Raw genomic sequence first — 72,089 nt, forward strand, 5'->3', positions numbered from 1 at the left:
GCCAAGTCGCAGCCTCTATGCTGCTGTGGTTGTTGCTGTTGGAATACGCGTCCACTGTCGGACACCATGACCTTCCTTGCCGGAGAAACGAGCCGTGTAGGAGCCACTGCCCTCGGTTGAAGTCCGCTGCCACCCCTTCTTCTTCTTCTCTTCTTTCTGCTAGCCTTACTTGCCGTTACGCCATCGCTGCCGCTATCTCCGGCCAATATCATCGCTATGCGTTTCCATGAAAATAAAGGGTTGCCGGTTCTTGTGGATAGTTCAGTTGAAGGTTTTGTGGTGTCCGTGGGTTGTTGTCCCATCGTGAGCCGATGCCACATGTCAAGATCGTCGGTGACGTCGCTGCTGTTGCCGCCGTTTTGTGCTTTTGCCGTCGCCAATCGCCACCAGGAGGGTGGCTGGATCCGCTTGCAACCAAGAAAGCGTATGGGTGTTCGTTTTGTTGTAGTGTGCGTTATGTGTGTAACTTGTTTGGCTTGAAAACCTAGAACAACCACCACCACCATTGTGAGGTGGTGGCTGCCGCCACTAGCCAATACCGGCCACCATAAGGTGGTTGTGTGTGTATGTGTTTAGCTTAGTTGTGTGAGTTATTTTGGAGATTAGCATTGTAAATTGTAATTAGAAATGTGAATAATGAAAAGAAACCCTAACCACCACCGTGAGGTAGTGGTTGTCGCCACCGGCCACCGTGTCGGGTGGCGGTGTGCTTTGCCTTGCTGTGTTTGATTTGGTTGGGGTGCTTGAAACCCTAATGGGACCAATGAAGCCTAATAGGCCTAGGAAACCCTAATGGGCTTAAGGACTTGGTTTTGGGCCTATTGGGCTATGATTGGGTTGGAAACCCTAATTAGGGTTTAGAAAACCCTAATTTTGGATATATGGGCTTTGGATCAATCGGGACCCACACTAAAATCGTTATTAAATTAAAATATTGATTAATAACCATATGCAATTAACCTAAGACCATGTGGGACTTAATGGATTAAGTCCTTAATGGGGTAAGTGAGAAAAACTTAACCCTAATCGTCATTTTATGTGAAACCCTAATTTCACTTGGATTTATTGTTGGGCCTTTCTTTTGGGCCTTGATGAGTGGGTTATTAACGGGCCATCCCAGATCAAGCAAATAGACTAGAATAATTAATGGGCTTTTTAGGTAAGGCCCATATGAGGAGTTGGGCCTAATTTGGAAAATTATGTCATTGATGGGCCATACTTTGGGCCTTTATGATTATGTGGAACCTAATTATTAATTAGGTGACGTTTTGATATTGACAGTTCGGGAAGCTGTCATCCAGCAGCTGGGATTGTGTCTACGGGACTTCAGCAGTGTGAGGTGAGTTACCTTCCAGTAGAAGTGGGTCTAAGGCACCAAGGCCGGCCCACTAGTAGTTGATTACAGTTGATATGATTGTCTTTGTGATAATTGTCTGGTTTGCTATTACTTGATGTGTTCTATGTGCCTGTATATTATGTTCTATGTGATAGTGGTGGTAGGAGGGGAATAGTCCCCCGATCGGTTGTTAGGACCGAAGGGTAGGTCGGACACCCCAGATATGTCTGACAACATGTTTATGATATGTTATTATGTGATAGTAGTAGGGGTGAAATAGTCCCCGTGACCGAGTGAGATAGACCGGAGTGTAGGCAGGCACCCTAGAATGGCCTGACACGGGTAGTCAGCACCCCATAATGGCTTGACATGGGTAGTCAATGAAGGGTTTTGATCATTCTAACACTCCTATGGTGTACATGCAACCCTATATACCTTGGATCTATGTTTTCTGTATTATACAAGCAAACTTGAACTTTACAAGGTATTACCCTAACTAGCATACAATGATCATAAGTACTAGTATAACAAAACTAGATAGAATACATACCTTTTGATGTAGCTTGACTCCATGGAGCTTAAGAGCCTAATGCCCCAAGTGTGACACCTCAAATGGTTCACACAACATCACCAACATTTGGAATAACCATGAGAAGAGATACATGGACTCCAGAAATTGACTTGCCCTCTTGTGTATACACTAGTGCCAATTTCACCAACCAATGGGGCCTTTATATAGTGTGGCTATTAGGGTTACACCATGTAACTCATGACTTTACCCATTCCTTATGCTCCATGGGTTTTAACCTCCATGGAGTATCCATGGGTCACCACATGGTTTAAACCCAACATAAGGAATCATGGATCCTAAGCCCATATATATAAGAATGAATGATTTACACAATCAATCCCCATATATTTAATTAGTCTCTTCTGATCACTAAATTAATTCCAAATTAATTCTTGATCAATACTAATTAAATAATATGATTTCATATTAATATATTAGAACTTATAATATATTAATATGTCACAAATATCCTCTTCTCACAAAAGGTCTACCCAAATGTTCCGATGTCATGAAACCCAAATGGACCATGCCGGGTTGGGTCAAGTATATATCAATTATAGTTATGGACTTAGACACTAATCCAACAGTCTCCCACTTGGATAAGTCTAATAACTATTATTGCAAGTACAACTCCAACCTGACCGGTAATCGTAGCTCTTAAAAGCTGCTGCCGAACTCTGAACAAATCAATGACACATCCATTAGATAAGTGATCATATATTCCTCCATTCTAGATACCATATGGACTGAGACATGGATTATAATCATTCTCTCTGTCCATTTTTTGTTTCCCGATTTCTGATTTATGACGACCAACTAATTGAACAAATCAAATTAATCCAGGCTTGTCCAAGCACTTTGGGGTGTCATCACTAAATCATCGAGGGGCCCACAAATATTGCTTTTATCCCTCTAAGGGTAAAAGGAATGGTTAAACTTTGACACATATGCTTGTTTTACTACTTGTTGAATCATACACAAAGGCACGTTTTATAACATCGAGTTACCAATGCGTTTTCGTACAATCAATGTATAACCAACTCATAGGCAACAACTCATATCTCTAGGTTTGAAGAATATAAGATATTATCGTCTCATGATCACTCGTGATAAAATCCATGAAGTGATTCAAATGAGCATGGATGGTTTGTAGCAACTCTTGTTATGTCCACTACCATGGACATCTACAAACCAGCTTCATGATAGTCTTTCCTTAATACCTACTTCCAACGTATTTTCGAATGTGGATGGTTTGAATAACTTAGTCATTCGGAAAGAACGACCTAGTTATTCTGGAAGTCAAAACATGCAAAGTGAAACACAAGAATAATCGAATCAAATATGGTCTCAGAACTTATGAATATAAATGGAACACCTTTTATTTATCACCATATTGATCACACATTATTCATTGCATACCGTTTCAAATTATCAACTTTATACTTGAATGAAAACAATAGTTGTCCCATTCTCCAAGCATGTACACTATGTTTTTTTTTTCGTGAACACTAGTCATGCCATACACCAAGTATGCATACTATGTTTTTCTATGATCTTTACTTTGTGTAATAGATCGATTGAACATAATTCCAATGATTCTCATTTCACAATTCCAAATCCTTACCGTAAATGTAAGAATTCCAAATTCCTACCATTTACCGAAACATGTTAGATTTTAAACTTATATGCATTGATCCTCTTGTAATGATTATGCACAAAGTCACAGAGACTTGTCAATAGTCATTACAGAGTATTCCAACGGAGAACATTCCATGGAAATGAAGTCTCGTATTCAAAGTACATTGCTTCGAACATCCTTCTTGCATTAAGTTTCCTAATCTTACACAGATTGAATAACTTCCACCTATGGAGACATTTCCACATTCCCATTTTGACTATCACTTCTGAACAAGATTTGCCTCCTTTCAGAATATGTCAATATGGTCCTTCTAAAATTAACACTATACTTCCAACTGTCCCTGTGCAACCAATCTTTGGTAAACCTTAGATTGTCCTCGACAATTGCTTAATCATTTTAGTCATATCCAATTCTAGACTTTTCCCCTCTTAATGCCTCGAGCATTTGGAAAATTTAGAAATGATGAATATTATAGCACATGCAAGCGATCCTATATCTGAAGCATATGGGACACGATTCATGATGTCTCACATAAAAACATGATACTAGACCAGTCTTTTGCTATAATATTTCTATTTCTATTTGCCAAGTTCTCAAAATTCGATTATGATTACGGCTGGAATTTTAGAACGCAAATAATGAACCCATGTATAGAATTTCCTTATGTTGAACCATTCCAATCATAAAATTCATATATATATATATATATATATATATATATATATATATATATATATATATATATATATATATATCCTTCACTAAAGATGATTAACACCTCAATCTAAGCTTTTAGAATTGAAATGAAGTATAATTTCATCTCCCTTAATTATAGCAAAACAACTTTTCCCAATTGAAACGTTTGTTTTCTATAATTAACATTGCTAAGTTGCAACACTTATCATAATTATCATGCTCCCACTAACATGATGATTATTAGCATAACACTTATGCTCCCACTAACTTTGACATGTACTCAGAAATCAGTTGACTTCTAGAAATCAATACTTTATTGACTTTCTTACCAAATTTCAGACTTCCGATACAAGATGCTATGATAAAACTATATCAAAATCATACACCTTTCCTTAGATAGCACACATGTGTGTTTAAACAATTTCAGAACTATGAAAAGGGATTCCGTAATCATAGTCTCAATTGTTTAGGCCTTTGCCATTCCTCACAAGTACATGTTAGTGTGCCAGTTAACCACACACGCTCCACTAACGACTTTGAGAATGCACATATCACAATTGCTATTTACATAAAATCTACTTAGTGAAAGCGTTTCCTCACCATAATTTTCATGAATCGGAGAGAAACCTTATGACACTTAGATTTTATGGTGTATGTGTTCCTATCCATGTGAATGTGTCAAAACCATAATCACAAGACAAGGTTAGTGACAAATCCAAACTCATATGGATTGAACTTGTGCAGTCTTAAATTCTTGCCACCTGGCAGCACAAGGCCTATCGTTGCTTCTAGGTTGTTATGCAAACAATTGAGAACTTTTAGAACTCAGATGAATAGTCAAATTCAATCGGAATTGGCACAAAAATAAGAATATGTCAACATGATAGGCTATAACCCTCATGTCGCGTGCTAGTGATAAACTACAAGTTTTTATTGCTGATTAGATCTTGAAACTCTTTCAAGATCTTTAAGACTCGCACTGTACTCTTGACATATAAGACTCACTTTCCAAATATTCAAGAGATAGTGCAGATTCTTTATCAAGACAAACACTTCACACAATTGGCCTTAGTTGGTCTTTGTTCTATCCAAAACATCACAACTTACCAATTTCAAATGTACAAGAGTATGACACATTCTACTCTTATATTTAACAAGTGTTAGTAAACCTTCTTTAAGATATATAACTCAAATTACAATCATGGAGTATGACTTTAAGACTTGTTTTGGAATGAAGTATGACTCATCTTTTTGATTTAACCATTTCAACAATTCATGACTCCTATTCTTAGCCATAAGAATGCACTAAGATGTCCTTAGAGGATGAATTGTGGTATAGTTTCATAATCATTAAGATGATCATAAAACATGATACTAGAGTACTCTCCCATCTTTTCAGATTTGAGAACTTTTTATCTTTAAGCCTAATTTGATTCTTCTCATTCGTTCTGCCATTCATTAAAACTTTTTCAATGTTTCAGAATTATACTTAAGTCGGTAAGTATAACCATATTTACTAAACCTTAGTAAATCATGACGAATAGTCTTATCGATCTTTTGTGGTGGACTTTGACCAGTGCACATATACATGTGGACTTTGACCAGTGCACATATACATGTGATCATGACGAATAGTCCTTCACTTGACTCACATATACATGTGATCAAGAAATTAGTCGTAATTTTCCAAAGATGAAAATTCTCATTCATCATACTATAAGTTGCATGATTCCAAGTTTCGGTCCAATTGAAACTTGGGTGATGAGAATCTTTCCTTATTTGGTAAATTTAGACACTACCACAAATGAAAGAATCAAATCCATATTTCCAATATTACTTTCAATGGAATCATATAAACAACAATTTTTTCACAAATGTCACTGTAAGGATATTTGAAATAAATAAAATTAAAACTCTTTCTTTTATTTTAAAATTTGCGAAAAAAAACTTATCTTTACAATTCAAATGCATATGAAAACAACGTTTTTATTTATTCCTAGGCAATCTATCACAACTCTTAAGCAATAGCTCAACATTCTGATCACCGAACCATGCGATCGAAATCCATCTTCGCGTTTAGAAGCAACATATTCTTCCTTTAACCTTCCTCTTTTCTTTGACTCTTAAAACATCAACATGTGTTTTACTCACATCATCAATACTAGAAAACAGCCCTTTAATGACGCGCAAACAATGACACGTGCTGATAGAGGACACACATTTGTACGTGTCCTAAAAAATAATGTTAGTTTTCTAAAATTTGAAGGATAGAAGGCACACATTTTTGCGTGCCCTAAAATTAGTGTCTAACAAAAAAAAAACACAGAGGGCACCAATCATAAAAAGTGTGTCATGTAAATGTGTCGTTTTATATTTTTTTTAGAGAGGCGCGTTCTATTTTTTTAATAGCCATGGGGAAGGGGGGGGGGGGAATGAAATCCCAAAAAATTAAACACCCCGCCTGATGCATCTCCTTCTTCTCCTTCTAAAATCCTCTACAAAAAACCCTAATAATTCTTTAAGCAATTCGTTTTCCTCTACCTCTGCTCTCTCTCTCTCTCTCTCTCTCTCTCTCTCTCTATCTCCATTTGCAAGCCCTAACCCGCCACCACTAGCATCGAACCTCATAAGCTTTAAGAGTTCGAATTACCTAAGCAAACACTTCCGCCATCTCAAGATGTCGGTTCAAGATTGCCATGCCACATCGCAGTACACGATGTCATCATCGTCTCCACAAACTGCCGTCAACGGAGGAGAAAACGAATGTGACTGGGTCTAGAACGAAATCAAAGTCGAAGCTCGTCGTGACGCCAAATCTGTATCAGCCCTCGCCAGTTACCTCTACTCCACCATCATCTCCCACTCATCTCTCTCCTTCTCTCTCATACACACACACACACTCTCTCTCTCTCTCTCTCTCCATTTAGGAAACAAACTCTGCTCCTCCACTCTCTTCTCCACCCTCCTTTATGATCTTTTCCTCAACACCTTCTCATCCAACGCATCTCTCCTCTCCGCCATCGTCGTCGACCTACGCGCCACCCGTCAACGAGACCCTGCCTACATCTCCTTCACTACAACAGGTAAGAGATCATCATTAAGCTTCATATGCATCATTCATTTACACCGTACAATTGCTTGAAGCTGAAGCACATACGATTGTTTCCGTATGGAATATACACTCCGTTCCCGATTATTTCCATATGGAAATAGAATTCGGATCAATAAGTTCCCTGGGGTTTGCAATAAATCTAAATTGTTAATGTTTTAACTTCATAACTGATTTTATTTTCTATTTTCTGTGGTTAGGGATTGGGGGAAACAAGTTTATTTAGGCGGATTTGAAACTACCCTGGCTGCAGCTAGGTTAGAGACAGAGTTCCTTTTTACAAATATTATTATAGTTTAATTTACATTTGTTCCCATGAAACTTTAACTTTTTACTCTAGATCATGTTTACAAATTCAAACATAATTGCTTCACCAGTGGAAATTGATGCTAATTAGCTCAATTTTGTGAGCGGGAATTGATAATTTGACGATTATGTGAGGTTTAAGGTACTAATTTCGGAGTCACATTCAACCTGTTAGGTTTTTGATATATTCAACATAATTTTAGGCAAACATTATCACAATGAATCGTTAGTTGCTTAATATTGTTGCTGACAACCCGAAATTTCCATTCTGTACAAACAATATCACTTCAATAGAAGTTATAACAGTCACAGTAAATTTTCAGACTTTTTCGTATAAGTTTGAGTAATTCATGATTTACACTTCAGGAGATATCAGGAGAGTGGATGCACTAGGGTTTTGTGCAACTCTGTTATTCCAACACTCTGATATATTAGAAATCATTTCGGGAATAAAAATATTTTCTGCCAAAAATATCTCAGGACTATAAATAAAATTCTGAACCAATTTCATTCATTATTCACTTTTACAACTAGAGAAAAGCCATTTTCTCTCTCACGGATCTTCGGGTTTTTATCCCAAAACGTGAGTATCTCTTGCTAGTAGTGTTAGATAGCTTATTACGTGTTAATAACATAGATTACATAGCTAAATAACTAGATTTACGAGTTTACTCCCCAAGGTGTTCTTGGACGGTAAACTCCCGAAACAAAGCTTAGCCTTTCCCCCGTGATATGCTACTACCTTAGACTCATATATAAGTGTATTTGGGACAAAAAACAACCAAGAAACACAAAAGTGTGGGTGTTCACGGCCCAAGATGATCTTGGACCGTGAACTCCAAAAACTTGGATCAAAGGGTGCTTTTAAGGCACCTAAAGCCTTAGACATTTGCTTAGAATTGTTTCCACTTAAATCAAGGACTAAAACACATCAACAACCCATATTTTTGGGAGATTACGGCCCTAATAAAGCTCTTGGGTCGTACACATGAAAGAAGGGCACCAAAGTGTGCCTAAGGCCTTCATATGCTTTAGATAAAAGTCTAGAACCTATCCTACATATGCATGAGACTTGAAAGCATCAAAAACACCATTCCATGTGAGTTTACGGTAGTAAACTCCAAAGGAATTGGCCTTGGGGCCATAAACTCCTCAAAGGAGTGTAATTATGCCCTAAACACTTCCAAGAATTAACCCACAAAGTTGGAATGCTTCTAGGGATCATTTAGCACCTCAAAAACAACAAAGGACATTAAGCCTTGGAGTTCACGGCCGTAAAATCAATAGTTTACAACCGTAAACTCCATGTGTGAGGTTATATGGAGATTAAACTCAAGTATAGGGTCCTTTGGAACCCTAAACCCAAGTGCCTTGTCCCATAAAAGCTTAGATTCAATCCTTAGGGCTTATAACACTTATATAAAGTGTTTATTATGTTCTAGGATGTCTTAACATTATCAATTAGTAATTTAAGACTAATTGAGTGCATATATGTGTGATTATATGTTCATTAGGATCATAGTGTGTGTACAAGTCCTCACTTGACACCTAACAATCCTACACCGTTCAGTTCATCGAAACCACCATCTACAGGTGAGTTCATACCCCTAATCAATGTTTTAAATGATTTTAAATGCTTTAATTGGGGGGGGGGGTGGGAATACAAGTAGAAAACAACATGTTATTAAATCATTTATATGTATTTTATAACTGTGTTTTCATTTAACAAATTTCACATACTACAAAATGTGATGCATGAAATGGTTTTCTATCTTAAAAATACTTTGTTATCAAATGTATTAATTGTGAAATGTTTATTAAAATGACATCAAGTCACTTTTATTATTGTTCAAAACCCTTAGATGTCTTACAAAACCATTTTACATTCTTGAACTAAACAATGCATATACACTTATATTCTTATATATGTATTGATGTTATAGTTTTCATCCTTCATTTAGTTTCCCACACTCTTGTGTAGTAAGGGTGTATAAACCTACTTGAACAACCATTTACCTTTCAGTAAATTATCATAGGGATAATTTGAAGATATCAAACATTATTCCTATTACAAGGAATCACACAAGAGTCAGTTCATTCATGAGTCTACACCAGTACATTACCTAATACATGAGTACATATACATATACTTACTTGATACATGAGTACGTTTACATATACTTACATGATACATGAACACACTTACATGAATACCATACATGAGTACTGTTACATAGATGCATTATCCTGTATTCACTTACCTGGATACTTGTACCTAGAGTTACGAGGAAGATTTATTCGCACTTTTTGTGTAAATTGTCCTGTCTATCCCAGTACCCGGGATAACTAGGCGGGACTAACCATTCTGAATCCCATCTGATTAGCACCAGTGGTTGATGACCATCTACGGAGGTCTACGGTTAATACTTATACTAGGTAGATCGATTTCGGGACTAACCATTCCTGCCCCCTGCTGCTGCTACAGAGGATAAGTGGACATGCTTCAGATGTTCATTAGGTTATACTTTTCGCTTATTGCGATGTTGTGTTAGTCCTAGTACCCAGTGATAACACTTACATTAGTACTTTTTCTGGACAATCTTTGGATGTTCATTAGGTTATATATTTCGCTTATTGCGATGTTGTGTTAGTCCTAGTACCCAGTGACAACACTTACATTAGTACATTTTCCTATTTACTTTATTTTGTGATACATTCACATAAACGAGGAGTTAGACTAAGTACTTTAAGTACTAGTCAATCAAAAGGAAAAACTATCATTTTACTTACAAAACATTCGGGTCTTGGTTGAAGACTACATTTCATAATAATAGAAAATAAGGGATTTTCTAGGGTTTTTCATACTTATATCAACATTTTCATTTAAAGATTTACATGGCATTCATAACAGCTTTTTAAAGCAAGACAATGACACTTAAATACTTATGAATTCACCAGCTTTAAAGCTGATACTCTCTTAAAAAATAACTTGTATTCTCAGGTCATCAGTAGACAGGTACGGTGGCCAGGTTTTGAGAAGACGGAGAAGACAAGTCTCGTCTTTTATTTTGATTATATATTTTTGGTATCTTATTACAATGAAATAACACACATGTATTAAAACTTTACTTATAATGCAATGGATGATGTTGTTGCTTGTTTACTATTTTACACTGTTGTGATACTGTACATGACGTCCTCCACCCCGGAACGTTTCCGCCGTTCTCGGTTTTGGGGTGTGACAGGTTAGTAGTTCATTCTTGAAATGATGATACAAACTTTTTCAGTCTTCATAAAACTTACTTCCATAGATTTCTTGCTTGTAGATAAACAATGTGGGGACAAACATTAGGAAACACACTACAGAGTATACTCCAGATTAGTATTCAATTCTCATGGCTACTAATTTGGAGTCTTCTTACCATATTAGTCAACTTGCACATCCTCTTTTAAAAGCTTTTGAAGCTGGAAGCATTGTGTTTATTTCCTCTGTTGTAGGTCTGGTTCATGTTAGTGTTGGGTCTGTTTACAGTGCAGTTAAAGGTATGATAATGGTTGCATAATTTACATTTATGCCCCTTTGTTAACTTGCACCAAAAAAAGGAACAAGGTGGGACAGGGACTCATTCTCCATTTCTCGTTTTTTCAAAAGACATGAAGACCCTTCTAGTTTTAACGTGTGTGTTTTGCATTCGCAGCTGCACTGAATCAACTTACAAAGAATTTAGCATGTGAATGGGCGAATGACAACATTCAGACTAATTGTGTAGCACCATGGTTCACTAAGACCTCTCTTATCGAAGAGGTAATCTTCCTTCATTCTAGTGCTATTTTTTATGATAGGGATGAGGAGGGCATCACATTTACAGTCACTCAAGGCTGGTGCATACACACTCGAGTTTCCTGTTTTTTTTGTTTTCTTACTCTTTTAGTACTTTTCAATTGTTAAAGCATTTTTATGGAAAAGTATATAATTTGTTTTAGCTTTTAGTTAGTGCTCTTGTTGATTGGTTAAAATTGTAGATCCGGAGTTCTGTGAATGGAGAATGGGCCATGCCCTGAGACTTTCTCTGTTGCTGATTCTCCTTGCCATAGGTATGCTTCTATACTTTAATTTGTTATGGATTCTTTTATGAAGCTGTCTTCTTTTTTATTCATAACTGTTCTGTTATCTGATTCCCCTACATTTCATCCATCTTCCATCTTATATGACTTCGAGCATTGCAAAAATTCAGTGAAGCAATGGGCATCTTCTTCCCTTCATTCAGACACTAAAGATGGTCATATTCTCAAGGACTTGCTCTTTTTCCTTCATGTCCCACGAACTGGAGCCCGGACTTATTTCTATTGGTAACTACTTTCCCTTTCTTCAAGCATTCCATTTTTCTCAAGACTATGAAGTATGAACATTACATAATCTTTTCTGCCTTTACTTTATCTCAATAGCTTCTTAAATAATCTCTATTTTATTGCTCTAGAATGCCCTCGATCTTATGACAAATTGCAATTTAATCCCCAGTAAGTTTCACAATTCCTACACTTATGTTTATTTACTATAATTTTTGTTTGTAAATTACTAAATTGCAAACCTTTTTGAGTTCTTTTGAAGAAAACAAGGTTACAGGCTATTGGTAACTCAGTGCTTAAGGAACCCTATTGAGCGGGTTTTTAGTGCTTATGAATTTTCAATAGAAGTAGATGCTAGGTTTTTAGTGCATCTAAATTTGACCTTGATATTGAAAATGTCTTCAAGGATACGTTCCAAAAATGGTGGCATAAGCACTCTTGAGATTTGGCCATGGAAGTATCTTGTTCCTTGGATGAGAGAGGATCTTTTCACTCAGGTTTTTGTGTCTTATTAAACAATAAAGCAGATACAGACAACAAGATATTGACTTAATTTTTTTTAAGTTTTTTTATGTATTTGTTGTTTTTTTCAAGCGGTTACTCGGGTATTTATGTCTTTGTTGTTTTTTTCAACTTTTTTGCAGATATACAAGCGTTGCATTCTTCATTTCAATTGTTAGTTGTACTACTAATGATGGAAGCTGCTAAAAAAGGAAATGGAAGAAGCCGTATGAAATAGATTTTTTGTATGAAACACAGTAGATTAGATGAATGTAAATTTATATATTGTAAGAAATAGAATTGTATGACATTAAATTTTATGCAATGGATTGTATTTTTTGTATATGATGTTTTATTTCTATTATGAGACATTAAATGCAAATTTAATTTAAAAATTAATAAATATATAAATATATTTTTTTAAGCATTTAAATTTACGATACGCAAAAATGTGTGTCATCTTCATTTATGACATGGCCTTTCTTGACAAGGGTTTTAATGATACGCATTGCGTGTCATAAATGCGCGTCGTCTATAGACGACGCGCAAAAGCGTGTCGTCTCTCGTTATGACAGGGCCTTTCTTGACGCGCATTTGCGCGTCGTCTGAGCTATTTACAACACACATTGCACGTCGTAAAAGGCTATTTTTCTAGTAGTGCATGTAATAAGAATCTCAAAATAGGAACTTAATAGAGTTAGATAGCGAACTTTACCCGAAGTAGAGTCAAACCTTTTGACTTTACTAACCTTATGATCTTTCAGGTAAACAGGGCAGCTTCGCAACCAATGCCCCTTCCTTTGGCAATAGAAACATATGGACTCTTTGGGAATGGTACATAAGACTATATCATACTTAGCCTTAGTCTTTACCATTTGGTCAACCGAGTTGACTATGACCAATCCCTTTCCATTGGCAAGAGGAAGCTTTTCTGGATTTCTAATGTTACCATTGTCAATGTCCATGGAAGTTTGGCAAGTCAATCTTCCAATCAAATTTGCTTTACCAGAGCTCCAAATCATTGTTGATTCAGCAGCACCAAGCAAACAGATAAGATCATTAAGGGTCATGTCATAGTCTATTTCATAGTAGTCCCAAAGGAAACTAACTATGTGACTTAGAAAGTGATTGAACAACCAACTTTCTCAACAATTTGACACCCAACTCTCCCGACTTGTCAATACGTGAATTCATCTCCAAGATGTGATCACACATAGACCTTGCTTGCCAATAGGGCTTGAGTGACCTTGAACTATTCAAGAACCTGTGGGTTAGGGAGAATAAATGGAGGAGGTGGAGGAAGATAAGTACTATTTCCATTATCTAACCGTGGAACATCATCTTCATTAGGAAAGCTTGTTCCAAGAGATTTAGGATGATCATAGATGTGTAAACCAGACATTTACAATGGGAGAAATTCAATTTAGTTGATTTAAAGTCTTTAATATAGCACCCAATATGAAAAATTAAGGCTAGGACCCAACACAATATTTTATAACTTGGAAGAGGGATGTCGTAATCCAAGCTATAAAATATTTGAAGGTAGGTGAATGACGATTCACCAATTTCCACCATCAAAAACGAAATAATTTATTAGGATTTAATTGGATTGAAAATCCTAGATCTTTTTAGATTCATTGAACTATTCAATGGAATGTTTAAATCTCGATTGATCCCTCTCAAGTTTGTGACTGGGATGCCGAGGATCACAAACAAGGTGTGAATAACCACGCAAATTGACTTGGTACCCTTAATATTTATCACCTAATCGATGTGCCGGTTACCCACACGTGCTCCACCGATCTATGATAAACATTAAGTCATCCTTCGCCACTCTTACTAGTCCATGTTAGTGTGCCAGTTACCTACACACGCTCCACCAACGACTTGGTAAGGTACAAAGTGTAATTTCATGGGTTAGCACCAATTTCACATTTTCATAAGTAACTAAGATTGGGAATTTAACAAAGTTTAGTTACTTAGTATTTATCATTATACTTTTAATGAAGGGAGAATTATAGTTCTGTCAAACCCGTTCGGCTAACGACCCTCCACCAGTGAGGGAAGCGGTGGGTGAGAGTGGACACCCATTAAACTGCCATTTTATAGGCAGTAACCTTATACCCCCTTATAGTCTGGCTTCGTGAATGAGGCCTACTAACGGTAAGACTGACTTGCTCTTATACATATATATTATTAACTTATAATACTATTAAGTATAAGGGTTGAATTTTAACTTTTAAAACTCTAAGGGCTTAACTTGGAATTAAAGTATTCATGGGCAAACTTTACAAATTCCAAAACTTGAGGGCTAGTTTTGAACAATTCAAAAAAAAAAACTTTTCAATTCCATAACTTATGAGTGGTTATTTCTTCTTATTAGGAAATGGTTTGGGGTTGTGAGTGGTTATTTCAATTCCATAACTTGATGTAACTCATGACTTTACCCATTCCATATGCTCCATGGGTTTTAACCTCCATGGAGTATCCATGGGTCACCACATGGTTTAAACCCAACACAAGGAATCATGGATCATAAGCCCATATATATAAGAATGAATAATTTACACAATCAATCCCCATATATTTAATTAGTCTCTTTTGATCACTAAATTAATTCCAAATTAATTCTTGATCAATACTAATTAAATAATATGATTTCATATTAATATATTAGAACTTATAATATATTAATATGTCACAAATATCATCTTCCCACAAAAGGTCTACCCAAATGTTTCGATGTCATGCAACCCAAATGGACCATGCCGGGTCGGGTCAAGTATATATCAATTATAGTTATGGACTTAGACACTAATCCACCCCATAATGGCTTGACATGGGTAGGTCGGGAACCCCAGAATTGTCCGAAAATATGTATGCTATGTGATTGTATAGTTTGTGGTAAGATGGGGGAACTCACTAAGCTTCATGCTTATAGTTTCAGTTTTGGTTTCAGGAACTTCGTTTTCAAAGGAAAGGAGTCGGCTCGATCACGGCGCATCACACTATGGTTTTTCCGTACGTGAGATCTTTGGGATTACACTCTGATATTGTCTATGATAACATGTTTTGATTATTTTTACTTTGGTTTTTGACATGACATGATATTATGGATGTTTTCTTATACTGTTGGTTTTATTATAACTTACTAAAAAATGAAATTTTTGGCCTCGAATTTTGGGATGTTACAAGTTGGTATCAGAGCCTTGGTTTGAGGGATTCGGGCACACTCTCGGGTTAAGGGTGGCAATTATTGACACGACACGAAAAAAATACACAACACGAAACGAAATTGGGACGAAACTGAAATTTGAATTCGTGTTCGTGCCGTGTTCGTGTTAAGTGTAAAAAACACGATGTCGTGTCGTGTTTAAATTTTGACATGAAATTGACACGATTTAACGTTTATTTGTCGTGTTTTTCGTGTTTTCGTGTTATGTATGATTAAATATTAATTAAATAAACTAATTTTTTTATTATGTTATGTTTATCGTGCCGTGTCGTGTTTGTTGTTTTTTAATTGGTTCATTTTCGTGTTAGATAAAAAAACACGACATCGTGTCGTGTCGCGTTCGTGTTACATAAAACCTTGTCGTGTCAGAAAAAAACACGACACGATGGCCCGATTTGCCACCCTACTCTCGGGTGTGTCTGAACTCAAACTAAGGACTTGGTATGAAAATTTTCAACAGAAAATCATTTTTACAAAAGAGTTTCAAAAGAATTTGGAAGGAGAAAAGAACTTTGAAAAGAACATTGAAAAGAACATTGAAAAGAACAAGGTGTGTGATGCGTGCAATCAGCCGAGCTCAAGTAAGGTTTCCCCAAGATACCCATACATGTTATGTTATGTTATTCTATGATATGATATGATTATGAGAATTGCATGCTAGATTAGGGCTGAAGATCTAGGAAGGATGCCTTATATGCCTATTGTGTGTGCTTGTAGACTTGCATGCTAGTACTGATCAGTTTGTAATAGGATAGCTTGTTTAGGTTATGCCTGATTGTATGGGCCTTTGAATTGCATGTACAGATCCCTGAGTAGAGGATAGAAAGGTTTGATTGGAATATGATGGTTAGATTTTCCGTTGTCTTGATGTTGCTTGCTTTGTGCTTTGTGGGACTCTTAGTAATGTGAGATAGCTATATTCATGAGGTAACTAGTTGACATTACTAGGAATCTTTCAGCATTTGAGGACTTGGTGAGTTCGAGAACCTAGGAAAGCCTAGGATACGTTTCATTGAGTTAGTAGTGAGGTTAAGTGAGACTTAGGTGTACCAGTTTGAGGAAGTGACTTGGAGGATTCGGAAGGATTGCTGAGGAAAGTATGGATAGGTGTGGAAGGTAGTATTGGGCCCGTACTACTGAAAGCACAGGATCCATACTTGAATCGGTGAGAGTCTTGGAGAATCTAAGAAGCTTCAGGAAGGAGTTTGTGACCCGGTTTGGGGATAGAGCATGTTCCCGTTATTGCAGCTTACCCATTGACAAGTGAGTTAGTGAGTGTGGTAGGGTGTCATACCCTGAAGGGTATGAGTTCCACGAGGTTGTAGAGATCAATTTGGAGCACTTTAATAAGAGGGGTCCGTGATAGGTGCGTATAGTAAAAGGTACCAGGAGGAGACCCATGGTTTCTGGTCATCAGGTGAAAGGTCAGCAGGGTCGGAGTCGGTGCAACACATATAGGAAAGTACACAAGGGAGTTTCTTGCTCCAAGGGTTTAGGCTGCCATAGGTGTGGCAGGGTTGGTTATGTCAACAAAAGGTGATAAGGATTCTTGGGTATATTCGGATCTTTAGAATGTCAGTTCGGTATGGTGTTAAGCACCCAAGAACGAAACTCAGATTCGGGTTCTGGCTCAGGATCAGAGTCTGAACCAGTCAATGCGCGATCGCAGAAGTTCATCTCATTGGAGATTACTTGCAGAGTTATGGTAATGGACATTAGTGGTCTTTTTTTCAGGCAGGGAAAGGACTTTGGTAGCCCTCGGTAGTCGTATTGGGGCCTTTCGGGCCCGATTTGTTATGAGGGGAGTTAGGGGTTCATTTGGAACCCAAGGTCTGTGGACCCTTAGAATCCTTCAGGAAGGAAGATCCTATAGTTGGTCCCTGTCATCAAGATCAGGATTTCATTAGATGTTTGTGGGTATGTCATAATTTTCCAGTTCAAGTGGATATTAGGAATCTGTACTGCTTCAGAATTTTGAGTGAGTTTGGACAAGTCAGATATTAGGTCGGTTTCTGCTACTATCTGGGTTATCAAGGATTGTCATATGCCAATCTACATGTCGGAAGTCCTTGGTGAACCTACAGAGGTATGTATTTCGCGGAGTGGATTCCGCGTGTACCGTTCTCATCCCGGATCTTTGTCGGGGTCTGTGCTAGAGTCGTATTTAGAGAATATTGGGTCAGGAGTAGAGCGGTAATTCTCCATTGAATTCAAGGTTCAGTGGTTCTATCATTGTTTGGGTATGGTCGTTAGCTATCTATGGAAGAACTTTGAAGTTCAAGGCACCACCGTTGCTAGGGAAGGATTGGTAGCATGAAGATAGTGGAGTCAGTTGCGAGTGTTAGACGCATGGGTGTTCAGTCAATGGATGTTCAAGAGAATTGCATTTCTCGCATGGGTTCTGTTCAGTTAGAGTTCAGTGGTGCTGCAAGATTGGAAGTGAGAATGAGGATTCTTTAGCCAGAGTGAGAATTAAGGCCTCCAACGGTCAGCGTGAGAGGTGGACTGAGGTGTCAGACTTGACTAGGTTTCAAGAGTACTCTTCAAGATTTCACAGGATGGGCGATCTTAGGGTGTAACCAGTGATTGATCGTTAGCATTGGTAAGCTCAGATTGTCGATAGTGGACTATTAGGAAGTAAGAAGGATTGGGAATCCTTCAATTCTCACGTACCGTGAAGACTTAGTCGAATCTAAGTGGGGGGGGAGACTTTTGTAAAGTTCTCCAAATGTGAGTTCTGGTTGTGCGGGGTGCAATCTCTTAGGCACCTTGTCAACCAGAAGGTTATTCTGGTCGATTCGGCCAAGATATGGGTCGTGATGTAGTGGGAGATTTCGAGGTCTCCAACTGATATTTGGAGTTTCCTAGGTCTAGCGGGATATTACCGATGGTGTATACGAGACTTCTCCGAGATTACGGTTCCTTTGACCCGACTGACCAAGAAGTCGGTGGCCTTTCATTGGGGTACTGATCAGTAGACAACCTTCGAGGCTCTCAGACAACAGGTTTCAGGAACCAGGGTAGAGCTCCAGTTAGAATTCAAGTTCAATTGTGTGTTAGGTCGAGTGCATGTTCGACCCAATATGGAAAGTGTTGTATGTCTGTGGGTGTCGTCGTAGCATTCACTAGCAGTCAGATAGTGTTAGAGTGTTGTAAGTCTGCAAGTGTAGTCGTAGAATTCACTAGAAGCCAGATAGTGTTAGAGTGTTGTAAGTCTGTGGGTGTAGCCATAACATTCACTAGCATTCAGATAGTATTAGAGTGTTGTAAGTCTGTGGGTCTAGCCGTAGCATTCACTCGCAGCCAGATAGTGTTAGAGTGTTGTAAGTCTGCAGGTGTAGCCGTAGCATTCATTAGTAGCCAGATAGTGTTAGTGTTGTAAGTCTGCGGATGTAGCCGTAGCATTCACTAGCAGTCAGATAGTACTAGAGTGTTGTAAGTTTGCGGGTGTAGCCGTAGCATTCACTAGTAGCCAGATAGCGATAGAGTGTTGTAAGTCTGCAGGTGTAGCCGTATCATTCACTAGGTTGGTAGATAGCATGAGTGCGTTGTTAGGACGCGAAAGGAACAATAGTACCCACCAATTCGATTGTAGCAGTAAGGATATGGAAATCCACGGATTGGATTTTAGAATTATCTGGATGGATTAGGTCTAGCTGAGCCAGTGATAACACTGTAGGAACGCCACTGTAGTTTTGAGATCGAGGAAGCAATGGATTGATTAAGGTAGCTTGTTATATAAGGCTACAATTGGTCATGTAGCAATCACGTTTAGCCGTGGTATGGTAACGTCTGGATTCGACGCATGGACCTGATCGTTTGGATCAGCAGGTTGTTAGAGCCTCAGTGACATGATACCTAGTGGCAACTAGTTCTAGAGAAGGATTTTGTTAAGAAGTCATGTGAAACGACTAGGTGGGAGCCCTTTTAGCTCAGCGACCGGGCTGGAACCCGGTATTTCAGATGATTGGCGGATGAATTAAGACCAGGGAGGTCTCGATTGATTTTGGTAAGCAACTATGTAGCAGCATACCACTTCAGGCATATCAGTGTTCAAGCAGTTTCAGCATTTGGGCAGTGTTAGTATGTGTGTTTTAGGTTTCCTATACAAACAAAATAACTGGTTGATTGGGAAGTAACAAGTCACTCACAACAGAATTAGTTGAGCCTTGGCCAAGTATAAGTGATGTGCAGGGATAATTAGGTATGTGGCCCTGTTTTATAGTGGGAACCTTGAGCTATCAGAAGTTGAGTAACATGTTGAGGGATAAATGGGCTGGACTGAACAATAATGATTCAGTATGAGTGGTCTGTCAGATAATTAGATCATCTCAAGACAGCAGATTTCAGGCGGAGTAGATGTGAACTTGTTGCGAGGAATTCGTTCACCTGTGGATTTTAGGGCCTTGCGAAGATCGGACACGGCTACCCTAGGAAGGATAGGGTGTACCCAGGATGGTGACCATATTACTCGAGTGGTATGGGGCATAAGAAATGGTAAGGAATGATTTCGAGGACGAAATCTAATTTAAGTGGGGGAGAGTTGTAACACCCCGTTTATTTAATAAATAAATAAATTAATGAATGTATAATAGCCCTAAAAACCATAATTATATAGCAAGGTGTTGATTTTGAAGAGTTATATGACATAATTTAGAAGTTAAGGGTTTAAAGTGTAAGTTCTGAATTGGTTTTGTAAGTATTTATGAAGGCAGGGGCTAAATGGTAACTTCTGGGACTTCATTGGAAGATGTTTTGGGGCTAAGGGGGCAATTTGGTAAATTAAGGATAGAATTTGGGAGTAATTATGGAAGCAGGGGTGCAATTGGTAAATATTGGACCTAAATTGTGCTGGATTCTAATGCTGAGGGTTTATTTGGTAAATATCGGATTAATGTTGTAAGAAAATGATATGGGAGGGGCCATTTCTGACATTATGGCATTAAGTTTCCTAGGGCACAGGTATAAAGCCCATACAAACCCTAACCCTAATGCCTCCCACCAGTCGCCGCCTTCCCTTCCATTTTCCAGTGTCGCCACCACCGTGTCGAGGTCGCTAGCCGCTGAGCCAAGTGCCACTATCACCCTTTTTTCCGTTGTGACTGGAGATGAAGACCGGTGGAGGGCTTTGTGCAGTCGGACGTGGAGATGGCCAAGTCGCAACCTCCATGCTACTGTGGTTGTTGTTGTTAGAATACACACCCACCGTCGGACGCCGTGACCTTCCTTGCCGGAGAAACGAGCCGTGGAGGAGCCACTGCCCTCGGTTGAAGTCCGCTGCCACCCCTTCTTCTTCTTCTCTTCTTTCCGCTAGCCTCGCCTGTCGTTACGCCATCGCTACCGCTATCTCCGGCCAATATCATCGCTATGTGTTTCCATGAAAATAAAGGGTTGCCGGTTCTTGTGGATACTTCAGTTGAAGGTGTTGTGGTGTCCGTGGGTTGTTGTCCCATCGTGAGCCGCTGCCACATGTCAAGATCGTCGATGACGCCGCCGCTGCTGCCGTCGTTTTGTGCTTTTGCCGGCGCCAATCGCCACCAGGAGGGTAGCTAGATCCGCTTGCAAGCAAGAAAGCGTATGGGTGTTCGTTTTGTTGTAGTGTGCGTTATGTGTGTAACTTGTTTGGCTGGAAAACCTAGAACAACCACCACCACCATCGTGAGGTGGTGGCTGCCGCCACTAGCCACTACCGGCCACCACAAGGTGGTTGTGTGTGTATGTGTTTAGCTTAGTTGTGTGAGTTATTTTGGAGATTAGCATTGTAAAATGTAATTAGAAATATGAATAATGAAAAGAAACCCTAACCACCACCGTGAGGTGGTGGCTGCCGTCACTGGTCGCCGTGTCGGGTGGCGATGTGCATTGTCGTGTTGTGTTTGATTCGGTTGGGGTGCTTGAATCCCTAATGGGCCCAATGAAGCCCTAATGGGCCTGGTGAAGCCCTAATGGGCCTAGGAAACCCTAGTGGGCTTAAGGACTTGGTTTTGGGCCTATTGGGCATTGAATAGGTTGGAAACCCTAATTAGGGTTTAGAAAACCCTAATTTTGGATATATGGGCTTTGGATCAATCGGGACCCGCACTAAAATCGTTATTAAATTAAAATATTCATTAATAACCATTTGCAATTAACCTATGGCCATGTAGGACTTAATGAATTAAGTCCTTAATGGGGTAAGTGAGAAAAACTTAACCCTAATCGTCATTTTATGTGAAACCCTAATTTCACTTGGATTTATTATTGGGCCTTTCTTTTGGGCCTTGATGATTGGGTTATTAACAGGCCATCCCAGATCAAGCAAATAAACTAGAATAATTAATGGGCTTTTTAGGTAAGGCCCATATGAGGAGTTGGGCCCAATTTGGAAAATTGGGCCATTAATGGGCCTTTATGATTATGTGATATTGGGCCATTAGAATACCAAATGTTGGACTGGACTTTTGGTTGGGCCCTAGAATAAGACCATATAGAAGTATGGGTCCAATTTGGAAAATTGGGCCATATGTTGGGCTTTGATTCCTAGATTGACTTTTAGGCCCATGGATTGGGCCTTGGGCTTGAATAAAGCCAATCATGGGGTAATATAGTAATGACCCCAAGTGTGTACTTATGGTTTTGTAGTGGAACCCAATTATTAATTGGGTGATGTTTTGATATTAACAGTTCGGGAAGCTGTCATCCAGCACCTAGGATTGTGTCTACGGGACTTCAACAGTGTGAGGTGAGTTACCTTCCAGTAGAAGTGGGTCTAAGGCACCAAGGTCGACCCACTAGTAGTTGATTACAATTGAGATGATTGTCTTTGTGATAATTGTCTGTTTTGCTATTACTTGATATGTTCTATGTGCCAGTATATTATGTTCTATGTGATAGTGGTGGTAGGAGGGGAATAGGCCCCCGATCGGTTATTAGGACCGAAGGGTAGGTCGGACACCCCAAATATGTCTGACAACATGTTTATGATATGTTATTATGTGATAGTAGTAGGAGGTGAGATAGTCCCTGTGACCGAGTGAGATAGACCGGAGTGTAGGCAGGCACCCCAGAATGGCCTGACACGGGTAGTCAGCACCCCAGAATGGCTTGACACAGGTAGTCAGCACCCCATAATGGCTTGACATGGGTAGGTCGGGCACCCCAGAATTGTCCGACAGTATGTATGCTATGTGATTGTATAGTTTATGGTATGATGGGGGAACTCACTAAGCTTCGTGCTTACAATTTTTAGTTTTGGTTTCAGGAACTTCGTTTCAAAGGAAAGGAATCGGCTCGATCGCGGCGCATCACACTATGGTTTTTCCGCACGTGACATATTTGGGATTACACTCTGATATTGTCTATGATAACATGTTTTGGTTATTTTTACTTTGGTTTTGACATGACATGATATTATGCATGTTTTTTTTATACTGTTGGTTTTATTATAACTTACTAAAAAATGAATTTTTTGGCCTCGAATTTTGGGATGTTACACGTTCGATATATCTACAATCCATAAAGAAAACCATCATTTTGTAAAACAGTTCGTCTTTCCGGCTTCTTTCCACACCACCAGCAGGTCCTACTCTGAATGTCTATTTGCCTTTGCTCATATATATATATATATATATATATATATATATATATATATATATATATATATATATATATATATATATATATAATATTGAAACGGCAAATAATATACATATCTCCTCCGTCTTTGCTCATATATAACATTGTTAAATAAGGGAATGATATTAAAAAGATGAACTAAGAAAGGAAACTTAACCATTTCTCTTTTCGAGCTTCTTTGAACATATTTTCAAAAAATCTAGCATCATAAACAACATAAACAAGAGCGGATCCAAGGGGTAGCCCGGAATACCTCTCAAAAAAAATTTGATAGTGTAATTTTTTTAGAAAGAATTCATTTTATGTAGTGTAACTTATAAGCACAAATAAATAGTTAGACTAATGGTTAAGGAGTTGGCTTATTAAAACAAATGTCTTAAGATACTTCAACTATTTTATTTTCCCAACTATTCTATTCTTTTATTTTCCCAACTATTTTATCCCACATCACCATACATATGTAAACTCAGTTTTTTTCATCTATTATATAAACTTGTTATCCTCATTCTTCATTTGATATCTACTTTGAGTCTCACATCGATTCAAGTATCAAAAGATACTTCAACTTCATGTTTATATAACAAGATTTGAAGTTAGCTAAGTATCCAATTATGGTTTGGGTTTAAAACCAAAATCAAACCAGGAAACCCAAATACCAAGGTTGTAAAAATCGTTCGGCGGTCGACTGACGTTAAACGATTTATCGGAGTAGGTAGGGATTAATCGGAGATTAATCGGGGACCCTTAATTATTAATAAAATCATTTAAAAATTAATATTCCCTAAAAAACTAAGTATTTGAAAATTTAAAATTTTAAAAATATAAAATTTTGAAAATTTTAGTTTAATATTTTAAAGTTTGAAAGCTTAAAATTTTGGTGTAATATTTGAAAATTAAAATTTTTTGAATTTTTTAATAAATTCCCGCCTATGACTGCCGAGACCGTCAAGGGCCGCCAAGGACTGTCAATGCCGACTTTGACCGATTTTGACAAATTTCCGCTAAACACCCTAATCGTAATCGGTTTAAGGCCGCCAAGTGATTAATCATCGATTAATCGGCCACCAATGCCGATTTCTGCAACACTGCCAAATACAAATTGAAAACTGAAACACCGAATCGATGGATTTGGGTTCGTTTCGGTTCGGTTTTTAAAGTTTCAAAACCAAGGTTGTCAGTTTTGTGTTCAATTTTAGGTCAAAGCCCATCCCGTCCCATGCTCAGTTGTTGTGATGATATCCGGAAAAAAAAATTGGGATACCCCTTTGCTTTGAGTATGGCTCCGCCAATAGACATAAAACACAAATTCAATAACTATAAAGATTGAAAAATGGAAATTAATTAAGAAAAAGGTTGTCTATGAAATAAATTTGTTTACTCGATAAATGTTCATCATGTAGGTTTGCATGTGTGCGAATGTTTTTCTTATAAAAGGAGTGCACAATTATGGTATTTAAAAGATGAGAAGTTAAATATCCTCATACGTGTTATTCCTACTATCATCCTACCAACATTAAATAGTGACAAGTGGACTAAAATATTATCAATTTCATTAAATGTGTCATTAAATGTGACACATGTCAACATTTGATATGGTAGGAGGATAAGTAGGAATAAAATGTAGGAGGATATTTAATTTCTCTTAAAAGATATCACAACCATTTGAGATGTATGGACACTTGTCATTGTGGTTTTGATTTAGGACATCCGTACACCCAAAAAGAAAGCAAATAACAAGTTAGGTCATAGGCAATACTTAAGATTAATGTTCGAGTCATTTGATTGTTGCGGTTTTTGAATTTATTATCATTTCCACAAACCCGCAGTTCATTAGATCTAGACTAAATTGCAAAAATTGTTCCTATGGTTGCTGAAATTGTTTTTTTGGTCCAAAATGTTTTAGACTAACACCACTGGTCCAAAATAAGTTTTTTATCGCTGTTTTGATCCAAAAAAATTTGAAATGAAAATTTTACCCTTTCAAATTTTGATTTTTCATTTTCCTTTTATAACAATTTAAAATAAGCAAATTAGAAGCATTGACCCTACCTCCTACTAACCTACTAATCCACCCTCACATTTAAACTCTCTCTCTCTCTCTCTCTATCTCTCTCTCTCTCTCTATGTGTGTGTGTGTGTCTCTCTCTCACACATTCTCTCTCCACCGCCTACCAGACCACCATTTCCTCGCCAGAACGAACCTCCTATCTCCCCCTTTACCCTTGAAAATGCGAACATCCATCCTCTTCTCCACCTCTCTATCTCTCACAATTGTTATGCTAGAAACCTTAACTAGTCGCCACCGGAAGCACCCTTTTGCTATGGATTTGTTTGTCGAAGATCATCTTCGGTGTTTACCCTTCGAGTTGCAGACATTGGAGTTTGATCTGTCACCTTTCTACCAAATGATTTAGGGTTTTCACACCACAGTCGGTGCCCTCGCCACATATCATGGAGGTTTTAGATTTAAACAACAAGGTGTTAGGGTTGGCATACCATAGCTAGGTTATGGTAAAGGAATTTGGCTATTAAAGAACACACACAAATCTCGTGTTCTTATTTGGCTATTAAAGAACACACACAAATCTTGTGTTCTTATTTAGCTATTAAAGAACATATGGAGGTTTATCTATGCATATTTCTTATTTGGCTATTAAAGAACACACACAAATCTCGTGTGAAGCTTTTTCCAACGAAACCCAGATCTCGTGTCAAGCTTTTTCTGGCGAACCTCTGACGATACGACTCTCGTTCATCGACATGCTTCCCAAGTCCGATGAACCCTTCGTTGTCCTTAGGTTTAAAAAACCACAACCCTATCTATCTCCATATTTCCCTCAATCTATATATATCACCTTTGAAACCTAAATAATGAAATCATATGATCTTCTCCTCATAACCACCAAGACCTTCAAAACACACACACATACACATCTGTTTACACCAACAAACCATTGTATTCATCACCACAAGCATCTTCAATGGTTTACAATAGAACTAGATACCTTGTACAACTATACTTTCTGAGAAAATAAAGATGAAGATCATGGTCTGACCAACAACTACAAACATAGATAAACCCAGATGCAAAAATGATTACTAGCCAAATAAAAAACAATCCTTTTTGGGGGCCAGGTTCTATCAGTAATGCAAAATCAGACCTTTTTGGTGGAAAGTCAAATGCGTCCATGACAGTTGCTTTAATTATTGTAGCATGTACATCCCTTGGGGACGATGAAATGGGTCAGTATGTCCAGAGCCATATCCGTGATTTTCTTCCTCGACTCACAAAATTCAGAAACTCATTTGATGGTTCTGGTTTTAGGATGTTTTGGTTTGTAATTATGTGAAAATGGTGGTGAAGTGAAGGAGTTTAAGTTGGTATCATGTTCCAGATTGGAATTGAGGGGAAAAAACGAGAAAGGATGTGTGTGTGTGTGTGTGTGAGAGAGAGAGAGAGAGAGAGAGGGAGGGGATGGGCCATCTTATTTTTTTATTGTTTAAATAAATAAATAATTATTAGATTTAAAAAATGAAAGAAAAATAGAAAATAAATACCCTATGGGTATTAAAGTCATTTCAATTTACTGAGAGACTAAATCTGCAATGAAATTAGCTCAAAATGACCGCAAAAACCAAAAAAGTAGAAAAAAATGCATACAATATGGATCATTTTTGCAGTTTTGTCTTAGAAAAATAACTTATGTTTATAAGAAATTTCAACATTTATCATTTTGTGCATCAAGGACTGTTAATGAAAATATAAAAAGTACTTGGATAAAAAGTGTATATGAATATATAGTTGATAGACCATATATGAAACTAACTCTATTTCCTCCTCTACGCCATCAAAACAGCAACCCCAGCTAAAACCTTCAAGCTTCCGTCCGGCTTCTTTAGCAATTAGCAGTACTCCGGCAAGTTTTTCCCTCCGGCAACCTTCAACAGGTAATCCACACCATCGAGTCGTTAAATCGAATTCATTACTACTTGATTTCCTGCCTTTTTTTCATACTCTTAAAACCCTAATGCAACGCACACGCACATAAATAGTAATAGTCACATATTCAATCATGACTCGAAGCATGATAAAACCGTTCTTCAAACGTCCATTTATCTACCATGGTAGTGTTTTCACTAAGTTTTTCTCTTCATCATCATCGGTATCTCGTTCAATTGGTATAGCTCATTCAAATCATGCTGTGACAAATAACTTAGATACCCAATTAAGACAGCTTCTACAAAAACCTAATCCCCAATTTGCAGATGCGGTTTTGCTTTTCGAACAGTCGGCTGAGTTAGGCCTGATTCCATCTTCTTCCACATGCAATTTCATCGTGGAAAGCTTGGGTAGAAACAGTAAGTACGGTTTAGTTTTGCAAGTTTATAGAAAACTAGCTACCATTGGAGTAGTCCCTTTCTTTCTTTCATATGGTGCTGTAATTGAGAGTTTAGTGCATTTCCAGAAACCAGAATATGCAATTTCTGTTTTATGTTTGATTCTAAAAAGCGGATTCAGTGTCAATGTGTACCTTGTTAATCTTGTATTGAAAGGTCTATGTCACAAGAACAAAATTGATGATGCCATGGGACTTTTTCATCAAGTTTCTAGCTATGGGTTAGCTCCAGATGAAGTGACACTTAATACCCTCGTTTCTGGCCTTTGCAAGACTAGTAGATATGATGAAGCCTTAGCTTTGAAGGGTAAAATGGAGAATTTAGGTTGTGCTCCTGATTTGGTTACTTACAGAACATTGGTAATCAATCTTTACCAAAATGGAAAGACTGGAAAAGGGAAAGAGGTTCTTGATGATATGATGAGTAAAGGATTATCTCCTTCTTTAGACATATATAATCCTTTAATTCATGGTCTTTCTAAAGAGGGAAAGTTCAAAGAAGCCATGAGAATCTTAAATTCCATGATGGATAATGGAATTCTACCAGATGCTGTTACATATACAGGTTTAATCAATGGGCATTGTCTCAATGGGAAAGCTAAAAAAGCTTTAGATTTACTTAATTTGAGTATAGAAAAGGGTCAAGAGCCTAATAGCACAACATACATGCAGTTGATTATCAGCTTATGTAAAGAGGGATTGATTATCGATTGTTTTAAGCTATTGAAAACAATGATGGAGAAGGAAAAGAATCCTTCCATGAACTTTTACAACAATTTACTTAAAGAACTGTGTGACCAAAAGAAAGTTGATGATGCATTGATTCTTTACAACATTTTGATTGAAAAAAACGATGTTAATCCCAATGTCAAGACACATAATTTACTCATCCAAGGTCTATGCAAAGAAAACCGTATAAACGAGGCTTCAAAGATTCATCAAAACATGATTTCAAATGGAAATAATGGTAATGTGATAACTTATAATTCACTTATAGACGCGTATTTGAGAAATGGAGAAATTGAAAAGAGTATGTTACTATGGAAACAAATTCTTGAAGTGGGATTGACCCCAAATTCCTACACTTTTAGTCACATTATCAACGGATTTTGCAAATTACATATGATTAACATTGCAAAAGGGATCTTTATTCTTATGAGAAAACATGGTCATGTTCCCAATGTGTGTGATTTCAATGCATTAATGTTGGCATTATGTAAGGAGGGTAGTTTAGAACAAGCAACAATGTTGTTTCAAGAAATGGGAAATGAGAATTGTGAACCTGATGTGACTTCTTTCAATATTATAATTGATTCATTATTTAAAGCTGGAAATATGGAGGATTTGAGAAAATTACTCATAATGATGCGTGAAAAGGGTGTGGATCCTGATGCGTATACGTTTTCTATATTGATAAATAGATATTGTAAATTAGGGGAATTGGAAGAGGCAAAGGGGATGTTGAAAAAGATGGTTGATTTTGGTTTCATGCCAGATAAATTTGTGTATGATTCTTTGTTAAAATGTTTGTGTGAAAAGGGTGAAACAGATGAGATATTTGAGTTGCTTCGTGAAATGGCTAAAAAGGGGATTATGCTTGACTCAAAGTTGACTTCGACTATTTTGACATGTGTTTGTCATGCTTCTGAGGATGTTGATGTTATGGAGCTTTTACCGAATTTTTCACAAGAAAGTTCAGAAACAGGAAGCATTTCGTGTAATGATTTACTTGCAAAATTGTCCACTTCAGTTTCATAAGTCGCGACATATATCTTATAATCTTTGGTAATTTTTTTTTGGTCTTTTGTTATGATTACTTTAGCATAGAATGCAAACAACTTGCTTATGTTTTTTGCACTTTAGAATCATGGGGAATACTTGTATATAGAAAATGGGTTTTTTTTACGACAATTTGGTCATTTAATGAAAAACTAAACAATGTGGCTTAGTTTTAATGTAATCTTTGGGACATGAATTTGAAGGTATCTCCCAAATTCAATCCGGTCGGTATGGCAACCAAACACATTAATTGGAATTTGTGGCTCCAATTCCTTTAGATTCTATCGGACTTTGTAAATGAAGTTGTAAATTAATAACAATCTAAAGAGAAAACGGTTAAGGTTTCATTATTGAAAGAAAACTATAAATACAAATAATTGAGTCTTCTTAAAAATATCAACAAGTTGATGGTATACAAGGAAACGAGATTGTTTCAAGCTGAAAATGATGGCGATTTACAGTTTTTTTGTTTGCTCATGGGAAACAAAATTATTTGCAATATGCATTTCACTATTGTTGCAACAATGCAAAGGGGTAGGATGAGAAATAACAAGACTTCATCAGCAAGAAAGCCAATGCAACCAACCAATCTCATAGGTAATCACAACAGTAGCACGATACTCGACTTTTGTAGACGGGCAAGAGACATAATCATGTTTCTTACTTTTCCACGAGATTAAAGAATCTCCAAGGAAAATACAGAAACTAATGGTGGATTTATGTGATGGGTTTTGATATAAAATATAATTTTGTTTTTCATAAAAACCACAATGGAAGTCTTATAAAAATAACAAGTTTATTTTTAATTTATAAAAAAACCAAACCATCAAGGATCCATTTATAGATGTTAAAATGAAATAAAAACAATCAAAGAGTTTTTAAAACGACAACCTTTGAAGCCTTTAAACTCACTTGGTTTTAGGGTGTTGATGAAGATAGCATAAATCAGAGAATATGATTTTTCTATGGTATCCATCATTAAGAGTAAAACACTTGGAATGTTAGTTTCTTCTTGTATTCTTGAGTGTCTTAAGCCTTTAAGTGCTTAACTTAAATAAGCACTAAATGAGACAACTCAAGGAAGCTTTATATACCAAAGTAAAACACCAAACTTCAAAACAAAGGAAACTCTTCATACTCACGTTTTTAGAGAGAAAAAAGGGAAGAAAGAAATACCAAAAAAAACTAGCTAGTTTTGTAGCCTTTAGAAGAAAAAAAGGAAGCTCTTCATACTTATGGTTTTACATTAAAATATTCTAAAGTATTTGTAGCATTTAGAAGCATGGAGAGACAAAGCATGAAGGTTGACAAACAACCTCCATATTTCTTTATTAAATTTGGTCATACCTCTCATAAGAGGATGTATTCTTTAAATTTTATAAACTCTAAGTTTATAAAATATAAACTTTGTCTTTAGGTAAAATACAAAAGAATCTAACTAATCCAAAAGGTTGTGGATGATTTATTAATTCATACCATATTAAATAATAACTAGTTATACTCTCTTATAATTATTATTTTCACAAAACAATAATTATTCCCTTATTAAAATACAAGAATTGATATTATTTACTAGGTGTGAGACCTGTATGTTATACGAGTTTGATAAATTAAAAATTAAATATAAAAGTTTAAATAAAATTTTATTTAAATTTGAAAGTTTAGATTTGAAATTTAAATATAAAAGGAAACATATATAAGTATTAATATTGTAATTTATTGATTAATTTCAATTAAGGTAATTATTAATTGAGGTGTAAATATGATGTGGTAATTAAGAAAAGACAAAAAAAAAAATAAGAAAATGACAAAATGGAAAAAACATTTAATCAAAAATACCAAAAAATTACATGTGTCCAAGTTAATGAGAGAGTGACATGTGGCAAAATTATTTTCATTTATTAGGAAGGATTAATAATCATATTAATAATAAATATACAAAATGTGGCAACTTGATAAAGGTGTGACCCTATAGGATCATATATCATTAACAATATCACCCAATAATGATTTTTGGGTATATAGATTAAACAATCTCCCACTTGCACAAGATTCATTATAGACTGACATAGACAATAGTTGACGTCTAGCAACAGGCTACTGCCCCTAACAACATATCAATTATTTCTTTGTCTTAGACATCATGTTGAACATGGGATATGGATCACAATCAATTCCATGTAGTGTTCAAATTTGAGTAAGACCTTAGATTTCTAACTCTCAATGAATAAGATGGACAAATCTCATCTGGACTATATACGCCCATTAATGTAGTTCATGTCATACCCAACGATGGCCCTTATGAATGCCTTTTACGAAACAACGTCAAACAATGTCAAAGCACAACAATTCCTACACTTCAAGTCTCAAATATGTATCTCAAGTCTAATAATACAAAGATACAACCTTGATCAAAACATCACTCATGAATACGATCCATAAAGTGATTTTGATGCGAGTCAGGTCCAATACTTATTCTCCTAATCAAGTATCTACGAAGTTGGTAGCAGCTCTTGCTATTCTCATCTCCATGATAATCAACAAATCCACTTATATTAGTCTTACTTTGTAGATGCTCCCACAACTATGAACGACTATAGACATTTAAAATAACCTAGTTATTCAAGGATTTAAACATGCTAATATAGAACACAACAATTATTTAGTGAGAGACTCATATCCAATATATCAATTCATTACAATATATGTTGCTTTTATTGTTCCAATATCCAATTACTAAATTTCAATTACATCTACTTATATCAACAAGTCCTTATTAAACTAGCTTGACTTTCATGCTTTAACTAATGAAGGATCTTTGTTAAGTAGATTTGACAAACTTGATTTGTATAAACTTTGTGAATACATACATTTTCAGTTTTATATATAACTCATATATAGAGAAAACTATTGAGAATATATTAGATGCTTAAATATGACTTAGATACCAATACTTATGTAGTGGGATTACTCCTAGTCATAATGAACTATACATTAAGTATCTTTGTATGTGGTTCTCCAAATCATAATGTACTCTAACTATAAACATAGCTTTCTTTCAAATACTTCGCAGATTAGCAATATTTCTCTACTTATCGCAAGTACTTTAGAATGTTCCTATAAGTCACACAATGACTCATTCTCGGATTATACTAGTATCATCTGACATGCTCTAATAATACGATTTATTTGGCCTTCATACATAATCATGACATATATAATTAATCCAATTGCAACAGCATATGGAATATAATCATATTATCTAGTTCAAAACATTATACTAGGATTTTGAGGGATGCTCAAAATCATGTCATGTGGTATTTGACAAGATAACTCTCTCGGAGTCCTTTATCTTAAGCCTTTAAGATCTTTGACAATGTAATTTTACTTAATCATTTAAGTTGCCATGATCTATCTATATAGATCCTTATTCCAAGAATTAGTATGTTGACTACATATAAGACTATGAATGTTACTACGCTCTCACTAGCTTTGTAGAAAACACAAGAGTCTTCTTGATTTATAATTAAATCACACTATTTAATTATCTTATAAAAAAGAAGATTCCTACTTTGAGATGTTAGCTTAAATCTTGGAAAGATTTTCATTCATGTATGTTTTCTCCTCTGAAAACTCACTTACTCTTTATATTCGCAATATATCGAGGAAGATTAATCAAGACCATACTTGATAATCATACATGAATGCATCTCTATGTGCTTTATTGGTTTCTGATCAACTATTGAGCAGATTTAACAAGAGTTGAAAACTTGCTAGTTCCAAACTAGGATGCATTTAGTTTATGGTTCTTTAGCTCTTAAAGTTCCATATAGCTCCCACTTAGGAAAAGAACTTTCTAAGTACTTATCTTCTAGAATGACAATTAATGGGATTAGTAGAGATTTAATCCTAAACAGTCATTTATGATAATCTACATAAATGCAGTTAGTAGATGCTAGAGTGGTTAAGCTTTTTGTCTAACATAATCTCTATAACTCCATACATTTTAAGTAAGGATAAGCGATTACATCCTTAGACTAATGAAAATATTTAATCTACTTGTTTAGTTGCAAATATATATTCAATATATATTTGTTGCAGTGATCATAATTCCAAAAAAATTTATAAAGTAAATAGTTCTTTTAAAAACATCATATAATAGACTAAAATGTCTATTTTTATCCTCTTCAAAAACTTTGTACTATCGACATTCAGCTAGTAGCCATGACCATATCCCACTAGAGAGTACAAAGGCTACCTCGAACATCAAAAGATAAATCCAAGTGACCAGGTGATCCTGTGCCACAAGACCCATACTAATGACGAGTGAGTGTTTTTGACGGAATAAGTTGTGAATCGATTCCACAACTCCTAAGATGTTCCAAGAAGACTTGGTTTACAAAACACATTTTCTTTATCACAATGAAAGTTTAAAGATGGTCTCATTAAGTTTTATTTCAATCTTCACTATGAAACAATTTGTAACACCTTGTTCTGAAAAGTAACTGTTATTGGATTTCAGATCCCGAGACTAGGGGTGTTTCGGTCTTTTATAGGTCTTGAAGTTTTTATTTGAGAATTTTTGGGCTGAGGTGTGTCGCTAGAAGCGAAGGGCTTCTCGCCACCTTTTTATGGATATAAAGTTCGTCGGAAACAGACTTAGAACGAAGGAGTTATAGCATTTTGAATTTATTGACATAAATGGTCCCTTAATGGAAAAGTTGGCAAAGAAGGACCATGCATGCAAAGTGGAAGGCACGTGGGTACGCCCAACGTAAGCTGGGTTACACCCAGCGTACAAGGGAAATGGTTGCGGTTTCTCTTTGGCATACGCCCAGGGTACGTCCAAAGTCCAGAAACCCTAAATTTAGGGTGTGCCACTATATAAGGAACATTATACCCTCAAGATTCAGCCTCCATTTCACCCTAAAGAGCTGCTACGAAACCCTAAACCCTCTTGAGTGTTCTTGGAGCTTGTAAGGCCATTTTTTAGTGCATTTTAGTGTTCTTGGAGAGGTGTGATCATCTTGGAGTCTCATTGATCAAGGAAGAGCTTTTGGATCCAAGTTCTCCAGCTCATTTACAAACCCCAGAAGGTATAAAGCTTCCAAATTTCCTTATAGAAGTTTAGATCTAGGTTTATGGAGCTTTGGACCTTTTTAGGTCCAAAGAATGGACCTTTTTGATGAAACCTAGTGTTTGAGCTTAGGGTTGCCACCCTCAGAGCTAAAAAGGTCCCATAAGCAGTAAAGTCTCCATCTTGAACGTCTTAATGGGTTCATGCATGAGATCAAGCCCTCTTTATGGAAGAAGGATGTCATTTTGGGAGTTTAGGCTTGATTGGGCCAAGTTAAGTCACAAAGTCAGTGACTTTATGGATTAAGACATGGAAAAAGACCGGGATCTATATTTATAGCTTCTGAAGTGGAGTATTAAGCACTTAATGAGAAAAGGGCTTAACAGGGGGGTTACGCTGAGCGTACATGTAGGTACGCCCAACGTACTCACCAGGGGCTAGTACGCTTAGCGTATGTGAATGTACGCCCTGCGTACTCTGTCAGTGGGGGCCTTGCATTTTGGGCCTCAGTTTGGGCCGTGCTTTGGGTTATTGGGCCATAGTGGGCCATCAGAAGTTAGATAATATGGCCCAAGGAAATGTTTGGGCTTAGGATAAGGCCCATTAGAGGGATTGGGCCTGATTCAACAAATTGGGCCATTAGTGGGCCACTAGTGGGCTTGGGAAGCTTACCTAGTATTGGGCCTTAGACATGGACCAAGTTGGACTAGGGGTAGAATGGTCATTTTACCCTAAGAAGGATTATTGTATTGGACTAATTGGTGTTTAGTATTGGTAGTTCGGGAAGCCGAAGGGTCAGCAGTTCGGGAATTTGCCAGTCAACAGCCAAAGGAGTATCAACAGGGTTCAACAGTGCGAGGTGAGTCTCCTCACTGTATGAATGGGTCTAAGGCCACAATGCTGACCCATGTAGTTTATGAGTAGGAAGACCCGGGGGTTAGCCCTAGGCACTGTATGCTAGTGTGATATTCCGGACCAAGGTCCGATGCCGGACGGGTGCCCGAGGCAGGTTTATATGTATGATATTCTAGACCAAGGTCTGATACCGGGCGGGAGCCCAAGGTATATTTGCATGATAGATTATACTTGTTGTCTGTGTGATACCTGTATGTGTCTGGTAGGGAGGTGGGTGCGGGCGAGGTCCCAAATCTCACCACTAGTAGAGTATGGACGGGGTTCCATATCTCATTGGTAGCAGAACATGGGCGAGGCCCGAGATAGGAGATAGGTGAGTGTGGGCGGGGGCCCGTATCTCACTATCAGCAGGAGCATGGACGGGGTTCCATGAATCACCGGTTGTAGGACAGGGGCGAGGCCCAAGTTAGGCGAGGCCTTAGATTAGGAGTATAGTAGAGTATGTTAGCTACTTGTTATGTGTTATGTTATATGTCTGTATGTGTTTAGTAGGCAAGGCCCAGAGATAGGCGGGGCCTAAGAGAGATAGATTTGTATACTGAGCGGGGCTCGAAGCCAGGCGGGGCTTGATTTCGGATTCGTCCGGAGTCGGGCAGGGCCCGATGTAGCGGGCGAGGCCCTACGTTGTAGTATGTGATTATGTATGGTATGTGGTAGGTTGGGGAACTCACTAAGCTTCGTGCTTACGGTTTTCAGATCTAGTTTCGGGTACTTCCGGTAGCGAAGGGAGGAGCTCGGGGTGATCGCATGGCACACACCATTGTTTGTTTAGCCTGGGATGTTTTACTCTGATAAAATAAAATAATGTTTTAGACATGATACTCTGATATGACATGTTTTGAATGAATGGTTGACACTTATGGTTTTGTTATTAAATTAAAAACGAAATTTTTGGACTCGAAATTTGGGATGTTACACAATTTTAGAAAATCAAAGGTTTCAACAATAACGAATAAAAAATTGTCAGTAAAATTGATTAAGCATCTATCACCAAATCTATTCATGGATTGAAAAGATTACATACATCACTTATGTATAATTCTTTCTCAAGCCTTTTTTTCTTTAACCACTAATTGATAAATACACTTGTGAATCATCTTCCCATATAAATAGGATTCACATATATCAAATGAATCAAGCTCACTTGCCTTCAAAATTCTATGTGAAGTTGGTATATGTGTTTCATATTTATATTGTAACATCCCGGGTTTCAGGTATTTTCAAATCCTTCCCTTGGTTTTAAATTATGTTATTTTAGTCCTTGGATTGGTTGGAATTATCCCTAAGAAGCCCTAGTGGCAAAATGGTAAATTTTGGGGCAGGAGGTGTACGCTGAGCGTATGTGCGAGTACAATGGGCGTACACATATATACGTTGGACGTACTAGTATCCGGGTGAAACACTAAATTTTAGGGTTTAAGGAGTATCTAGACATCTTTATGGACCATTTACCCTTATCCTTTCAGCCTCCAAGTCCTTGAGTTGTTCTTGCAAAACCCTAGACCCCTTGAGTGAGATTGAGATCCCTAAAGTGTGTTCTTGGTGTTTTTATAGGAAAGGGAAGTGCATCAAGAAGCTTGAAAGCTTGAAGCAAGGTTGGATCTCGGAGTTTAGATTCCTTCTCTATCATCTAAAGGTATAAAGTTCATACCTTTATGGTTTATATGATAGATCTCATGTTTGGGTCCTTTTTATGTTTCATTTGGCCCCAAATGCTCCATCTTGAGCATGGCATGTTCTGGATGTTTTGAGTCGCCCTTTCAGACCCTTGGAGGGGTCCATAATCATAAAAATGAGGTCCCAATGGCTAGAAGTGTCCCATGCATTTGGTATAAGGTTCTTAATGGATTAAGACCTTGTATTAAGAACTTTTGGACGTGTACAATCATAAAGTTGGAGACTTTATGACTCTAGGGTGCATTTAGACCGTGGATATGTAGTTTGGGCTTAAGTACTTAAGCTATTAAGCACAAAAAGGGACTTTTGGATCTGTGAGGGCACACCCCGTGTACTTGGCCATCCACCCCATTGTGGGTCAATGCGAGGCTCGGTGTATGCCCTGCATACGGTTTTTGTTGGAATTTGGATTTTGGGCTTGTATGCTTGGGCCCTTATTGGACTATCTGAGTATGAGTGTTTTGGGCCAAGTGAAGGGTTGGACCTTAGGATGAGGCCCAAAAGGGAGTGTTGGCCCAATTTGGAAAATTGGGCCAATGATGGGTCTTAATCAATTTTGGGCTTTTGGATCAAGAATTGGGCTTGGGTCTTGGTTCAATTGCGGAAGGGTAAAGTGGCCATTTACCCTAAGTATGAGTTATTAGTCAAGGATGGGAATACAATTATTAATTGGATATTTGTTTGTTGTGATAGTTCAGGGATTTTAGTGGGCCAGCGGCCAGAGGTTTTCTGCGCGATTCGTCATTGTGAGGCGAGTGTTCCTCACAATACTTTTGGTTAGAAGGCACCAAGTCCGGCCCTTTTGGATTGTTATTTTGATTATTGCATGATTGAGAATTATAGTGATCTGTTAGATCTTTATCCTAGTAGATAGTATGATGCTATGCTTAGTGATTTGTATGTTTGTTATTGGCTGGTAACTGCATGATTATCTGTTTTATATATATACATACATATATATATATATATATATATATACATACATATATATATATATATATATATATATATATGTGTGTGTGTGTGTGTGTCGACACGGTGTATGAGTGGTTGGGTTGAGGCGGACCTGCTTTGTGTTGAAGGCCGACAGATCCAGGGCATCCTGGATAGAATGAAGGCCAGTTAGGCGTACCAGTCAGGTTGAAGGCCCGAAGAACGTTTGGATGAGCATGCTGTTTCGGAGGTCTCGAAGGTTTTAATCGAGGTTGTGCCTTGAATAGCAAGATTACAGAAGGAAGCGATTGTTATGATCGGCTCAGAGATCTCAGATGGGAGTTGAGTGGTTGATTGATGAATTGGATCGTTGCTATTTTTGGCAAGGATCATGCCCTTTCAGTGTTCCAAGTTCGGAAAAGTGAGCAGGCTTATGACTTTCAGAGTTAAGTTACAGACTTAGCTTGTGGTCTGTTGGTCGCAGTGGTTGGCGATTTTATGTCGGCACCGGTGTGCACGGGTGAATTGATGTGATATGATTACTTTGTTACGCGAGCAAGGGCCTGTATTCTTGGGATATAGGAAATCCATGTGTCGGATTGTCGTTTGGGATAGCAGGGAAAGAGTGTATATTGAATCATAATTCGATAGTTGCTTATGCTCTCGTGTGAAATCCTTAATGCTAAGTGATTATAATTATGGGGGATCATTCTATGTATATTATTCATTCCAGGGTCAGGTATGGTCGAACCTGGTTGAGCCGGTTGGGTTATGATATGGTTTCAACACCAGTGGGTGGTGGTTCGAGTACTAAGTGGGGGGGGGGGAGAACTGGGATTCTCGGGTTGAGTATCAGTCATTTAGGGATTTGTCAGTTCGTTGTTTGGATTGCTGTTTTCATATTAGTTTGGGCAGATGTTGATCGGTGAACCATTTCCAGAAACATGTATGTTCAGTTCTAGGTAGGTTTGTGGTTCTTTGGGTTAAGTAGCAATGCGTTCTAGACCATCGGTCGTTGAGTTCATCATTCAGTGGGGATTCTCCGAAGAATTAAAGTGGTGACGGTTAAGTTCAAGGAATGTGTCAACTACCATCAAGTTCATTATGTTTTTGTTCCTTTGGCTTCGGGGTGTTTTTACCCTCTTGGGCTGTAAAAACTTGGTTATAGCAGGATCCGGTTTTTGGTAGCATTCAGAAAGCCTTCTTGAGCTATATGCGTATTGATGGAATTGGTTATGTCTCAAATCAAGGTTTGGGGTTTGTTGCAATCATTCATGGGAATGTTTTATGTTAATGTTTGAGGTTTTTTGCTCAGTAGAGCTCTGGTGTTTCTTCCCTTTTTGGGACGAGATTATGGGTTCCCTAAGGATGTGCATTGTGGTAACTCAATATGTGTATTGCCGAGAGAGGTGTAATTTATTTTGTTTAAATCGAACAATTAAGGATTGTTGGGAGTATCAATCAGGTATCAGAAAGTATCAGTGAAATGTAGGCATTTTATGTTTCCGTTTGTTCGCAAGCTGTTGTTAGGGTTTGATTAGCAAGTTGGGAATTGTTTTTGAAGCTGCGAATAATAAGTTCCTCAAGAATGTATTGAGTGGTTTTCCAGGCGGGAGTACACCTGAGCAGATGGGGTTGGATGAAATGCGGAAAATTTTGGATTGATCATCTCTGCTCGTTGTAGCAGTGGTTGGTAATAGCATGACAGAGAATCAAGGGTATTAAGGTTGTGGTAAGTTGTATGGATTTGAATTTGGGTAAAGTTTGCAATTTATATGTTTAGAGGATCATTTCGGTATGTTTTGGTAGCGTCTCCAATCAGGACTGGGGGTAGCTCCATAATTGGATGCTCATCAGTTTTAGGAAAGAATTTATGAGAAATTTCATGAGTGGCCATTTTCGAGCTGGATTTTGGTGGAAACTCGTGCTGGAAATAGTGAGTGTATCCGTTCAAGGTCTGTATTTCAGATAGACGAGGGTTAAGAAATTTGTATGCCAAAGGCATCAGCTGGAGGGTTTAGGATTTAGCTTATGTATATGTGCTCTGGAATGGTTCTACCTGTGAAAAGGTCGGGGAAATTGAGGGGCTCCAAGATTATAGTATCAGAGTATTGGTCTGACACTTAAGGAAATAAGTATCTCGTATCTCATTATGTTCATGGAATTCTTATCATCGAGAGTAGATGGTTGATGGATAAGTGTCATGGATTTAGCATTGGTTCAGTATGGGCGGTCTGTTAGGGAGTCAGACCAGTTCGAGACTTCTGATTTCAGGTAAAGTAGGGTTGGTTTTCTGCATAGGATTGTGGTTTCGTCTTCTTCGGGTTGGAAAAGTTCTACTTAGACTGGCTTCGGTTGCCTTAGGAAGGTCGTTGTATGCTCAAGATTTAGGTTGTGTCCCTCAGCCTTTCAGGCATGCTGGGGATGTTAATGAGTGATTTCGAAGACGAAATTGAATTTAAGTAGGGGAGAGTTGTAACACACAGTTTCGAATCGCTTCATTATTTGGGGTTGTTGCCCGATCATCAGTTATCAGAAGGCTTAGGGCCTTAGGGAAGATAGGATTTCGCCCTTTTTGGATGTGGGTATTATAGATTATATGATCCAAGAGTTCGATTGTGTTGTAGTGCCCAAGGGTATATTCGTAACTTGGGCAGTTCGGGTCTTTATGAGTTTGGGTTGTTATTCAGGAGGTTTTAAGGCAAAGGTGAGTTGTTAGAAGTGTAGGGCTTCCCGTCACCTTTCTATGGATATAAATTTTGTCGGAAACGGACTTAGAACGAAGAAGTTAGGGCCAAGTGAAGTTTTGCGGTTTTTGAGGTTCAATGAGTACGCGAGGCGTACTCATTGTGAATGTGGGGCGTAATGGGTGTAATGGTCGTGGATGGTCCTTGAGTATGTCGGGCATACTAAGGGGTACATGGGGCGTACTCCCTTAAGTACCAAACCCTAATTTCGGGGTTTTACCTCTATATAAGCATCATTTTATCCTTCCTTTGGGCATTTTAAGTCAGCCTCCACCCCTTTTTGTATGCATTGAAACCCTAAAGTGCCTTGAGTGAGTGGTGGAGTTTGGAAGAGGGTTTATGGTGGCTTGTGTAAGAGAGGAGGAAGGTTGAAGACTCAATTCTAGGAGAGGGCTTGTAGATCCAGAAGTTTCTCATCTTTTACAATCTATTGAAGGTAAAAAGCTTTGATCTTGTCATCTCTTTGGTTGGATCTTCTTTTGGTTTGTTTATGGTCATTTTAGCCTCTTTCGGTTGGTCCTTGTGAGCTAAGGTTGTTTTAGAGGCTTGACCTTGTGGATCTGGATGTTTTAGGAGTCCCAAAGGTATAAAAATGGGATCTTTATGGTTTATTTGGACTCATGCATGTGTTAAGACCTTTCATTAAGCTCTTTTGAGCTCTAGATCCCTATTAATCCATGCATGCAAGTAAAGTTGCCAACTTTACGTGTTAAGTCATGCATAAGAATCATACCTGAGAATTTGGAGCAAGGACTTATGTGGTTAAGTGCTTAATGGAGAAGATTGGGGTTCAGAGGGGTACGTTGGGCGTACTCATCTGGTACGTTGCGCGTACTGACCCCAAAGGGTGTACGTTGGGCGTACCAGCTAAGTACGCAGGGTGTACTCGGCCTGTTTGGCTTTTCTTGTTTTGTTGACTTGTTGGCTATGGACCTTTGACCATAAGTTTGACCAGGGTTGACTTTTGGATATATTGGGCCTTTTAGGATATTGGGTCATATTTGGGCCTTAGATGCTTATTTTGGATTTTGGCCCTTTGGTCATCTAGTTTGGGCCTTGGCCTTGGGCCAAGCTTGAGGAAGGGTAAAAAGGTCTTTTACCCTAATTTGGGCTCATAGTGTGAGTCAGGGGATAGATGTTGATGGGTTGTCATTGTGGTATTTGATAGCGCATGGATTTTAGCGGATCTGCAATCAGATATTATTTGTGGGATCAGCTGTTGATAGGGTTTTCTTGATTTGGGCAGTTTGGGGATTTGTCAGCCAGCAGCCATGCATCGTATGTATGTTTCGGCAGTGTGAAGTGAGTTTTTCTCCCTGTACTTTTGGGTCGAAGGCACCAAGGTCAGCTAATTATATTGTATTCTGGTTTATCGCATGTTGGTATTATGTAGTGATCTGTTAGATCTGTATCCTGGTATATAGGATGATGTTATGCTTAGTGATCTTTAAGATCTATCTGATTGTCTGTTGACTGGTTATATGTTTAGGGATGTCAATGGGGGAAAACGGGACGGTGAGTGTCTCCCCTGCCTCCGCCCCCAGAATTTTCCTGTTCCCCCGTCCCCGTCCCCGCCCCCGAAATGTTCATCCTTCCAACCCCCGCCCCCGCCCCCGAATCCCCTTTATTACCCTCACCCCCGATTGATTTCAAGCTGCCTTTTTTCAGGCTAAAAGAAGTTATTATTTAGGCTAAAATAAGCTATTTTTTAAGTAACAAGTAATTATTTATAGCAGAATCTTACATGTTAAAAATAAAAAAGTTATGGCGTCTTAAAAACATTATACAAACAACTTAAAAATATGTTTTTTGATGAATTTTGGAAGCTCAAAATCATGTTATTGTTTATTGTATTTATATAATTAATAAATGTAAATATATGTGTAATTTATTAAAGGGGGCCCCATAGGGGTTTCGGGGCGGATTGCCTACCCCCGCCCCCGCCCCCGAAATTAAAACGAGGGTTAACCTCTCCCCCGCCCCCGTCCTCGCCCCCAATTTTTTTAAAAAAATTCCCTCAGACGGGACGGGGACCGCACGGGAACGAGGTCCCACGGGACTTTTTGACATCCTTATATATGTTTAGTTGTGTATATGTTGCCATGGTGTGGGTGGTTTGAGATTGTATTGCTTTATGTCGTCAGTCAACAAACCCCGGTAATGTTTTTATGATATACCGGGCTTATATGTGTTTTGGATATGTCTATGTTGACATGTTATGTGTGGTTGGGTTGAGGCATTCCTGCTATGTGCTGAAGGCCAACAGACCCAGGGTGTCCCGGATAGACTGAAGGCCAGTAGGGCGTACCAGTCAGGCCAAAGGCCCGAAGAATGTTCCAGATAGGCTGAAGGCCCGATGAGGTGTATCAGTCATGTTGAAGGTTCTGTGAGCATACCAGATAGAGTGTAGGACAGTGGGGCGTTCCAGTCATTCTAAAGGCTTTGTGAGCGTACCAGATGGACTTTAGGCCGGTGGGGCGTTCCAGTCATGTTGAAGGCCCTAGATGCATGTTGTTTGTGGTGTATTTTATTTATTGTGTGTTGGTACTTTGGGGGAACTCACTAAGCCTTGTGCTTACAGTTTTTTGTTTATGGTTTCAGGTGCTTCAGCGAAACGTGGCAAAGTGAAGATGTGACCGTACACATCCTGATTTTTTGTCATTGGACTTGGGAGGCACTGATTTTTAAATAATGTTTTGAGAACACTAATTTTGTAAACATTTTTATTAGTAAAAGGGGTGTTTTGAAAAGTTTAAAATTGTTTTGTTCATCCAGCATAGATATCAAGAACACAGATAATATGCATACATAACACGTAATTTATATTAAATACTTCATATCTATGTTTAAGATGAAAGTAACTATGCACTCACTTGTTAAAGTGATGATTCCAAACTCGGGCAGCGCTTCGCTTCTAACAATTCTATTTTCCTTTGACGAAACCTAGTATCATTACCGTTACATTTTAGTCTAATATTTATTGTGACTATTTTCGAGTGATATTGTTTTATAAGTGTGTAACGCCCGCAGATCCGGGTTAGTCAATTTAGAGGCAATAGGGGTCGAAAACGACTTTTCGACAAAAAGATTATTTATAATAAATAATCTTAACCAAGTTGTAGAATATGTCACAGGGTTTCCGTACATATAAAGAACGCCGAAATCCGAGTTATAACGAAGAAGTTATGACCCATCGAAGTTTCGCGTCGGAACCGGCACGGCACCGGGAAACGTAAATAGTAAATTTATGATAGAGAGAGATTTAGCCTTAGCGCTCTAAAAGAAAGTCATACAATATGTTAAACTAAGAACATCGATAAAAAGAACGCCCAAATCTGACTTCGTATGAAGAAGTTATGATTTTTCGAAGTTTCGGATTAGCGGTGTACAACCCGAAATTCAAATTTTAGATCGATTGATTTTTAGCTGACACAACCTAAAGGAGAATCGAAGATCTCATTATTAGTAGCGTAACGATAAAAAGACAGACAAAAATGGACATCGGATGAAGAAGTTATGAGATTTTAACGGACCAATCCTGTCCCGGCCTGTTAAAAATATAACTTTAAAAATAAAGTCAAAATTAGCCGACGGAGTCTAAACGAAAGTTGTAGAGTACGTCTCCACCTACGCGTGGATATAAAGAACGTCAAAAACGGAGTTCGTATGAACGAGTTACAAATTATAATAGCATATTTATGTATTAAAATAAGGTATAAATCATATATACGTACACATATATATACATATGTATATATCATTAGAAAGGTATCGACGATGCGGTCATTATAAGACTAATGTTGAGTTCTTTCGACATTAGTTTAGTACAAATATCTTTAAATCTATTTAAAATAGTATTATAAAGGGGTGTTTAGTTGTTTATATAACTATAAGGTCATTAAGTAATTATGGGGGGTAGTTTTTGTAAATTCAATTACTATAAATAAGAGGCTTGGGCTCTCATATTTCTTGCACCATTCTCTTGATTCAAGAGTCTTTCTCTCCTTATCCCCCGAGCATTTCGGTCCCTCGTGATTCGACTTCTCTTTCTGTAGTTTTAGTATAGTAAGGTGAGCGCTGAAGCGCTGCACGAATCTTTCTTAGAAAGATTCAGCGACGAAGTTCTGCCCCTACAGAGCCCGACTCCTAACTAAAATCCCCTTGTAAGTAAGTTATGCTTACCCTATTTTAAATATAGTTTATATTTAAAATTAGTATTGTTATTATAAATTTATAATAAATATTTGAGCTATTATTATTATGACTTATATAAGTGTCGTTATAATATCTTTTTAACTACTCGCGGTACGGGGAATCTGGTTTAAAGGGCCGCATAGGGTTGTTGGATTTCAGAAGTGCTATATGCCAAAATGGTCCTGCCCTCCGGTGTTTTATGTCTGGCCCCTGTCTGTACATAGTGGTTGGAAAGTATTGTTTAAACGCTTATATAATAATAATAATAAGACTAATAATTAGTCACGGTAAATATTAGACTAAAATCTAGTGGTAATAATACTAGGTTTCGTTGAAGGAAATTATTTTAAAGTAAACGAAGCGCTGTCTGAGTACCGAGTCACCACCTTCTCAAGTGAGTGCATAGTTACTTTCATCTTACACATAGATATGAAGTATTTTATATAAACTACGTACTATGTGTGCACATTATCTGAATACTTGTTGTCTATGCTGGATGAACGTTTTATACATGTTTTAAAGGATTTAAACTATATAACGTATTTTATATATACGAATATGTTGGGTATGATGATGGGTAGATGAATGATGAGAGATAGAAAATGACGTGAGTATACATTGGCAGCTATAGACTTAGTGCCTATGGGACAAACACCGGTAGCTATGGACTTAGTACCTTTTAGACGTTGGTAGCTATGGATTTAGTACCTGTAGGAATTGGTAGCTATGGACTTAGTACCTATTAAACATTGGTAGCTATGGACTTAGTACCTATTAGATAAAGACTGGTAGCTATGGATTTAGTACCCGATGAATAGATTATAGCAGCTATGGAATTAGTGTTTTATGAACGAACATTGGCAGCTATGGATTTAGTGCCAATCCCATAACCTTGGAAGTAAGGGACTTCGGAATAAACGAATGCAGGATAGATGACTCTTAGGTTAAATCCTTAAAAAGTAAAGAAGATAATGGGGATGGGTAATTGGGTTGATTGTTTGATTGAACATAATAATTATATTATTGTGGGTTGAAAACCCTATGTACTCACCAGGTTTCCCAACCTAACCACTCAGTTTATGTATATCACAGGTGACGAAGTAAAGTGACATTCACTGAGAGATTTAAAAGAGATGTAGATCACTAGTGTAAATCATTGTAAGTCTGTTTATGCTTATGTTTCGGTATTAACGATGACATCCCAAACATTTTAAAATGAAATAAATACGTTTCTTCGAAAATGTTTTAATAACGTATTTACCATGTTTTTCTGGGAACAAATTCCGCAACCTTTTTATAAAATGAAGTACTCTGATTTTTATAAAGCATAAACAAAATCGGTCTTTTCTGGCCGTGATTTTGGGGATGTCACAAAGTGTTAAACAATACTTTTCAACCACTATATACAGACAAGGGCCATGCATGAAACACCAGAGGGTAGGACCATTTTGGCATTTAAGTTGTTCTGAAATCCAACAACCTTATGCGGCCCTTCAAACCAGATTCTCCATACCGCGAGTAGTTAAAAGATATTATAATAACACTTTGTATATTATATTTTATAATACATATACTGTTTATAGGTTCGTAATAACGATATTAAACTTAAACATAAGCTATACTTAAAGTAGGGTAAGCATAACTTACTTATAAGAGGGTTTAGCTAGGAACCGGGCTCTACGGGGGCAAAACATCCGAGCCGAAAGCTCTTCTTCTTGGAGACTTCTGGCACTCTGGGACTCGCCTCTTAGCACTTGGGAAGTACTAGGGATTGGGATGGGTTTAGAGATATGTTTGAGAGGGAAAGAAAGGTTGTGGTGGGAAGAAATGGGAGAAATCGCGCACCTATTTATAGGAGTTGGCTTCGAACTATGTTGGACGTAATCCTTGGGGTACGATGTGCGTACGAGGGCTACACTACGTGTACGAGGGGGCAGTTATTGGTCATCCGAAGTGAGGCCGTGGGGAGGAAGCAAGGGCTGAGATTAAGCCACGTCACCCTCATTCGCGTTAGCCTATTTCCGACTTCTAAATCTCGTAACTTTCGCATAAGAGCTCCGTTTTCAACGTTCTTTATTTTCACGCGTAAGTGGTGACGTAATCTACAACTTTTGTTTAGACTCCGTCGGCTAATTTTGAATTTATTTTTAAAGTTATATTTTAACAGACTTAGACAGATAAAATTCGTTAAAAAGTCATAACTTTGTTGTCCGACGTCCATTTTCGTCTATTATTATATCGTTGAGCTCCTATTAATGAAATTTTCGATTCTCGTTTAGATTGTTTCGGCTAAAAATTGGTCAATCTAAAATTCGAATTCCGGGTTGTGCATTGTTATGCTAAATCTTAGAAAAATCATAACTTCCTCATACGAAGTCAGATTTGGACGTTCCTTTTATGCACACTCTCAGTTTAAAGTATAGTGTGACTTTCGTTTAGATCTCTAAGGATAAAATGTAATTTATCAAAAATTCACTTTTTACGTTACGCGGTGTCGTGTCGGTTTAGCCGTAGAACTTCGACGGGTCATAATTTCTTCGTTATAACTCGGATTTCAGTGTTCTTTACGGAACCCTTGTGACATATACTATAACTTAGTTGATATTATGTATTCTAAATAATATTCTATCAAAAATAATTTTTGACGCTTATTGTCTCTAAATTGACTAGCGTGAATCTGCGGGCGTTACCCAAACAATACATGAAAGAGTTACACAAACATATAGCATTCTAATAACAATAATCAAAGGATCGGAATTGGTGCCTTTGACTCGCCAAAACACTATGAGAAGACTCACCTCAATTTGATGATAAACAATCACACGCAAGTTGTTGCTACAACGGCTCCTCACACTGAACACGTTCAAACCAACCCTAACTACTATAGTGTAATAAACCACAGCTAAAAGCATAAATCATAATCCCTCTATCAAATGGTAAAAGTCCATTTTACCCTTCCTACCCTAGGCCTAGCAACTCATGGCCCATAATGACCTGAACCAGCCCTAAGTCCCAAGATGGCCCAATCTAATCCCAAGGCCCAAATAATGATCCAAAGGTCCTTTAGTGAGCAAGCTATGTGATCAAAGGACCAAAAATGATGAAAGCTAGAAACTTGGAGGTCAAACCAGCAACATGGAAGAAGAAAAGAATTTGTGCAAAAATTGCATGCCACGACATGGCAATCTAAAGGCCACAACGTGGCCATTGGTCCTGACATAGAAGCTTACGGTGACTTGTGGTATACGCGTTTTAAGAGTTGACCATGGTGTGGCACCTATTGCCTACGACGTGGCAACCATATTTTTGGTATTTATATAAATCGGGCATTAGGTCGAATTCTGGAGGTTGTCTTGAGGATTAAGCTAAGGATTACAACTAAAACCCCTTAGAAAGCCCTCAAAAGTGAAGATTTCATTTTCATTCAAGCTTTGAAGATAATTTAAGGAAGATCATCATTGAATCATTCAGTTTTCTAGATTTTACCATGTCTTTTCTAGTTAACTTTGATTTCATGTTTGTTTCTGTTTTAGTTATGGGCTAATCACCGCATACTTCTGTTTGGTGAATATGAACCTGAATCCTATGTATTGATTTCGAATTCATGGATGTTTTATTTTGATTTTACTTGTGTTTGATAATCAAAATCCTAACATGTTTTAGTTCTAGTCTTTGATTGCCATGATATAAGTTTAGTGTAGTAGATGATCAATCTATTTGCATGAACGTGTTTCCTAGTGGTTTATTATCATTAAATTGCTAAAGCTAGGATTGAACAAATATTGGATTAGGAAAATAAAGCTAGTAATTTTAATTCTGTTAGAGAGCATAAGTAATCCATAATTTGTGCTTGGTTGCTTGACTTGATCGTAGGAAAGTAACTATTAGTTTTATCATTCACAGCACAATTCTTGCTTATATCAATTTGGTGTTTACCTTGTGCATGATCATTGCATGGTAATTCATAAATTGGTGCATCTAGGTATTTGATCATAATAACCAATAATTTAATGAATTGGTAACCAACATAATACATCCACAAGAAGTCAACCATAAGAGAAAGGGAATTCGGAACTAAACGGAAGTACTATTTAAACTTGAAGTAAAAATCATTTTCTTTACTTGTTTACTTTTAATAATTGTTTAATTGGTAAGTAATTTGAATTAAGTTACTGAAATTGAAAAATCAGTAAAAACCCAATTTGAAGTTTGTTTTCTTAGTTTAATTAAAAGTAGTTATTTCATTAGTTAAATTTCGTTCTCTGTGTTCAACACTCTACTTACCTTAGTTATTCTATAATCTGACTAGGTACAATGCTTATAGGTGCATAAATTAGTTAAATTAGTTAGGTTTATAAATCTAAAAATTGATAGGTATCTATTGTGCACATCAACTTGGAAGCTGGAAATTGAGCTCTTAACATTAGTAGCACTTCATTGAGTCAAAGGACAATTCCAACTTCAAACCATGACTCAGAGTACAATGCTTTTAAAGGAAAAGCAAATTGTGATGCTAAAAAAGAAACACAATTAGAGTTTCGCCATTAAGCCATAGAACAAGACATATAAGGGCTGTTTTAAGAGCCTTAGTAATGGTTCAAAGCATGGTCTTATATGCAGAAACTTACACACACGGATTCACAAGAATTGAAGATAAAGAATAAAAGATTTTTACTACCAAAAAAAAGCAATCGATTCCACACTTAGAGTTTTAGAAGGATTTTAACAGCCACACTTCATCAAAAAGAACACTCAAAGTGGTTGTAAGCGATCATAATCCCAAAATGGAAAGTATAAAGCAATATGATCAAAGATGTCAAATAGAAGGCAATACACAATGATTGCAACCAATTCTCAACAATTGTGGAATGAATTGCATAAGAAGGAAATTAGAATTGAACCCCAATCGCATCTCCTACACCTCTTAGGCCCCGGTTCTCTCTCAATCCCACTGCCCCCTCTCCCTCGCTCGTTTCTTTTTTTTATGTGGGACACAAACGCAAGAGCAATAGCCCCCTTACGATCGACGCATGCTAACAACCAAGGACCGATCGAGTAGACTTCTTTGAACGTACGTATAGGCAGCGCAAGAAGAGAAAAAACTAACGAACTCGTTACGCTACGTTAACACGTCGATAGGAAACCATGGGGGGTTATAAATGATTTGTCAATTAGGACCCTCAAGTGTTATAAGTAAATTCCAAACACCCCAAACCCTAATAAGGGAACAATTCACGTTTCAAATATTGACACTTTAGCCCCTCAACCCCATTACCTCAATTAAATGAATTATACTTAATTATTTACCCTAATAATTCCATAATCAATTTAATTGGATTATATTCCTCTCAATTATTGATTAATTCTTTTAGATATTAAATAACACCATTTTTATTTAATTTATTCCATTTTAGCCTCATAATGATAAAATCATTCGAATAAATATTTCTCCGAGTAATGGAAACCTAATGTCGTTAATGGAAGGATTTTCGAGTCGTTACAATTCTCCCATCCTTAAAATGATTTCATCATATGAATCAAATACCGATACGAACAACTTCGGTTAACGAACCTTCATGTATTTTTCGACCACCTAGGTCATCCCATTAGACATTAACAAGCTTGAATCATTTCATTCACCGTTGCTTGGTCTTTATATATCTAAGGTATATAGCAACTCTCTCGTCATGTGTATCAACTCATTGACTCGCTAACACCATCGTATTCAGTACACATAAAATACCATTTAACCGACTTTTAGTAGTACTAAAAGCATAATAAAAAAGTGCATTGAACTGTCATTCATTGTTGTTCCTAGTAAGTATTGGATCAGTCAATTGTTGATACCTAAGTGCAAGTGGGAGCTTATGGAGATTAGTGTCCATAGCCATAACAACCTCGATAATATTATTATAAATAACAGTGTCATTTTGCGTTACATGCAAGAACAAAATAAAGCAGAACTGAAAAGATACTTATATGAGGGACTCATTTTGTTAATTAATTAATAGAAAATAAATTAATTTGGATTCCAGAATGAATTGAAATACCTAGATAATTATTACTCCCTCAGTCCCAAAATTATTGTCTATAGATAAAAAAAACACACAAGTTAAGGAAACATTAATTACCTCTAACTTTATTAAATTAAATGACAAATTGTACCATTTTATTGCATTTAATTTCATCCTTTTGTTGAATTTAATTTCATGGTAGGTTAACTAATAATAAAGGGTATTTTGGTAAAAGATATATTTATTTTTAGAAGTAGCCTATTATTTTGGGACAACACAAAAAGGAAACATGGACTATTAATATGGGACGAATGGAGTATTATAGTATATAATTACCTTTAGGGTTTCAAATCACCTCCCTATATAAAGAGGGATCAAAACATGGTTTTGGTACATGAGAAAAATACCCTTCATTCACCAAAGTTTGGAACCCTCAAAAACCCTAGAATTTCCGAAGTGCAATTCCCATGTTGTGGTTACTCATTCACCACGTGGTGGTCCACCACAGATTCATTTGATCGAATTTGTTTGTTGTTAGTTATTCAAGAATTATTCAGGTCTGCAAAGGTTTTGTACCTTGGGTGCGATCATAAGAGATGAAATCTACATTGGGTTCTTTAGTTCAATCAATTGGCTCATCAAAAGAAAACCACCAAGAAAGCACAGGTATGATTTATTATTTTATATCCAGTAAGTTTCATAGATTTGTTTGAGTTAAGTCTGCATGTTTTCGAGTCTTTAGATCATAAATTGTTTATCTCCTCCTCTGTCCCGAGCTGGTCTTTGACTAGGCTCAAAACCCATCAACAACTTCATGATACACTTTATAAAACCCATGTAAAGCTCCTCCAGCCAAGTCTCAATGTTGTTGAAGAAGAGACATCACCAAACTTGTGACATAGAAGACTAGTCCACACGAGCATGAAGGGATTGGCGAATCTAGAAAAGAATGAGTCCATTTCAATGGAAAAAGATGTTGCCTTGGATCCCTATGAATACTACCTATTTGGGAAACAACATAGAATTTCTTTTAGTTCCACAAGAATGAACCACTTTGAGTTGTTGAGCCTTGTCCACTCCGACATATATGGACCCATTAAAGTAAAATCTCTTGGTGGAAATAGTTATTTTGTGACATTCATTGATGATGCATCACGAAATATATGGGCATATTGTCTCAGATCAAAGGACCAAGTATTGGACCGCTTCAAAGCTTTTCATGCAATGGTGGAAAGACAAACAGGCAAGCAGTTGAAATATCTTCAGTTAGATAATAAAGGTGAGTACTATTATTGTGAGTTCTCTACATACTGCACAAAACATGGCATCATACATGAAACGATTGTCCCATGAACCCCACACCTTAATGGTGTAGCAGAACGGATGAATTGCACCATTATTGAGAAAGTTTTGTGCATGCTTAGCATAGATAAACTCCCAAATCCTTTTTAGGGTGAAGCTGTATATACATGTTGCTATCTAATAAATAGGTCACCTTCCGTTCTGTTGAATTTTGAAATTCTGGAGAAGGTATGGACGGGTAAAGATACCTTGTATTCTCACTTGAGAGTATTTGGATGCAAGGCGTTTACACATGTATCAAGTGAATTGTAGAAGAATTTGGACCTCAAATCCATTACGTGCATCTTTATTTGATATGGAGATAAAGAATTCGAGTACAGGCTATGGGACCCAAAATTGGAGAAGTTAGCAACCAACTGAACTCCAAATTCTTAGAAATAATATCTGAAAATAAAGATTATGTTTCCACTGAAGAAGTTGATAATGCAGATCAAGAAGGTGTTGAGCAGGGGAAGCTCCCCCTCCCCCCCCCCCCACCCCCCCCCCCCACACACACACGCAATACTTCAAATCCATTTGCTGGAAGTTGCAAACGAAGGAACTCAATTTGAAAAATCCGAACGAGTTTGTGCTCCATCCATAAGATATCCAACTTCAAAATACATCCTTCTTACTAATAAGGGGGAGCCAGAGGGCTTTCAAGAAGCTCAATCTCATATTGACAAAGCAAATTGGCAGAAGGCCATGGAAGAAGAAATAAATTCTTTACGAAAGAATCAAACATATGAGTTGGTGAAACTCCCCAATTGAAAGAAAGTCTTGAAAAACAAGTAGGTTTTCAAGTTGAATAAATATGGCAAGGGAAATATCATGAAGTATAAGGTGAGCCTCGTTGTCAAAGGTTTCCAATAAAAAGAAGGAATCGAATTTGTTGATAGTGGTCCAAGATGCAACGATGATCGAAAATGTAACATCCCAAAATTTAAGACCAAAAATTTCTTTTTAATAAAACATTACTTTAAACAAAGACATCATTCCAAAACATAATCTGAGTATAAGTTTTCAAAACACATGTTTATTATCAGAGTAAACATTCCCAGGCTGACTAATCTATGGTGTGTGCCATGCGATCACCCCGAGCTCCTCCCTCCGCTACCGGAAGTACCTGAAAACAAAACTGAAAACCGTAAGCACGAAGCTTAGTGAGTTCCTGTCACACCCCCGAACCAGACGGCGGAAACGTCCGGGGGCTGTCGTGACTCAATTGTATACCATAACATTGAATATATATGAAACATAACAACATTCGTTACCATTCATCAATACAGTACAACCAGTAGCGTTTACATGTCATACATTGTTTAAAACATTACATTCCCAAAAAAAATTAAATTGTTCGGTTCGTACATAAATAAACTGCAAGCCGTCACTGAATATGATTTCCTTTGGTTCACTGGTTCCCTGAGAATACAAGTATTTTGAAAAACGTCAACATATGAAATGTTGGTGAGTTCATAAGTAGTGTTTGAAATCGAATGTTTGTATTGTTTGAAAAACCACCAGAAAATCCGATATTTTCTGAAAAGAAAAGCTTTTGAAAACGTTTGTGAAGATCCATAGGTATGCTTGTTTGTTTCTATACTTGAAAAAAAAGTTCATTGAAGTTGTATGCATTTCAAATCTGTATGTATTGAAAACCCTAGGAAAACCCGATGTTCTCCTAGTTCCTTGAATTACGTGAAGTTACATTGCAACCATTGTATAGCGTATAGTGTCAGTCCCAGGCGACGTTGGAAGGTTCTCGAGCATGATTATTTACTACAAACCCGCATTACACAAACGCCCAGTTTATAGTTATACTAACGATCCCGAAGGCGTCGTCCGTACTAATCACGTTATCCAATCGCCCTGACTAGGTGTAGTCCCACATCCGAAGAGAAAGAGGTCACGAAGACCCCGGTGACTCCATTAACCGGTTGGGGATAAAAATGTACGAGGGGTCCCCGACCCGCCTCGCATGAAATGTAGACTTTACTAGCAATACCAAAGGACCCTTGGGGACCAGTAGTATACAAGCCATTGAAAGTCCATTTACGTTGTGTCGGATCGGTAAAACCCAACACTCCGTAAAAAAAATGTCTTCGGGCCTTAAGATCAGGTCATTGGGCTAGCTAGGCTCAACGAACAAGATTTTACACTTTTGGGGCCCAAAGATGGTGCGTAGACGTCTGTGCACACTCGCATGTATATGTATTACCAAACGTTACTTGTATGAATCGTAGTGTCGTAGTGTTAGTAGTTGTAGATTTCTATTGGCTCGAGACCGAGCCAATTCGTTTAACAACGACTTTTGGTATTGTAATATATTGTATTTCGTCGATAGTCGCGGTGCCATTATTTGATCAAATTGTGTATATTGAATTAGCCTTGAAATATTTCTGTTTTCAGCCCCTCATTATTTGTAAAATTTACATTTTCAATCCTTTTATTGAATATTTCCCGGTTTGGTCCTTAAATAAATTTTCTTGACATTTTAACACCAAAAATTATTGAAATTAATATTTTTCAGCATATTTTTCATAGAAAACAGTTTAAGTCCCTGAAAAAGCAGTTTTCTCGGTTTTAATCCCTTCTTTTCGCAACTTTGACAAATTTGGCCCAAATTGGAAAATTTTTGCAACTTTGGTCCCTTTTAAATTTAAAAAGCATTTTAAACCTTTGAAAAGGACTTGGATCACTTATGGTCCACTGTTTTACAGAAAATCACAGTTTTGGCCCTCCAAAACAGAAAAATTCGCATAATGGGCCTCATTGGGCCGAAAATGTCATTTTTAGCCCATTAAGCTTGAAATTTATGTTTTTAATCCCCTAAATGAGTATAATTCCAGAAATAGTTTTATGGAAACTGTTTTGGCACACTTCATCCATCAGAATCTGTGAAATGTCAATTTGGGCCCTTAATTTTGTATTTTTCACATTTTTGGCCCAAAATTTGTGTTTTTAACCCAAAGAAAATTGTTACTAAACCACTTAGCCATTTTTCTTGAGACACTTTGTATTTAGAAATATATTTGAAGCTAAAATCATTTAACACAAGATATATCTCGGTTTTGAGGGGTTTTATGGCTAGATCCAACATTATAACACACAAATGCATACATATAAGCATGGAAATCATACAAGGCATACAAAACACATATAGATCTACACTTTCACTTGTATTCCCCCCCCCCCCCCCCACAAAACTCATAAAAACAGAAAATAGGGGGTATGAAGCTCACCTTGGGGTGTTGATTCGGTTTTGCAAGGAAAAATGGAAGGAAAATGAAGTGTTTTTGGCCTTAGCTCCCTTTGATGAAGATCTCGAGTTTTGAGATGGTTCTAGGATGCAAGATCACGATTTTTGCATAGATTAGGAAAGGATTTTGATAACAAAAGAATTTAAATCATAGATCTATGCATAATCTTACCTTAGATGAAGAATTTTGTGGAGATTTCCTCTTGAATGCTTCCTAGAACTCGAGATTTTTGAAGAGGGGAGAAGGGAGTGTTCTTGAGTAATCTAGAGAGAATTTGAGAGATTTGTGAGTGTGTGTGTGTGTGTTTCGGCCGAGAGTGAGAGGGAGGAGAGAAGAGAAGTGATATTTGAGGTGATGTGCATGGAGGAATGAGAATTATTGCATGGATATCCTATGGGTAAAGATGAGGTGGCAACCAAATTCAACTTCATCTCTTATCTCCTTGGATTTGGGCCTTGGGCCGAGAATTTGGAAAGAAAAGGAAAAATTTGGGCCTTTGCCCCTAAGCCCAATATTAGTGTTAATCTTGGGTATGTTTTAAGCTTAAAAGAATGTAGTAGGATTTTTATATTTTTATTGGACTAGTTTAAGTTATTCATGTATCAAGGCTTTTAATTCATTTCATTCTAGGCCCAACATGGCCCAAAATGTTGAAATAAATAAATGTGGGTCCAATTAGAGCCCAATTAGGGTTCTAAGCCCATGATAGTCTATTTGGAAGCTTATTGGTCCATTTGGATCCAATAAGGGAGTTCTAGCCCAAAATGGACTTAAACAAGAACTTCTAAAGTTTCTAATTGTTTGATGACTGTTTGTAGTACTTGTATGATGTATTTGATTGAAGTTTTTGATTCACATTAACTTGAATGTATAGATTACATGGCTCAAAATTTCCAGTTGTGACAGTTCCCCACCTTACCACATACCATGCAAAATCACATACTGCACATACTGGGCCACGCCCGTTATCCCGGGCCATGCCCCTTACCCCGGGCCTCGCCCGATACAACGGCCCCGCCTGGTTTCGAGCCCCGTTCGGATACAGATCTGTTTCACTTAGGCCTCGCCTGTCACAGGGCCTCGCCCACTAACATATAATAGCACATAAACATATCACATAACATTACATAAACTAAACATATACTAACAACTCTTGCTCTAAGGCCTCGCCTATATCTAGGCCTCGCCCGTGTCCTGCTACTGATGAGTCATGGAACCTCGTCCATACTCCTACTGATAGTGAGATACGGGCCCAGCCCACCCTCACTCATTTCCTAACTTGGACCTCGCCCCTGCTCTGCCGCTACTGAGATGTGGAACACCATCCACACTCTACTATTGGTGAGATACGGGACCTCGCCCACACTCACCTCCCTACCAGGCACATACAAGTATCACAGAGACATCGAGTATAAACTATCACATAAACCGCTCCTTGGGCACCCGCCCTCTATCATTGGACCTCGTCCGAATATCATACTAGCATACTGTGCCTAGGGCTAACCCCCGGGTCTTCTACTCATAACTACATGGGCCGGCATTGTAGCCGTAGACCCATTCATACAAAGGGAAACTCACCTGATAATGCTGAACTGCTGCTGCTAACCCCTTTGACCGCTACCTGACCACTGACTCCGAACTGCTGCTCCGCTAGCTCCCCGAGCTACCAATATCAACATAACACTTAGTCTAACTGACCTTCAAAGGTCACCAAGTCAACTCTGGTCAAAGTCAACGTCCTGGTCAAATTCAACCTTCCAGGTCAACCCTACTCGTCGAGTCACCCTACTGACTCGCCGAGTTCATAAGTCCAGAGTCCTTCCACTCGCGACTCTACTCGCCGAGTCAGCCCCTGACTCGCCGAGTCTACTGATTCCCGATTCCTGTCCTGTCCAACTCACTGAGTCCTGGCTCGACTCGCTGACTCGAGACTTAACTCGAAGGGTTTGGGACCACGCGACCTGACTCGCCGAGTCTAAGAACAGACTTGCCGAGCACACGGCAATCTACATCCAACTTGCCGAGTTGTTCCTCCAACTCGCCGAGTTCATGCCTATCTTCATCCGACTCGACTGTAGATCTACCCTTCCCAAGCCTATTCCCCACGTAAGGTTGCAAACTTTACGTGTAGAGAGGGAGATCTAGGCAAAATGCACCAATAACTAGGGTTTAAGACCAAGAGGCTCCAAAATCCACCCAATGGCTGAAACTTTACTGGATTCTAAACCAACACAAGCATGGATCTGAGGTAGCAACCTCAGATCTGGACCTCAAGCTCAAGATTGATCTTAAACATGGCTTAAAAGCCCCAAAACTCATAACCAAGGAAAATCTAGAGGAGAGAAACGACTTAATACCTTCAAATGCTCTGAAATGCTCCCCAAACTTCGGATCCAAGACCACTCCTTGATGCTTCAAAGATTCCCACTCCTTCTTCTTCCTTAAAACCACTCAAAAATGGCTAAAAGCTTGAATGAACACAATGGAGGCTTAGGGTGCGGCGTTCTGGGTGTGAGAGACAGTAAAGGAGCTCTAGGAAGAAGATTGAGTCGTTTAAATAGGCTCCAAGCCCCGGATTTAGGGTTTTCCTCGCACAGACCAGACTCGTCGAGTCCACTTGGCCGACTCGCCGAGTTGGTCACTTACTCCTCGACCCGGATCCCGCTCCGACTCGTCGAGTCCTTCCTTGGACTCGCCGAGTCCCTCCTAAATTTAGGGTTTCCTTTACTTTCTTGGCTTTCAAAATCTTGGGTGTTACAACTCTCCCCCACTTAAACTGAACTTCGTCCTCGAAGTTTACCATGGCCCACCGCCTGCGATCTGCCTCCAATACCCAACACCAGCCGCCTACCTGCGCTGGTCTTCCACCTGGTCATTCTGACTAACATCAACCTCACAGGTAAACCTCGGGTCAAACCTGACCCTGAACAACTTAGAAACAGAACTTACTTAACCAATAATCCTTCTGGTACTCACCGAGTACTGCACTGAACCCGCAGAGGTTCTCCACTTCTTTCCTTGCGCAATTTCCTTGCCTTCTCAAGGCAAAGCCTCATAACCGACTTTTCCTTTGACACTGTGAAGGTCCTATCCTTCACTAACTCCATCACCCCCCCCCCCCCGCGCTATTCCCAGAACGGGTCATCACCGTTGGTACTCACTTACACTCCTTTCTGCCAACACTTGGTGTCGGGCACCCCTCGACTCAACTAACTGAATTCCACCATACGCTGCATACTCACACTGCCACCGACTGGCAATTCTGCTATTCCTCGTCTGACTCCCTGATAAACTGGGACCGCCCTGGTCCCTACCAACCTATCAATGACTGGATTACCGGCTCCCACCGGTAGCTAGTCCCAACACCATCACTGGTCGCTCTCAGCGACTTCCAAGGAAACCTCGACCACCTATAACTGTTCAATCAATCCTGCCATCCAGGCACTACAAACCTGGGATCCCCGATCCCCTAACTTGACACTAAGGTCCCTACCAGGTCCCACCTGCGCTGCTAAAACTCATGGGCCTCGCCCATGGGTCCCACCCGCCTCTATCCTTTTAGTCTCACTAGTCTAGTCACTCTCGCTCGGGCCTAGCCCACGGGTCTCACCCAACCATGCTACTGAGCAACCCTGCTCCCAGGTCTCATCTACACTGCTAATCTCATACGGGCCTCGCCCATGGGTCTCACCCAACTATATCCTGGAGCGGCCTCTCCCAAGGTCTCACCTCTCTAGAGCTATACAGGCAACTCCCTATCATTCTCATCCACTACTCAATCTTGATCCCTACCTGATCACTAGGAGATAAGGGCTTCGCCCCAACTCCACTAACGGAACTACTAAGGAATGCTACGGCTTACCCATAGCCTTACATCACCATCCATTGCTGACCCCTAGTGAATTCTACAGCTACCCTGTAGTCTTACAACACTTCCACTACTGACTGCTAATACGAAGGCACCCACGTGCCATCAGCTGCTCAAGATCCTTATTCCGACTCCCGCGAGTCCTTTGGGCGATCCACAACCTGAATTCTCACCCATAACTAACCATTACCATCACACGCACTAGCTGATGTGGAGTTTCTCAAACTCCCAACCCTGAAATCCTCAATCCATCAAACGCTGAACTACTTCTCTTCCCTCTCGGAGGTCACGTACTCATTCTGGGTCTGCGTGCTCCTCTCTGGGCACACCCGAAGGATTCTCCCCCACTTCGATCCTGCTTACCCCTTGCTACTCATTACTCAAAGAGATCCCAATCTTTGCTACCATTCCATAATCCATCTACTGAGGAACCCAAGCCCGCCATAGCTAGGGATTTAGCCAATCCATCACAATCACTGCACCACTCCGAACTAGCGAAACGTACCAAATCCCTCCCAAGCATGCTACAGTTACTGCATCCTTCGACACCTTCTTCAATAGAGCACATCCCCTAACTACCATACAAATATTCAAGGTATGCAGATGGCATATAACTTGATCACAATCAACCAATCAAAATAAAATACTTTTACCGCTAATGATGCAGAACCATAACAATGAAATCATGCACAAATAAAAGAACTGAAAATGGGAAATTGCATACCTGCAACGTCCGACGTTGCTCGCGTCTCCAAGGTCGTCATCTGAAAAGCCCTGCTCCCTGCTGCAGGTGCCTCTACCCGGCCCTGACGGCCATCTACGATCCTCAAAGTTGCAGGGGCGGGTGCCATCACCCGTCCTGCCGAAGACAAACTGGGCACTGGGCCTTCTTGTGGCCCCGCTGGTTGCAATGAAAACATATCATGTCTGATCCCTGCGCGGCGGTAACAGTACAATCCCTGCTGAAATGACCAGTCTGACCGCACTTGAAGCAGCCAGACTCACCACCGCTACCACTCCTGCACGCACCCCCGTGCGCCCTGCCACACTTTCCGCACCGACTGCGGTCCTAATGATCCCTCGATCTCGAATCCGATCCCTTGGGCCTTTTTCCCGAACCCGCAGCTACCTGAACCTCATCCGGCTTCCTCTTCCGGATCTGCTCCAAATCAATTCCCTCTCCCTAGCCCGAGAAATCATATCTTCCATCGTCTTACAGCTGGACCTGCTCACGAACTCCCTGATGTCATCCCTCAACATCTCATGGTACCGAGCCTTCTTCATCTCCTCATCCGCTACATACTGCGGTACAAGAAGAGCCCTCTCCCTGAACTTGGCGGTGATCTCCGCCACAGTCTCAGTAGTCTGCGTCAAATCCTGAAACTCTCGTGCCAGCTGCTGCACCTCAATAATCGGCGAAAACTCCGCCCTGAACCTGGCCGAGAAATCGCTCCAAGTCATCGCGTCCAACGCGACATCATCCCCCAAAGCATGACCAATCTCCTCCCACCAATCCCTCGCTTTGTCCTTCAGAAGACAGGAGGCGAGTCTAACCTTGTCCCCCTCGGGACACTTGCTCGTACGAAAAGCGTTGGCAACATCCGCCAACCATCTGCTGCTAGCAATGGGGTCCTGAGCCCCATGATAATCTGGTGCCCCGTAGGCTCTGAACTCTCGAAATGTCAAGGTACGCGCCCCCATCAATGCCATCATCTCAGTACGGAAGGCTCCCAGCCTCTCCTCCAAAATCTCTAGTATACCCTCCTTGATCGTGCCAAAGATCACAGGAGTCTGAGCTAAAATACTGCGCGTAACCTCAGCTGATATCAACTCTCTCATCCGCTCCTCGAGCTGCTTGGCCCCTGAACCCGAGCCTGATCCCTCTCCGGCGCCTGATCCGCCCGCTGGTCTCTCTCGCAATGTCACCATGCTGAAAATATACCACAACCACTATCATAATACTCATCACTGATGCGAGACCAAACATACCCTACCAGGTTCCCGGTCTTGTCTCGGCCTTTCCCGAATCGAATACGGATCCTCTGCTTTCAGTAGTACGGGACCATACTACCTTCCACATCTATCCGTACTTTCCTCAGGAACTGCTTCGACTCCACCAGGTCCCTTATCCACTAATACTGCTCCCAACACTATCTCATCCTAGGCTTACCCTAGGGAAACCTCTGACTCAACTCAAACCAGTCCTTAGCTGCTGAAGGTCTCCTTGTGATGCCAATTAGCCATCACCTGGATACCATCACATGCGACGAGGCTCAGATAATCCTTCAAGTAAAATACTCGTCCCTACAACGGTTGGACTCAGACGAGAGCTGCGCAATAGGGCCAAATCCAGCACTCTGAGATTATTCAACCCTGATCACATGTGACGTGACGTATCCACCTAATGGCTAACTCCCATCACTCAAAATCCCACAATGCATAAAGCAAGCAGCATTCGGACAAGGGGAAAATCTAACCACCACAAACTCAAGCAATCATGTCCAAATAGCAAGAATCTGAACTAGCATGCAACACAAACTCATAACTCAGGCATAACCTAAACAGGCTATCCTACTACTGTCTAATCAGCACTATCATGCAGCTCAAAAGCATAAATAACAGGCACATAAGGCATCATCCCTAGATCCTTAGTCCTATTCTAGCATGTTGTTCTATCAACTGATAATCAAAACATAGACTTGTATGGGTATTTTGGGGTACTTACTTGAGCTCGGTTGATTGCATGCACCACACCTCTTTTCTCTTTTCAAAATTCTTTTCTTTCTGAATTCTTTTTGCTTTTCTAAAACTGTTTTTCATTCTCAAAATTCTTTTTACAAAACTGTCTTTTCACTTTTGAAAACTTTTTATCCGACCCCTCAGTTTGAGTTCAGGCACACCCGAGAGTATGCCCGAATCCCTCAAACCAAGGCTCTGATACCAACTTGTAACATCCCAAAATTTAAGACCAAAAATTTCTTTTTAATAAAACATTACTTTAAACAAAGACATCATTCCAAAACATAATCTGAGTATAAGTTTTCAAAACACATGTTTATTATCAGAGTAAACATTCCCAAGCTGACTAATCTATGGTGTGTGTCATGCGATCACCCCGAGCTCCTCCCTCCGCTATCGGAAGTACCTGAAAACAAAACTGAAAACCGTAAGCACGAAGCTTAGTGAGTTCCCCACCTTACCACATACCATGCAAAATCACATACTGCACATACTGGGCCACGCCCGTTATCCCGGGCCTCGCCCCCTACCCCGGGCCTCGCCCGATACAACGGCCCCGCCTGGTTTCGAGCCCCGCTCGGATACAGATCTGTTTCACTTAGGCCTCGCCTGTCACAGGGCCTCGCCCACTAACATATAATAGCACATAAACATATCACATAACATTACATAAACTAAACATATACTAACAACTCTTGCTCTAAGGCCTCGCCTATCTCTGGGCCCCGCCCGTGTCCTGCTACTGATGAGTCATGGAACCTCGTCCATACTCCTACTGATAGTGAGATACGGGCCCAGCCCACCCTCACTCATTTCCTAACTTGGACCTCGCCCCTGCTATGCCGCTACTGAGATGTGGAACACCATCCACACTCTACTATTGGTGAGATACGGGACCTCGCCCACACTCACCTCCCTACCAGGCACATACAAGTATCACAGAGACATCGAGTATAAACTATCACATAAACCACTCCTTGGGCACCCGCCCTCTATCATTGGACCTCGTCCGAATATCATACTAGCATACTGTGCTTAGGGCTAACCCCCGGGTCTTCTACTCATAACTACATGGGCCGGTATTGTGGCCGTAGACCCATTCATACAAAGGGAAACTCACCTGATAATGTTGAACTGCTGCTGCTAACCCCTTTGACCGCTACCTGACCACTGACTCCGAACTGCTACTTCGCTAGCTCCCCGAGCTACCAATATCAACATAACACTTAGTCTAACTGACCTTCAAAGGTCACCAAGTCAACTCTGGTCAAAGTCAACGTCCTGGTCAAAGTCAACCTTCCAGGTCAACCCTACTCGTCGAGTCACCCTATTGACTCGCCGAGTTCATAAGTCCAGAGTCCTTCCACTCGCGACTCTACTCGTCGAGTCAGCCCCTGACTCGCCGAGTCTACTGATTCCCGATTCCTGTCCTGTCCAACTCACTGAGTCCTGGCTCGACTCGCTGACTCGAGACTTAACTCGAAGGGTTTGGGACCACGCGACCTGACTCGCCGAGTCTAAGAACAAACTTGCCGAGCACACGGCAATCTACATCCAACTCGCCGAGTTGTTCCTCCAGCCCGTCGAGTTCATGCCTATCTTCATCCGACTCGACGAGCTGATCATCCCACTCGTCGAGTGCCTCCTCATCTTCAAGCTACTCGCCGAGTCCACTCGAAGGACTCGCCGAGTCCATTAAGATCCACTTACATGCAGAGGACTTCCGAGTCATGCATGAACTCCAAACTGTAGATCTACCCTTCCCAAGCCTATTCCCCACGTAAAGTTGCAAACTTTACGTGTAGAGAGGGAGATCTAGGAAAAATGCACCAATAACTAAGGTTTAAGACCAAGAGGCTCCAAAATCCACCCAATGGCTGAAACTTTACTGGATTCTAAACCAACACAAGCATGGATCTGAGGTAGCAACCTCAGATCTGGACCTCAAGCTCAAGATTGATCTTAAACATGGCTTAAAAGCCCCAAAACTCATAACCAAGGAAAATCTAGAGGAGAGAAACGACTTAATACCTTCAAATGCTCTGAAATGCTCCCCAAACTTCGGATCCAAGACCACTCCTTGATGCTTCAAAGATTCCCACTCCTTCTTCTTCCTTAAAACCACTCAAAAATGGCTAAAAGCTTGAATGAACACAATGGAGGCTTAGGGTGCGGCGTTCTGGGTGTGAGAGACAGTAAAGGAGCCCTAGGAAGAAGATTGAGTCGTTTAAATAGGCTCCAAGCCCCGGATTTAGGGTTTTCCTCGCACAGACCAGACTCGCCGAGTCCACTTGGCCGACTCGCCGAGTTGGTCACTTACTCCTCGACCCGGATCCCGCTCCGACTCGCCGAGTCCTTCCTTGGACTCGCCGAGTCCCTCCTAAATTTAGGGTTTCCTTTACTTTCTTGGCTTTCAAAATCTTGGGTGTTACAGAAAACTTGAAGAAGGATTTGTCCAAGTTCTTTTATATGAAATACTTAGGCCCAACAAAATAGATATTGGGCATGAAAACTTTTTGTGATAAAAAATCAAGAAAATTGTTCTTATCACAGGAGGAGTGTATCGACTGTATGATCAAAAGGTTCAACATGGAAAATGCCAAGATCGTTGGTATTGGTGGATAATCACTTCAAGTTGAGTAAGAAAAATTGTCCCTCTTCCTAGAAAGAAAAAAAAACATGAAGGTGGTCCCTTATTCCTCAGCTGTAGGAAGTCTTATGTATGTAATGGTGTGTACAAGAGCATATATTGCTCATGTTGTTGGTGTTTTGAGTAGATATCTAGCTAATCGTGGAAAGAAACATTGGGAAGCAGTCAAGTGGATACTTCGATACAGGAAGGTTAGTTCGAAAGTATGTTTATGTTACAGGGAAGCAAAGCCAATCGTGGAAGGTTATATAGATGTCGATATAGCAAGAGATCTTGATAATAGGAATTCTATATCAAGTTAAGTTTTCACTTTGGCAGGGAGCTATCTCCTAAAAATCCAAGTTACAGAAGTGTGTAGCACTGTCAACAACATAAGTCGAGTACATTGTTGTCGTTAAAGTTGGGAAGGAGCATATATGGCTAAAACAGTTTCTTCAAGAATTAGGCTTTCCACATGAAGAGTGCATCATCTAGTGTGATATTCAGAGTGCTATGGAATTAAGCAAGAATTCAATGTACCATACTCACAAATATTCATTATCACTGACTTAGAAAAGCAGTCAAGGGATGATAATTGAAGTTGTACAACATCAACACAAATGATAATCCTGCAAATATGTTGACCAAGGTGGTGACACAAAAGAAACACAAACTATATGGTGACATAGTTGGACTGAGGATTGCTGGAAGGAGACTAGAGGGGAAGATTTGTTGTATTCCAGCCTCCAAAGCTACAATAGCCCATTTTGTTAACAATGAAGAAGCTAGTGTAGCAAGTTTTTCTTCCTACCTTATGGTGAACACAATAAATGATGTCTGGAGAAATTATGGCTTGCATGACTATAAATAGAGGCTTCGTCATCAGTAATGATGCAACCCAAAATACAGAGAAATACATAGCATAATACTAGAGTAGGAGTGTTAGAAAGATGGTTGGTTTTTTTTGTAATAGTTGAGTGTGAGAGTTGCTCCTCCTATTGCAATTCTATTTTATTTTTCATAGAAGAGCTTTCCAATCCCAACAGGATTCATCCTCTCCTGCCTAAGAAGAAAACTTCAATTAAACCCTTGTCAATTCCATCTCCAATAATGAGATCACCATTCTGGGATGGTACAAAACCATCGGTTTTCACATCTTCCATAGAGGATGGGTTTACACAATGCCCCCACTTTACGACCTTTTGGAGAATACACTTATGTGATGAAGTTAAGACAATCAATCTCTTTGTATACACAAATTAGAACTGTTTCACTTCCAAAGGTTCTATCAAACATATCTTTAATTACTAAAACAATGTTTTCATAAGGACAAAGAGGCATGTAAAACTTTAGGTTTACTAGCTTATTCCATCTCGAATCTTCTAAACTGATAATTGTGTGTTTCAGTCGAATGTTACTTTCGTCTTCCCCCATGGCACTTGTAACCATGATGCATAGTTTTAATAAACTCCACCTTTTAATAACCCCATCAACATGTAACCCATGTATGGTTTGGAGAAGCATTTTCATCTCTATTCTTGCAGCTATTTCAAAAGAATACAAGATCTAGTCCAGATATGATTAAATAAAACATAAAACACAATAGATCTTACAAACATCAATGAATAACAATTATCGGTCTTATCAACAAACCCCAAACATGATGGAGTCTTATTATCTAAGGGTATTAAATACTAAAAAAAGAAACAAATTGTATAGCTAGTCAAAAGTTTTTCAATCTTATGTTCTTCTATAATTAAGAAGTGCAACTTTTCAAAAATGTCGATGAAAGTGGTTCTCTACACCATACATGGTTTACATGTTGGTGGGTTTATTAAAATGTGGAGTTTATTAAAACCATGCATCGTAGTTCACAAGTGCCACGGGGAAGATAAAAAAAAACAACATTTTTCAAACAAAAGACACAATTACTGATCTAGAAAATCTGAGATGGAATGAGGTAGTAAATCAAAGTTTAATATGACACTTTGTCCCTATGAAACTATAGCTTTTAAAATTAAAATATGTTATATAAAACCATCAGAAGAGAAAAGGTTATGGTTCGTGTATACAAAGGGCTTGAATGTCAAAACTTCCTCAGATAAGTGTATTCTCCAAATAGCCATAAAGTGGGGGCATTGCATAATTACATGTGATGTTTAGATAAAGAAGAAATAATTCAAGAGATTATTGTCACTCCAGCCAGTCCAACTGATACAACATCATCAACACCAAATAATTGTTCTAAATAGCTCGCCTCCACGTGTAGCACGATATTTTAGAAGATAAAAAAAGAATGTTAACGGGAGTGTCATCATACACATAACATCAATGTTGAAGAACCCGATGAAGATTTCATTGTCAACAATCGACATTTCAGTAGAAAATTCAAATGTAAAATTTCTATTAGGTATGGACTATTTTTTTAATTCGTTTAAACGTAATTTGCAAAAAATTAAAAATAAATAAATAAATTAAACATATGGATCATTTCTGTAAAAAAAATACACATGGACCTTTTCTGTAAAATATTGGGACTTTTTTTGTAATTTATTTTCTACATACGAATCAAATCTGCCAACATACAAAAATCTTCAACACATGGAACATTTATGTAAAGTTAATTTGCACAATGACATTTTCAATAAATTACAAAGAACTGGTTTTGTATTTCTTTTATACATAGGGACTAAAAGTGCTAAAATACTAAACCATTATGGCCAAAAACATAAAACTGTATATTATTTATTTCCACTTTATATATATATATATATATATATATATATATATATATATATATATATATATATATATATATATATATACACTCTAATAAATAAATATTTTTTTGCCACATGTCACACTCTCATTCAATTTGTCAAATATCATTTTGTGGTTATTTTGAATTAATTTCTTTTCCATATGTCATTTTATGGGTTATTCTATTTTAATAAATTACACATAATATTTTAATGTAATAATTACAATAAATATAGTAATAAATGAATATCAATTTCATTAATCGACTTATATTCTTATTTCAAAATTCTCAAATTAAAGCTTATTAGTTTATTTTGTTTATTTATTTAAATTTAAAAGATAAAAAAAAAAGCAATAGTAAAAATTCATTATTTTTCTTATTTTCTTATAAATCCAAAGTTCTTAAATATTTAGACCTTTATATTTAATTTTTTTTAATTAACTCATATAATACATGGGTCTTACACCTAGTATAATATAGTAACGGGGTTTAAGGAATCTCTATACACCTTATAGTTTGTTTCTTTAACAAAACAACTTGTAAAACTCCATTAATCAATTTACAAGTGTATTTCCAAATCAATATAAACAAATTAGTTTTTAAATGTATGAGTGTTTCCTTAAATGAAGACACCATGGTAAATTTTTACTGAAATTTCATGTTACCAAATACATATTTCAAATAAAAGGTATACAATTTTTAAATGGGTAATTATATATAAAATAGACATGGTTTCATTCAATATCTAGTTATATGATACATATTTCCAATAGACAAGTATATTATTTTACAAATGACAAATTGATTCATCATCAAAACTCAAAAGAACATCTTCTTAGACAACTTATTCAACATATTTGTCTAGGGGGTGGGATGGGGGTGGGATGTAAAAAAAAAAGTTTTATCTTCTAAACTCTAAAGGCACGAGTGAGCTTTCTCACTATACATCGTTCTTATTTTATCTCGCTTGTTAGAGGATCTCGTTGCTACTCCACGAGGCGTCATAGCTTTTTTGCACTTAAAAAGGCACATGCATTCATCCTTTTATTGGGAGACCATCTTCATAATCAACTCTTAAAGATTTATGATCTACAAATGTAAGTGGGTGTATGAGATTGCTTCTTAAATTGACTTATTGGCTTTTTCAAAAAGCCAATAAGTTAAAAGGGTGTTTGGTTTCTTGAAAATTCATTTTGAAATGACTTTTGGCGAGGGAGAAAATGGAGGTTTCAAGAAGTTCTAAAAACCAGGCTTTAGTCATTTTTTGGTCATTTTACATATAAAAGCTATGCAAACACTTTTTAACTTATTGATTTATTGATTTTTCCAAATACATCTTTATAAACTTATTGATTTATTGATTTATTGATTTTTCCAAATACAAAAGCTATGCAAACACTTTTTAACTTATTGATTTATTGATTTTTCCAAATACAAAAGGTAATCCAAATACATCTTTATAAACTCCTTTTTAAAAAGTCATAAGTCAATAAACCATTTTGCCAAAAGTCATTTAAAAGTTTAAAAAGCAATCACAAACACCCCTTAAGTATCCGTCAATGTTTAATGCATGATAGAGATGTGCGGCGAAGAAGAACCAAGCTTGGTACTTTATTATCTTTTCATAAATGGTAAGCTTTTGTTTGTTAGGACTCTTTGTAAGTTATAATTAGTTATAGGTTTTTTTAATTGGATAAAAATGGTGTTCTCAAAATTTAGTTTGATCGGAACATTACCAATGATGTTGGAATGATAATTAAGAAAAAAAATCTTTATTTATTGTTTGATTTGAACATTCCCAATATATAGAAGATGGTTTTTTAGGTGGTATCCATCCTAATGTCCTCTAAAAATAATCGAAGCATAATTTTCCATAGCACATATCGTCCACATGTAGAAAGTACATGTCAATATATGGAAGTTTGGTTGGGCAGACTCAATTGTTATATTTACCTCAGACCAAAAGGCGTTTTCGATATCTCTAGTCTTCATAAAAAACTGTTTGTTTTTTAAAGTTTTCATAAAAAAAAAAAAAAAAAAAAAAAGATGGGTGGTGTTGGTGTTGGTTGGCGGCAGTGGTGGTAGCGGTGGCGATGGAAAAAGAAATATCACATTAGGGTTAGAACTTAGGAAACATCTTCCAAAATCATAAGTTTTTGTGTCTTCTAGAAAAAAATGACAAAAAGATTTTTTTTATGTTTTTTGTCTTTTGAAAAACAAAGTCTTTTCCGCAAATATCCTTCCTCCCGCAAACATAAAAGGTTAAAACGACCTTTCGCCAAAAAATAATCACGAGCTTATTCTAGATCATGATAAGAGTTTCATTTGTGTAGATTTGGGATTGCAACAGTGTACCGAAGGTAGGAAAAACGATGCACCTTTATAAGATATGGCATCATGTTTCATTTGATAAGAAATGGGAGACATTAGTTTATCTATAGTTTAAAACCATCATGCCTAAATTAAGTGGTTTCTTATAACCTACTAAACTTCATGTCCACGTATACTTTGGTTGTGAGAGTATTAGATGAAAATACTAAAGGAGGACAGGCTTGGTAGGGGAAAAAGCATAATGGAAGTCAGAGAGGAAGTAAGAACGATTGAAAATAAAATTCTAAGAACGCTTCTACAGTTTCAGGATGATTTTGTTTGCTTGATTGCAAAATGGTAAAAACGTTTCATGTATTTATACGCCTAAATAGCTTAACAATATTCACCACAAGTCTACAAAAGCTAGGAATTGTACTAAGTTCGTTTGGAAATGTGGTCTTTCAAGTTTCAACAGTTTTACAATGAATTTACTCTTATACAAGATTCCAAGAAACTTTAAATCATTATACAATCTTCTTTAGTAGTTTATAAAACAGTGTTCATTTGGGAAAGAAAAAAAATACAATCATACAATTATAAGCTCTTCTAACAAAAATAATTTACACTCTGTGAATCCCCATCTACATATATAATAAGGGATTCTAAATTTACAACACATCAGAGCAATGAATACAGTGTTGATTGATAAGCCTAGCTACAAGGCTTTCAGGATCTGGAACTAAAGAATGTGTTAAACTGTTCCACAAATGAAATGCAAATGACTCATTAACAATCTTTTTATACAAACCATCTTCATCAAATCTTTCAACATCTGTTGTAGGTGCTCTGAAATATCTATTTCATAAACCAAAAAATAACAAGTATCAAACTGCATGTAAAATGAAGAAATATAATAAGTAAACACACAAACATACATACCTTGTAATATTGTTACGACTTATAGGGAAGAAAGCTGAATATGGTTGAAGATTCAGTTCCTTTTGATTCTTGACACGATTTTCTTCATGAAGAAACTTAGTTCTTACTCTGCTTAAAAGATCAGCTCCATTCCACCTTAAGCTGGTTTCATCATAACTTTCATAGAACTCCTTCAAACACTCCATTATAAACGGACTGTATACAATAATTTCAAAAACATTATCATGCAAATATAAAAAGTTAAAAACAAAAATAAACATTCAGTCAATTGTGACATTTTGTTACCTGTGTTTTTTAAATGCCATCACTGCTCCATTTAAGTGACTTTCTGATGAATCATCTTCAAAGCCCACTGTATTGGATAGAGAATGAAGTGGTTTAAGGACTTTAATGTCAGAATCAAGATAGATCCCACCATATCTGATAACAACAAAGAAAAAGAAAATCCATTAATGGTAATGAAGAAGAACTAAAAAGAAACAATTGGAGACATGAAAGTTGCTTACTTGTAAAGGGCAGCAAGGCGGATGAGTTCACTGTAATGAGTAGGATAAAACTTTGTCTTTCTCCATTCAAACCAAACAGAGGCGAATTCGTGTGTTGGTGTATCTTTCAGCAACTCATCCAGATTTGGCATTGCAACAGCAACCTTGAAACTATAAAAGAATTGAGATGTATAAGTAGAAAAGAGAGAGATCAGAAAATGTGTTTTAAATGGATATTTGAACTGAGAAGTTACCCGTCTTTTACAAAGCTATCAAAGAAATTGAGCTCTAATGTTTCAGAAAAGAAGACAACACAAGCATCTTGATGGTGAAAGAGCAGGCTTTCGAGGCTTCTTTGGTGTCGAACACTGAACATCCATGGTGGAGAATTCCATACCATGAATACTCTCATTGAGCACTTTCCTTTTCTAAAGAATGCATCCATGAAGTTTGAGAAAGATAGACGAGGATTCAAACCGGGAAAGTAACCCCATCTCTTCCCATCTGCATAGATTTGACCAGAAAATTCAGATTGTGTTTTGCTATCGCCATTGTCATCCAATGTTCTCCTCTCTGCAATCTTCATTTCAGCCTTGCTAGCTTCATGGACACTTTCAACCTTCGAATTCCCTCCTTTCGTTTCTTCTGATAGTCCGTTGGTTCCCTTGGA

The 72,089-nt window shown here is 38.2% G+C and overlaps 2 protein-coding genes across 2 annotated transcripts in view; one reads left to right on the forward strand and one right to left on the reverse strand.

Annotated features, from left to right (window-relative positions):
• Positions 1-27,198: 27,198 nt before the first annotated feature.
• Positions 27,199-29,548, forward strand: LOC145086965 (Tetratricopeptide repeat (TPR)-like superfamily protein). Its single transcript, XM_079024841.1, has one exon. It carries the CDS (start codon positions 27,428-27,430, stop codon positions 29,507-29,509), a length of 2,082 nt encoding a protein of 693 aa, XP_078880967.1. The 5' UTR covers positions 27,199-27,427; the 3' UTR covers positions 29,510-29,548.
• Positions 29,549-70,558: 41,010 nt separating this feature from the next.
• LOC145086969 (alpha 1,4-glycosyltransferase family protein) overlaps positions 70,559-72,089 on the reverse strand; it is a 2,452-nt gene continuing 921 nt past the window's right edge. Inside the window, exons 1-5 of the mRNA XM_079024846.1 lie at positions 71,674-72,089; positions 71,441-71,590; positions 71,220-71,354; positions 70,935-71,129; positions 70,559-70,850 (exon numbers count right to left, since the gene is read on the reverse strand). The exon at positions 71,674-72,089 is cut by the window's right edge and continues 921 nt beyond it. Coding sequence (XP_078880972.1) covers positions 70,664-70,850; positions 70,935-71,129; positions 71,220-71,354; positions 71,441-71,590; positions 71,674-72,089 — 1,083 coding nt within the window. The 3' untranslated portion in view covers positions 70,559-70,663. The remainder of the gene's footprint in view (positions 70,851-70,934; positions 71,130-71,219; positions 71,355-71,440; positions 71,591-71,673) is intronic.

This window comes from Lactuca serriola, chromosome 2 (genome assembly GCF_051521515.1).
Source record: "Lactuca serriola cultivar US96UC23 chromosome 2, Lser_US96UC23_V15, whole genome shotgun sequence".
Lineage (NCBI taxonomy): Eukaryota > Viridiplantae > Streptophyta > Magnoliopsida > Asterales > Asteraceae > Lactuca > Lactuca serriola.

Coding starts and splice junctions, on each gene's coding strand:
- LOC145086965 (XM_079024841.1), top strand. CDS start 27,428: ATGACTCGAAGCATGATAAAACCGTTCTTCAAACGTCCATTTATCTAC.